The following is a 69,201-nucleotide window of genomic DNA, read 5'->3' on the forward strand; positions in this document are numbered from 1 at the left end:
ACACCTTAAAAGAAGAAATGTCCTTGTTTGTTTTTGAGGCAGATACTCATGTAGCCCAGGCTTGGCCCTAAACTCTGTTCCTCCTGCTTCAGTCTACCAGATGCCAAGATTCTAGGTATGAACCATGGCAACCAGTTTTCAAGGCAGCTCTTTCCAGATGCCTTCGGAGGCCAGGCGGGTGAGCTCTCGGCCTGGTTAGCATCTCTGAGGTGAGAGGCAGGAACAGAACACACAACAGGGCCGGGGCTCTGAGAGCAAGCCGTAGCACTTTTTCCTTTCAGACCTACATCACGTTTGTTCTGCCTTCTGAGGTCCCCAGTCCTCTCTTGTCATTACTGTTCTCTGTAGGATAATCATACTGGCCCCGCCCCTAACCATCTACCAAGGTAAATCTTCACCAAAGACTATGGAAATGTTATATTTGGTAACTACAAAGTTAGTTGCCCCTAGGAAAGGAGGAGTCCAGCCTTCGATGCTAAACCCAACGGAATTCCAGCATGTTCCAGGTTTCCAGTTCTGTTGCTCAACGGGCGTTTACACTCAGCCCATCTTGTGGCATGTGCCCAGCCCACCTACTCAGGAAATACACCAAAGCAGAGCTCAGATCCTCTTCTAATGCAGACAGAATTAAAACACATCCTCACCCCCGATTCTTGCTTTTTAGGGTACTCCTAAAGGTAGCACACAGCAAGTCACATTTGTTTACATCCGGTTCCTCCCAGCTACCCTGACTACTGACACCCACCTTCTTCATCTGTCTTCCTCTCTCTTATTCAGCATGTTCTGTAGGGCCCTGGACTTCCCTCTGTCTGGCTACTACAGTGCAGCTGCCTTGATTCCTGCCTACAAGGTAACTGAAATCTTATCAAGGGAGTTCAACACACACGAGGTGTACGTAGCATACATTAATTCACCAGGCATGAAGAACCTCTGCAGTAGAGCCCATGGGTGCCAGCTCCATATGCCCCGGCCTGACTCTCAAGTCCCCTGCAGTGGGCGCTCAGTACAGGGCACGAACTTCCCATTTAGGCCTTGGGAACACTCCACTGCCACTGTGCAGATTTTCTGGAATGTCAGACCAGCGTGTAGGCAGCCTCAAGGTATCTACGATTTAGCATCCTCTGGGGGTCAGGCGATCCTTGACTGCTTAAAAGGATGAGTAAGTGATAAATATTCTACATACTCCTCCCTTGGTGGGCAGGATTCTGTTTGGTTTTGAGACAGGATCTCCCTATGTAGCCCTGGCTGTCCTGAAACTTGTTATGTAAATCAAAGTCACAGAGAACCCACTTTAGTCTCCCTGCTAGGTGCTGAGACCACACCTAGCCATCGGCAGGATTGATTCCCACATGCACACAGCAGGGACCCTCACCAGTGAGCCCAGACTGCCTTCTGACAGTCCCCACGCGACATTATTCTTCCTTTCCCTCACTTGGATAAAGTTCTTGCCATGCCAGGCAGACATGAGAGCAGGAGCACAGGCCCCGGGACCTACTTAAACACCGGTGGTTGTCTCGCTGTAATCCTACTTCTCAGAGGCAGAGAGAGAGAGTGGACCCTAGGGGAAACTGGCTAGCCAGCCTAACCCAGATCACAGAACTCCAGGGTGTTTTTGTTTTTGTTTGTTTTTTATTTATTTGTTTGTTCATTTGGTTGGTTTTTGTTGTTGTTGTTGGTTTTGGGGGTTTTTTGGTTTTTTTGAGGGGGATTGTTTTTTGTTTTTTGTTTTTCAAGACAGGGTTTCTCTGTGTAGCACTGGTTGTCCTGGAACTCACTCTGTAGGCCAGGCTGGCCTCGAACTCAGAAATCCGCCTGCCTCTGCCTCCCAAGTGCTGGGACTAAAGGCGTGCGTCATCACTGCCCGGCAAGAACTCCACTTTTAAGAAGAGATACTACCTCAGTTAATGAGGAGGAGGGTAACTGAGTAAGAGACTGACTCTCTCTCTCCCCCCACCTCTCTCTCTCTCTCTCTCTCTCTCTCTCTCTCTCTCTCTCTCTCTCTCTCTCTCTCTGTCACATACCCATACTTGAATGTTGTGGTCATGGACTACAAGAACTGCCTCTCTTGGGGAAGTGTGTGCTGATTGCTAATCAGTTTTGGTGACTGCCTGGTTTCTGTGGAGACAGAAGGAAAATGATCCAGATCTCACCTTAGAGAACTGTTGGCTGTGGAGTAACTGAAGCCCAGGGGGAAGCAGAGATGATGGGAGAGAGCGATTTGGCAAACTTTGTTTACTGCTAAGAACTGAAGCCAGACGCAAACTCAGAAGTATGGCTCCAGCCATTTCTTCCTCTCTGTTCCTGTGTTTCTGACTTTTAACTTCCTGTCATCCCTAGAGGGGATGGCACAATAGTTCCCATAGGAAAAACTAAAACCAAACCAAACAAACAAACAAAACCACAAAAGCCTTGGCTTTTCTTGGGAGTGGTAAACTTGATCGTCTATATCAACCTTCTTGCAGAAGACTCACCTCACCTCCGCTTGTGTTGAATCTCATTGCTTGCCCAAGAGTCAGGCTCAAATGCAGGTAGGTTATTTGGAGCCATTATCCTAAAGCGCAGTGTGGAGATTGGCCTGCAGCTTTCAGAGGCCCCAGCGAGCTGGCACCATAGCGGTCCACAGTGTAAACATGCACTTGGGATGCTTTTCTGTACTGGTTCAGGTTTTGATTTTCCCAGTTCTGTTATTTGTTCTGCTCCTCACACCCATGGTCTTGCGTACTCTCATGACCAAGTTTAAAAAAAAAAACTCACAAATTACAAAATCTTATCCAAGATAAAAAGGCATAACTATTAAAGAAATAGAATTCAACTTAAGCTGGTCTCCAGGCCAAGATGGTGTCACTGGCAAAGTATACCAAATATTTCAAGAAGAAATGAAGCAAGGGTTGAAAGATGACTCAGTGACTGTGCATGAAGACCTGGGTTGGAGTCCCAGCACCTACATAAAATCCCAGCACAGCTTTGTGTGCGTGAAATGCCAGCCGGGAGGCCCAGACAGGAAGATCCCAGGAGCTCACTAGGCAGCCACGCTAGCTGGAATGGCAAGCTTCCCGCCCAATGAGAGACAGTACTGGAAGACAGCAGAGCGAAGTAGAACAGGAAGATACTGATGACATCCTCCAGCCTCCGCACGTAGGCATGGGTGTTCATGCCTTCACACTCACGTGTACTCACACACACACACACACACACCACAAAATAACAATATAACAATAATAAACAAACATTTTAAAAGAAGAAATGAAGAGGGGCTGGAGAGATGGCTCAGCGGTTAAGAGTACCAACTGCTCTTCCAAAGGTTCTGAGTTCAATTCCCAGCAACCACATGGTGGCTTACAACCATCTGTAATGGGATCTGATGCCCTCTTCTAGTGGGTCTGAAGACAGCTACAGTGTACTCACATATAATAAATAAATCAAGAAGAAGAAGAAGAAGAAGAAGAAGAAGAAGAAGAAGAAGAAGAAGAAGAAGAAGAAGAAGAAGAGGAAGAAGAAGAGGAAGAAGAAAGAAGAAGAAGAAAGAAAGAAAGAAAGAAAGAAAGAAAGAAAGAAAGAAAGAAAGAAAGAAAGAAAGAAAGAAAGAAAGAAAGAAAGAAAGAAAGAAAGAAAGAAAGAAAGGGGCTGGAGAGATGGCTCAGCAGTTAAGAGCACTGACTGCTCTTCCGAAGGTCCTGAGTTCAAATTCCAGCAACCACATGGTGGCTCACAAACCATCCGTAACAAGATCTGACACCCTCTTCTGGTGTGTCTGAAGACAACTACAGTGTACTTACATATAATAATAAATAAATAAATCTTAAAAAAAAGAAGAAGAAGAAATGAAGCATCTTTACAGTCTCCTCCATCAGAAAAGAGGAGAATATTTTCCATATCATTAGATGAAGTCGGCAGTACCTTGGTACCAAACCAGGAAACAGGGACATAAACCGTAGAGGGGCATTGTCCATAAACACAAAGAGCATCTCAGCTAAGTCTTTCTATTTATTCCAATCATCTCCTTTCTATTTCATCAAATCATCTTTCTATTTCATCAAATCATCTCCTTTCTATTTCATCAAATCATCTCCATTTCCCCCCTTCTGGTGTTATTGATTCATGCTTTTATCTTTGAAAACAGAGAATCTTGTATTTACTCTTTGACAATTGCATATGCGCAAACAATGTACGTTGATCACACATCCCCCCTCCCATGCCCGGGAGCCCCCCACCTCTCCCTCCCTCTGTGCTTCTCTCTAGCTGCTTCTTCTGATGGCTTTTCTGACACAACCACTTCATGCCAACAGCTTCACTCGAGGCCACTCCCTTACCATGGCTGTCAGCTCTCTGCCAGCAGGTCCAGGTGAGAGGAGAGACCCGGGTCTAGCCAGGGCTCCTCGGGGTTGAGCAGGATAGTGAGCGTCCGGCTCCGATCTCCTGCCTTCAGAGAGTAACCACCGGGAGACAGGAGTCTGTCAAAGCAAGAACTCATTTAATTTTACCAGTCTCTTGTTCATATAGGGTTGAGGAAAGAGGTGGGGATTTCTGGTGGGGTAGGATGACATAGGAAGCAGGGAAGGGTAACGGAGGGTATAGGGTGACTGGCAGGACCAATAAAGTACTTTGAGCACAGGGTTGACATCAGTGGTAGCTAGGCAAATGGAGGCCTAAGCAGGTTGTGCTGAGTCACTCCAGTATGGAAGTGACTGAGAAAGATCTCTAAACTCTAGCAAAGGCTCAGGCTCCTTCACTAGGCCTCCGTATCTGGCCAAATAAGGGCCAACACACGGCTTTGGTTGTTCTGTTTAAAACTCTTTTAATTGCCTTTAAAGCTTGCTTTCTGACCCATGGATTATGTTTTTAGTTTTGTTGTTGTTGTTGTTGTTTGGTTTTTTATTAGCTAAGTGTTTGGAGACTTCACTGCTGTTGATTTTTCTTCTGTGTTGTGGCCATAGAACATTTTGTACAGTTTGTTTTATAATAGAGGATAAGGATAACATTTCATTATTCACTTGAAAGGAATATGTACTCACCGTTGTTGGGTGGAGTGCTCTACAAATGCCAATTAGGAACAGCTCTTCGATGGTGTGACTCAGTTCCTCAATACCTGCTGCTTCTGTGCTTCCTGCTTTCTCTGTTTCTGAAAGGAGAACGTTAAATCAGCAGACACAATGGTGGTTCGTCCGCTGTGCTTCAGTACTGTTTGTTCTGTGTCGAATGCTTTGAGGCCCTGGCAGGAGCATGCACATGAAAAGAGGATGTCTTCTTGAATGAGTTGATTCTTTTATTAATAAGCAATACTCTCCCGCATTCCGATTTTCTCTATGCTTAAAGTCAATTCATCTAAAATTAATGCGATGCCTCGGTTTGGTTTGGTTTTGTGCTAGCGTGATCTCAGCTTTGTTAGCTCTGTCATTTCCTATCCATGTATGAGGTTTTGCTTTTGAGGACTTCAAATGCTGGGATTACAGGCCTACACCCCACCCCCTGAGTTATGAGGTCCTGGAGATCAGACAAAGGGTTTTGCTCACACTAGGTATGCGCTGCCCCAAGGATCTATGCTCCTCATTTGCATATCAGTGTGTGTGTGTGTGTGTGTGTGTGTGTGTGTGTGTGTGTCACTGTAAGAACCAAGAAGCAACTTAATGCCAGGAAGGGTTTGTTTGGCTTATATTTCGAGGGTATACTTCACTGTGGCAGAGAAGACAAGGTAGCGGTAACCCGTGGCTGCTTCCTCAATCTGGTTAGATCAGGAATCAGTGTGAAGACAGGAAGTGAGCACAGGCTATAAAATCTCAGTGTTTGACCCTAGTGACCCACTCTCTACAGTGAGGCTCCATTTTCTAATCCTCCAATAGTCCTCCAGTTTCTAATCCTCCAGCAGCACCAAATTGCATATGGCAGTGCATATCTTTAATACTTGGGAGGCAGAGGCAGGCAAATAGCTGTGAATTTGGAGCCAGCCTGGTCTACATTGTGAGTTCTGGACCAGCAAGAAAGACATAGTAAGACGCTATCTTTAAATAAATAAATAAATAAATAAATAAATAAATAAATAAATGGGTGGTAGAGGCGCAGGTCTTTAATCCCAGCACTCTAGAGGTAGAGGCAGGTGGATTTCTGAGTTTGAGGCCAGCCTGATCTACAGAGTGAATTCCAGGACAGCTGGGGCTACACAGAGAAACCCTGTCTTGAAAAACCAAAACCAATCATCATTAGCTAGTGACCAAATAAATATTCAAACACATGACTTAACACTATATTTCATAGTGAAGCCATTCAAGCCATAGTATTTTATTTTTTAAAGATTCTTTTCTTTTTATTATGAGTGTGAACATTCTGCTCACACATCTGTATGCGCACCATGTGTATGAAGTGCATGCAGACATAAGAAAACGACATGGGGTTCCCTGGATCCAGAGTTACAGGTGAGCCACCGTGTTGGACGAGGAATCCTCCTGCACAGGGGAGCCCTGCTTTCACCCCGAGTCGTCTCTCTTCATTTCTAAACGGAACCTGAGAAGAACAGACAGAATTGTCGTGAGGAGACAGAGCTCAGGAAATAAACCCAAAATGACCATAGCGGTCCTTGTAAGGAATAGACAGGGTACAAGAAAGCCACTGGGGACCTCGGGGCGGGGCAGGATGGTGGGACGGCATACACAATTTCATGACTGTCTTAGTGGTGCTGGAGAATGCGCAGTCAAGGCAAGCACGGACTGGGTGCATCTGCCAGAGGGCATTGTCTCAGCCAGAAGATGACTGGCGTGGTCTGGAGGAGCCCTGCACTGCAGCTAAGCACCGTGCACTTTACTCAAAGCGTTCTCAACTCGGGGCAGGGGTACCCAGACCCTCCTGAGTCCAAGGAAATTGCTTCTGACTTCCCCGTCACACAGCTTCTTCCCGGATGGGTTGCCGGGGAGACGTTAACTGCACTGAATGACTGATTCCCACGAGGATAACTGGTTGTCATGGTGCTGTGACATATGCTAACAAGAGCCTGCTGCGTTCCAGCTTCTCTTCTCGCTCTGCACAGGAAGCCAGGGAGGGTGAGGAGACCCGACTGTGAGAGCCAAGGGGAAGCAGCTCTCAGGCCACACTGACTCGCTCCTCAGCTTGCCCACACCAATGCCGCCTGCACAGCCCTCTTGGAAGCGGCGTGGGAGAAGAGAGGCCCAGCACGGGTGCACACAAATTCCAACCTCAGCTTCCTCCCATTTTAAAGCTTCTTTAATTTTTTTCCTTCTCTGAAAAAACTCTATCGCAAACTAAGCCTTCTCCACCCTTGCTACCCTCTCCAAATCAGCCAGACAGTAACGTGCTACTAGATTTCGTTAAAAGGACTTTTCGTGAAAGCATTATTTGAGCCTAAGAGGCAGAAAAGCAGGCATAGCCAGAACCTCTGATGTGAAACCCATAATAAGATCAGTAATAGTAATAATACTAAGGATGGGGTGGGGTGGGGGGACAGGGGAGCATTAGAGGGGAGGACATGGGCGCATGGTGGCTCCTTGTTACGAATAGAGACAAGGTTTCTGAGTATTTTCTTCTCCCGGGTATTACTCTTAACAAGAATGCAGGGCAAGGAAGGACCAACAGACTGAAGCCTTCTCTCACCTGCTGCTGCCCACAGTCATGTGCTATAATGCTTTTCCTTCTCCCCATGGATTAGAAGGTTCACACACATGCGCGCGAGCGCGCGCGCGCACACACACACACACACACACACACACGCACATACACACACGTAACTGCAGGCAGTTACACTCACACACACACATATTTAACTGCAGGCAGTTACACTCACACACACACACACACATGTAACTGCAGGCAGTTACACTCACACACATACATGCACACACACATGCACGCACACATACACATGTAACTTCAGGCAGTTACACTCACACACACATACACACACATGTAACTGCAGGCAGTTACATTCACACACACACACGAGCATACACACACACATGTAACTTCAGGCAGTTACACTCACACACACATATGTAACTGCAGGCAGTTACACTCACACACGCACACACGCACACACACACATGTAACTTCAGGCAGTTACACTCACACACACATATGTAACTGCAGGCAGTTACACTCACACACACACACACACACACACACACCGGAGCTCCAGGTTCAGCAGGCTTGGTACCCCACAGTCTTCTCGGGACCATCACTCGGCAGCAGAATCCCCATCTAACAAACAGTGAAAAGAAAGAGCATCTATACTGACTTAGGAACATCTCTCTATTTATTTTGATGTTGAGTTTCACTGTGCTGCGCTGGCTGGCCTGGACCTTGCTCTGCTGACTGGGTTTGTCTCAGACTCACAGAGAACACCTACCTGTTGGCCTTGATTTTTCAAAACCTCCTTTAATTATGGTTCTTTAATGTTTCAACCTCCCTTCTCGCCCACCACCCACCAGAGGAAGGGGGAAAAGAAAGATTAATAGGAAGTGGGGGTTGTGGGCCTGTTTAGTAGTAGTTCTTTGGAGAGATTTTAATCTTTGTTGTCAGCAGTCCAGTCCTCTAGTAAAACACCAAGCACAAATAACAGCGACATTCACCTCAAGTGCATCAGTATCAGAGGCTCGATCCAGAAGAAATTGCAATGCTCGAAGATCCAGCCAGAAGCATCCAGAATACCACCAACTCTTTGGTGTGTTTCTCTCTATAAACTTGGAAGGCAGAGGCAGGCAGATTTCTGAGTTCAAGGCCAGCCTGGTCTACAGAGTGAATTCCAGAACAGCCAGGGCTACACAGAGAAACCCTGTCTCGAAAACAAAACAAAACAAAACAAAGACTTCTCTGAGCCTTGTGCCACATTGTGTTGCATACCCTTAATCCAGCACTCAAGAGGCAGAGGCAGACAAGTCTCTGAACTCAAAGCCAGCATGATCTACAGAGTGAGTTCCTAGATAGACCTTGGCTGAAAGATCATTTCTTGAACAAAAGAAATGAAGGAAGGAGGGAAGAACAAAAGAAAGTTAGAAAGAAATAAAAGAAATCTCTCTGAATCTTAACAAGCTTCCTTTTATGGTTTCCTGAGTCTTAAAAGGTTCCCTCTAGCCGGGCTGTGGTGGCGCATGCCTGTAATCCCAGCACTCTGGGAGGCAGAGGCAGGCGGATTTCTGAGTTCGAGGCCAGCCTGGTCTACAGAGTGAGTTCCAGGACAGCCAGGGCTATACAGAGAAACCCTGTCTTGAAAAAATAAACAAATCCAAAAAACAAACAAACAAACAAAAAAAGTTCCCTCTAGGGTGGAATATACCAATTCATTGTTTTTAATAACACCCTTCAAATTGCTTCTACAAATCATTTTTTTAAGATTTATTTATTTTATATCAGTACACTGTAGCTGTATATATATATATATATACACACACACACATTTGGAATATATATATTCCAGACAAAAGACAAATGAAACTGTGTGAAGACACAGAATCAAAGCAAAAGGAAGAAAAGTAGCTGGGATCATAACCCTTGAAGAATAAGGCTCTACCAGGTGAGTTCCACATTCAATAGGCATTCCCCCCAAGACACTCCACCGTTCCCTGCAGCACAGAGGTAAAAGTGGTAATGTAACTGGCTGGGAAGCAGAGTTGAAAGTACTTAGATGCCAAGGCAGTCAGAAATTGAGGAGGAATTCTGGGTAATGAGTGGTCTAAAGAAAGGGGACCTAAAATCTGAATGCAAATCTCCCCTAAATTCTCAGCTATCTTCTAAATAGCACATGCACAGGGCGAGATTTCTAAGAACCTAAAGAAAAGTCGAATATCTGAACAAAGATCTTGGCAGCTGCCACGGTTCTAGCAAGGCAATGCCAGGAGTCCGTCCAGAACCCACGGCATGGGAGGCCTTCCTAAACTCCTCTCACTGAGTCTCAAAAGACCCTGAGCGGCAAATACAGTCCAGAAAAATCCACAAAACATCAACCCTAATTATCCAGTGTACAACAAAACTTACACGGGAGCTTAGAAACGTGGCACGGGACACGTGGCAGTGGGCCAGGTAGTTATTGAAAAAGGTCTATTTTCAAGTGTACGGTGGCTAGGGCTATGGCTGTAGGAAAATAAGGATGGACATTCAATGTTATTCGGGTTGAACCCATATGGTTGCTAAAAGATTTTAAAATAAGAGAAAACGAGGTCAAAGACAATAACCAGTCATCAGGCTGAGTGCTTGTCTTCCCTAGCAATTCATATTTAAATATCACAACTAAACCCATGATGTTGGTTCCATTTCCACCACCATCTCCTATGGAATCAGTTTCTCCCTCCTTGGCGACTGAGAATGAAGGCTTATCTGAAAAAGCGTGTAGAGGGTGGGGGCAGAAATTCCTAAAGGTCGAATGGAGAGAGGCCAAAGGGGATGGCCAACTTGGGTAGGCGGCCGCACGGGCAAAGCCCGCTTGTGATTGGCCGAGTTGCAGAGGAGGGCTCTGCAGATCTCCCGTCGCGTCGCTAGCGGGTGAAAAGTGACATCCTGGTACAGCCCCCCCTGGCTGTTGTTGCCACTTCCACTACCACCTAGCTCGAGGAAGCGTGCGCTCGGATCCGGCGAAGATGCAGAGTTCGTTGAGGCCCGCGGGCTCCGGGGGTCTTCAGCTACTGGTCTGCTTCCTTCTGCTTTACAGTCGTCCAGGCAGCTGCAGCGACTTAAATGCCCACGGTCAGGCGAAAACTTGGGGTGGGGGCGGGGAGTGCGGGCAGGGCCAGGGAGCAATTCTGAGAGCAGAGGATCTGGCCTTCAAGGCTAAAAGACTCAGAAGGAAAACCGTTTAGGATGACAAGAGAGAAACGCAAAAGGGTTCAGAGGGACAGATGCAGACTTGGGGCTTGGTGTACAGGGTCTAGACATAGAAGGAGCAGATCCAGGGAAAGGCTGGGGGTTGGGAAAGAGTAAGGAAGGCAAATGAGCCAAGGGTGGCTACGGTACACCCCAGACGTTTCTGAGGGGCCAGGAAAGATAACCAGGTCTTAGTGGAGAACCGGGACTGCTTGTATTTGGTTATCTGATCAAGGGAATAGGTGGGTGGGGCCGAGAGACGGAATCAGGCTCAGTCGTAAACCCGCAGAGTCCAGGAACTGGACCCTGATTCATGAAGTGGGGAAAGCTAGGCTTAGGTGAAACAGGTTGGAGGGAGACCATTCTACTTCCTCCTGTTCTGATCTGCGCCATCCCGGATGGACCTGGCGCGCACTCACTTCGTAACAGTCGGGCACAGACTGCGCAGCCTCAGAATACCTGCGCAGACCATTGCACAAAGTCCTAGTCTGACGCCCAGTCTCCCTGCGGGTTTCTTGGGTTTGGAAGCCAATGCAGGGGATTCGCAAAGCACTGTGGGTGGAGATCTGGTGCCAAACGAGGGGAGAACTGAGTCAGGGTGGGGAGGGAGTGGGTTTTGAAGTGCAGATACCGAGGTGACTGTCTTTACCGCCCACGGCGACTACTTCTGACCCTCAGCACCACGGACAGCTCCAGCCATTCCTTAGGTCCTGGTTTCCCCATCCCTACATTACCGGTCAGGCACCCTCTCAGACTGAACACCGCCTCTTCTCTGGAAGTTCTCTTTTTCACCAGAACGTTAGAACCTCTACTTCTTTCCAGGGCCAGGAAACTGTATTGGACATCTATCTGAGTGGAGTGAGGGGGAGAATTGTCCATTCTTGGAAGACCTACGATTTGAGGCCAGCCTGAGATACATATAGCAAGACTCAGGGGGTTGTTGGTGTTGATTGTTTGTTTGTCTTTTAACTAACTGAAGTGGGACATGGAGTTTTTTTCCTTTAACACTACTCATTTATCCCTCATTCCTGCCCTTCCCTTACACACAGTTGAGCAAACTGTATTTCAGGAAGAAAAAAAAAACCAACCTTCAGACCTTACACATGGGCATACAGTCATCCCTCCCTGCCCCTATGTTCTTCATCACAGAACTGCGTCCTCAGTTCTACCAAGTGCAGATTGAATGCGGACAGAGCTCCCTGTCATTATTTGCTAAGCAAAGCATAAAACAGCTCTTTACATTATACACTAGCTACTATAAACAATTGGGAGGTTATTTAAAATGACAGGAAGACATGGGCAAGAGGACTCGGTAGATAAATACATTTGCCACCAATCTTGACAACCTGAGTTGAACCCTTAGGGTCCACGTAGTAGAAGGAGAGAATTACTATGGAGATTGTCCTCAGATCTCCAGACTTATGCTGTGGCTTATAGTTTTATGTGCATGTGTACACATGTGTGAGTGCTCGCGTGCACACACACACACACACACACACTAAATGCAATTGAAAGTAAAGTGCAGGAGGATATTTATAAGCAACATATAAATGATATGCTGCATTAGGGTCTTGAAAATCTTCAGATTTGGTACGGAGGGTAGTCTGAGATCCAACTTCTTGAAGACACCTGGGGAGATGGAAGTTTCTCTTTCTAAGGATTCAAGTTCTTCTCCATAATTCCTCTTGCCTTCCAAGTTTTCCTTAAAGATCAGCTCATCCACTTCCTCCTATTCTGCCTGCCCATCACACGTGGGCAGCTCCCAAGATTCTTCCCACCTGCACCTTCACATGATACTTTTGCCTGTTCGCTTGGTTCTTGCCTAGATACTGATACCAAGAGTGTATGGAAGTCAAGTGTGCTGGTACACGCCATTCGTCCCAGCACTTGGAGGCAGTGGCAGACAAATCTCTGTGACCTAGAGGCATGCCTTGGCTACATAGTGAGTTCTAGCACATCTAGAACTATTTTTTTGTTTTTTTGTTTTTTTTTTTTTCCGAGACAGGGTTGCTCTGTGTAGCCCTGGCTGTCCTGGAACTCACTCTGTAGACCAGGCTGGCCTTGAACTCAGAAATCCACCTGCCTCTGCCTCCCAAGTGCTGGGATCATAGGCGTGCGCCACCACACCTGGCTAGAACTATTTTTAAAAGGTCCTATCTCAAGCACCAATAAGAGGAGTAAAGGGAGTTCAGGACTAGTGATGACAAGGGAGAAACTGAGAAAGGGGAACTGTAAGCTGGAGAAAGAACCCTGGCTCCAGGTTAACAATGGGAGAAAGATATTGGCTTCTCTTCAGTTGGGATTTGGAGTGACTCTGACCAAGGTGCTTGCTGACAGCACACTGCTTTGCTTTGCCCTTAGATGGTCAGGGCCAAGTGGAATCGGAACAGATCTGGACGGTCCAAGGACTTATGGCCTCAGTCTTCCAGTACTTACAGCTTATATTCCACCAGATTGTACCCCAAGGTAAGCAAAAGCTGCAGAACAGAGATGGGGTCCTGGTCAGATATTGAGGAGAGTAGTGAAAGACTACGACTGGATAGTTATTAGTCTATTGATTAGTCTAGTCTAATCAATTCAGTGAGGACCCTATTGCAAAACACAAGGTGAAGAGCCAATGGGATAGCTAGGTGGGTAAAGACACTTGCTACAGAGCTAGATGAACTGGTTTCAATTTTCAGACCCCTTATAAAGGTATAAATCTTACTCTGATCACCAACAACCATTTGCACATGTACACACACACACACACACACACACACACACAATGATATTGATAATGATATATAGAATGAAATGAAAAGTCAAGGGAAAATATCAATCTCAAAATAATAAGGTGGAAAATAATTAATTGAAGAAAACACTCTGGTTTATACATGCCTGTGTGGGTGAGTGTGTGTGTGTGCACCCACACGCACGTGTACACGCACACATGCATACACATGTGCACACAAACACGTACAACACTCACGCACAACACATGAACACACACTCGCACACATGCACACACATGCACAATACAGTCACACATACACATACGTACAACACACAGGCATGCACATGCATATAATTCTTGAACTTCATACTAGCCTATTGGATAGGAAAAATAGCCACCTTACTAATAAGCCTTGTATTAAGAAAGCACCAGTTTGTGTAACTGAGCTGGAGGGGTTTGAGGGCTTTTTATTCTGTTTTCTTTTTCATTTTTGTTTTGTTTTGTTTTGTTTTTGATACATTTCTCCATCCTCGTCTTCACTTAATCCCACCATGTCAACAAGTGAATCAGTAGATTCAGTAGGGACGATGGGCAGAACTGTGCTCAGCAACCTCTCCACACCACATCACTTAACCTTCTCCATTACACGTGGTCTTACATATATGTGAGGGAGAGGTCACTCTGGCCCCTGGTGCCGATTCGCTCCCTCCTGTCACCCTACAGGCATGTTCTGGGCAGATGACATAGCCTATGAGTTAATGACCAAAAAAGTGGAGCACCTCAGCAGACTCCACCCCCAATATCCATGCCGGAAGGATGTGAAGTCGCTTCCCCCAACTGCAGCCACCGGGCTGAGGTATGGAAACCTGTGTTAGGCTTCTGCTGTTTAGGGAACTAGAACTGTGCACAGAAGGCACCAGAAAGCCGGGCAGTGGTGGCACACACCTGTAATCCCAGCACTCTGGGAGTCAGAGGCAGGCAGATTTCTGAGTTCGAGGCCAGCCTGGTCTACAGAGTGAGTTACAGGACAGCCAGGGCTATACAGAGAAACCCTGTCTTGAAAAAAACCAAATCCAAACAAACAAACAAACAAACAAACAAACAAAAAAAAGGCGGCACCAGAAGCGCTGTGCCCCAGTAGTCATCTCTAGGGGAGTGGTTCTGTGGGGCGTGGTAATTGTACTTGCAAAGGGGGAGAGGAGTTGGCAAGCCTGGGTTCCGCCTGTCATCCCTGACTTTTCTAGGGGCAAGCAAGAGGAGAAACTTCGACTCTTATCTCCCCAAAAGGTAAGACCATTTATCTTCCCCCAAATTGCGAAGCCTTGACTTTGGTTCCTTTAAATTTCCTGGTAAGGCCATCTCATCCTTCCTGCCTCCTTCCTTACTCCTGGTTCCTCTCCCCCATCAGAGTCCAGCCGTCAAGGTGAACAGGGACAGATGCTTTACCACCAAAGTAATCCCAAAGGCCCCCAAACAAGAGGCAGCCCATCCCACCAAGGTGAGTGAGGGGCTCAGTTACCCAAGGAGACTAAAACCAAAATGGTATGTTTAAATGGGGAGGGGGGATACAGGGACAGCAGAGGGAGTGGGTGTTAGGGTGAAACAAATGAACTCTTGTGCCCAAATGGGAGTCCTGCTTGTTTATAAACTGCTATCTAGACATCCGGCTAAGAGAGAAGGGCTGGGCCATGACACCCCTGGAAGCTCCTCAGGGGGGCAAAAGCTGCAAGACCATGCACCAGACTTGAGTTTAAAACAGGAACCAAAACCAGAAGCATTGTCAGTTTAGATGTGAGGAACCCCTGCACATAGAAGGCGGGGTGCAGAGGCTTAACCCCATCTGCCTCACTTTGCTGGGGGCAAGGCTCAGCTCCTTGGATTCCAGACGAGAAATCACCCTGTCGAATATCTTTAAAGATGAAAACTTGGGGCACAGGCTGGTTACACGACTTCCTCAACCCACCATGCTGTGTTTGTGCTGCTCAACCCAGGCCTCCCAGTCTCCAGCTCCTCCTGTGTGATTCTGGCCCTCTCTCAGGGCCTGTTCCAAACATCAGACTTATCAATAATGAAAAGTCTTAGGGCTAAGGCATGAATGACAAGAGAGTGACAGACAGGAGAGATCACAAAGAAAGGGCACTGTAACCACAAATGTCCGGAGGCAAGGATGCCCTGGCCCTCCAGAGGAGCAGAGAGCATCCGGGGACAGATGAACAGGGAGAAGGGAGCCCGTGGAGGGGCTCACAGCACACTTTATATCGTAGTCCAAGAACGGTGGGGAGCTACTGGAACATTTTGAGGAAGGGAATGTCCTAATGGGACATTTAGTTTTTAAAAGGCCACCCTAGGTGTGAGGCATGGCGGTGCCTATCTGTGGTGCTAGTACTCAGGAGGCTGAGGTAGCAAAATTCTAAGTTCAAGGCTACAGAGCAAAACCCCGCCCCTCTTTTAAAAATGATGTCATGTAAATGGAAAGCAAGAAGAGCAAGAATGAAAGCCAGGGAGATGTGAGAAAAGGGCCATCCTGGTCCAGGGAGGCGGGAAAGGCTCGGATGTGGGCAGTAGCAAAGGAGCTGATAATTGTCCCTTCCTGCTTTCCGTATATACGCCTTCCATCTAGAGACGGCCTGTGAGAAGTGGGTCCTAGCCCCTGATACTTTTCCAAGAAAGCAGGCTCCCATTCCTGCCGGATGGTAGCTAGAGTTTCTGAACCTGGATTAGTTGCTAGGGTAACATGATATGAACTGGACGACAGAGCCCCACCTGTGTGGGACCGGTTGTTGTAGCGCTCCCGGGGACACGAATGAAGTTCTGCTGTTCTTCTCTAGCCCCCAATCGAATGGAAGATCACAGGAGGAGGTGGAGCTGTATGTGGGAGCCAGGGCTTAGGCTAACAACCCTTGGGCTGAGTCACCATAGGGAAAGCTTACTCAGACCAAGCAATTGTTACACATTTGAAGAAGGAGAACAGGTAAGGAGACACGATGTCTCTCCAGTCTGACTTCATTTCTTTGTCTTTTCTCTTTTAGGGTTTCTTCGGGCCATTCCCCACTGTGGGCCTCAACCTTGTTGCTGACTGAGATCTCATTGCATAATATCCCGCCCCCCCACAACCTCCTCATGGCCCTCCAAGGGGCAGTTCTGGGGTAACCCAAATATGAATAATTAAAGTTGACTTTCCTGCAAACACTTTCTGTGAGCTTGTCTGGAGGGAGGGTGCATGGAATGTGAATTAACCAGATGTTCCCAAGGGAGAAAGGGGACAGAGAAAGCACAGGTCTGAATGTTTGGGCAAGGGCTGGTATCTGCCTCCCCCGCCCCTTTTCTGAAATAGTGTGAGGTGACCACAGCCACCATGACGGCCTTCTCCAATGGCCCACCCTTTCCTGTATTGGGGAAGGAAAATCCATACTTGCCTCTAGTCAGTTTTTTGCATTCATCTGTTCCTTGCACCCATCAAATCTATTAACCATTACTACTTTTCCAAAGCCCCTCCTATACCTTTCTTCTTCATTTGTTTAGCCCTGAGAACCATTCAGCCAAGCTCCCGGGACTGTAGTTGGTTCCTCTGTGAATATATTTAAAAATCTCAAAACCCATGAAGTCTGGGAGAGTATAGATTCGTTCAGGTGTCTGGAGAGAGCAAACACAGTGGGCATCCTACCCCTTAGCTCCTGGACCATATCTTTTTCACCCAATCACTGCAAGTGGACAGCTCCTGTCTCCACTAACACCTTTTCATCCCAAGCCTTGGACTTCTCTGCTTGTCACCTGGAAATGCATAGAGTGTGCCTTTCTGTGATTTACACTGTCCTGAAGGACCTGGGATTTTCTAATCTTCATATTGTTCCTGGGGAAGCTCTCATGTAGAGGAGGACTTTAGTTAGTTTAGTGTTAAAATATCTGATTCCTCCATCCTGTGGACAGTTCTGAGGCATAGTCAGCATTCTTGAGGAGGATGTCAGTGACTTTGGGGGGAGGGCGGGACTTCCCCATGTGGCCTTTGTTGTTTTGGAATTCGATCTATAGACAAGTCTGGCCTTGAACTCAGAGATCTGTTTGTCTCTGCCTCCCAAGTTCTGGGATTAACGGCATGCTCCGCCATCACTCACCTTTAATATGACTGAGTTTTCCAGTCCTAAATTGTGATTTCCAGGACTTCTGGAATTATTTCACTCAGAAATTACTGCACCTAACTTCTCTTTTGACTCAACTCCTACTGAGGCTACGTTGTGCTACCCACTTCTCTAGGCCTTGATGAGCCAGTTGGGAATAATACTTTGTTTATAATGTTTATAATGTACTGTTGGGGGGTGCAAATTATTTTCTAGGGAAAAGTCCAAGCAATGTGTCTGGCCAGCAGAACAGTCAGATTCAGCCCACTCTGCTTCTCCTCGCTGAACTCGCTCTAGCAACTTGGCCTCTAATTGCGTTGCCTAGAACCTATGTGTCCAGATCCTTGCATGGGCCAAGGATTTTCTGCATGCAGGTACCTCATTCTCAACACATATGCTCAGTCATATCCTAAAAGTCAAAGTTGACCTATGTGGTCCAACCCTGGTCTTTCTAACATTTCTACCTGCAGGGGAAAAAAGTGGCAAAGTTTAGAAAGAAAACACGGTAGTGGAAGTTTGGAAGTCTGGAATTTTGAAGTTTGAAACTGTGAGACAAATTCAACAAGTGAAAAAAAATTGAACTTTTAAAGATTTTATGTGTTTTTATCTTATGTGTCTGCCTGCATGTATGCATATATATACCAGATGCATGCCTGGTGCCTTCGAAGACCAAAGAAGTGTGTTGGATCTGGTAGAACTGAAGGTACAGTCACAAGCAACTGTGGGAACTGGGAACAAATCCCAGTCCTCTGCCAACTGTTCTGCTCCAGACAAAAACTTTTATTTGGTTTGACCCCCCACCCCCCACCCCCCGCCCCCAGACAGGGTTTCTCTGTATAGCCCTGGCTGTCCTGGAACTCACTCTGTAGACCAGGCTGGCCTCGAATTCAGAAATCCACCTGCCTCTGCCTCCCAGAGTGCTGGGATTACAGGCATGCACCACCACCACCTGACTGGACAAAAACTTTTAAAAGGAAGGTAGACCTGGGTTTTGTTTTTTGTTTTGTTTTATTTTGTTTTGTTTTAAAGGACCGTGTGACACTACTTGAATCACACCTGACAGACAGAAATCACTAAGAACAAGAACATCTGAGAGAGGGAGGGGCGGTGGAAGTTACAGCAAGGTGAGGTCTCTTGGGCTTCTTCTGCATAAGGGTGGGGTTGGGAGCAGGAGGAGCAGGGATTGCTTCTGACTGCAATACAACCCAAAAGAGAGTGAGAAGGACACCAACGAGAGAGAGAGAGAGAGAGAGAGAGAGAGAGAGAGCTCATGGGCAACTGTTAGAATGGTTTGAATTGTCTCCTCCAAACTTGTGTTCAGATCCTAATGTCCAGACCTCCAGACATGACCTTATTTGTAAGTAAGGCTGTGCAGCCAAATGAGTTAAAATGTGGTCATCAAAATGAATTGTAGCCGGGCAGTGGTGGTGCATGCCTGTAATCCCAGAACTCTGGGAGGCAGAGGCAGGTGGATTTCTGAGTTTGAGGCCAGACTGGTCTACAGAGTGAGTTCCAGGACAGCCAGGGTTATACAGAGAAACCCTGTCCCAAACTACAAATGAATTGTACAAGCTACAAAATGAATTGTAGTCTGAAGTGGCTGCTGTTTTTACAAAAAAGGGAAAATTGAAGACAGAGAGATACACAGAAAGGGTGTGAACAATTACTAGCTTTCAAAAAGGATGACATCAGGAGAAGGAGGAGGAGAAGAAGAGCAGCTTATACTGACCAACGATTTCCACAAAAACAGGGTGGGGGAGGAAGCAAATCAAATCAAATAATGGGTAAATAAGTGGGCACTTTATGTTTTCTGCTCTTGTAATTTTCCTTTCATTAATTTTCACCTCTATTTCTGTTCCAGGGGAGTGCTGGGAATGAATATCTCTTCCTCCAGATGCCCATTAGGTTAGCAAGATGGACATGAAAAGGGGTTGATGAGAAAATAGTGCACACATGCCCCATCCCCCACCTCCCCAGGAGGCAGGACTGAACCATCTGCCTCTTCGGACCTGCAGGCGCAGTAGTAATATATTCAGGGACAACATAGTAATTCCATTCATGATAGTCCGAGAAAGACTGGGATGACCCCCAATCTACCAGCAGTCAGTGGTGCCATGTTTAGCTTTAAACTATACATGAAAGCAAAGCAATGTAGTTAGCTTTGGGGAAAGGTAGTGTCTGGTGCTCAGTAAGATGTTCACAGTGTGAGCTGGAGAGATGGCTCAGTGGGTAAGAGCACTGACTGCTCTTCCAGAGGTCCTGAGTTCAAATCCCAGCAACTATGTGGTGGCTTACAAACATCTGTAATGAGGTCTTCTGGTGTGTCTGAAGACAGCTACAGTGTATTTACTTATTATAAATTAATTAATTAAAAAAAAAGACTTCCACGGTGCTAGAAACACTTTACTTTTGGACCTGGGTTGCTCATGAAAACTTAAGATGTTTCCTTTTGTTTTGCATGTTTTCCCATGATATTTAAAAATGTTTCAGCTTTAAAAGGGGGAGACAAATGGAACACAGTAAATGGTGGGAAGTGGGGAAATATTATAGATGTCCTGCAAAAGATTTCTGCAGGTATATCTTTTTTGTTTGGTTGGTTTTCTGATTTTTTGGTTTTTTGGATTTGGTTTTTTTCGAGACAGGGTTTCTCTGTGTAGCCCTGGCTGTCCTGGAACTCACTCTGTAGACCAGGCTGGCCTCGAACTCAGAAATCTGCCTGCCTCTGCCCCCCAGAGTGCTGGGATTACAGGCGTGCACCACCACCGCCCAGCTAGCTGTTATCTTAATATCCTGGTTCTGTTGATAGAAAAGGTCTAGAGTCAGTGCCCATCATTTGCCATTGTCACCCCTAGCACCCAGATCCTGGCCTCTAAAATCAACCCTTACTGAAAGCTACCACAGTCCTGTAGATCAACAGCTACTTCCATACTGCAGAGAGAATGAAAAAGAAAAGCCTGGTACATTCTCGGAGTGACGAAAACAAATCACAGATGTGATTGATAGGGTGTTTCAAAAGCACATTGGAATCTGAGTGCTGATGGCCTGTCACTGGCTTGTTTGGGGATAATTTAAATATCAAAAAGAGTAATTATAGTGCCTGAACAAAAGCACATTGAATTTATAAATAATGTTCGAAATAAGAAAAATCACGAGAATACCCTAGGAAAATTCGTTAGCCACTATTGAGGTAACTATTTCAACTACTCCTTAGTCTGCAAGTAGGTAAAGAGCAAAACGTTAAGAACATATTCGATTTCCAGTTGGCATTGTACTCCAGGGTAATGACCAAAAGCTGATGAATGTCCAAAAAAATGGAAAAAGAAAAGAAAGAAAAGGCACACTCTGCAAACTGGAATGAACTATTTTAGTCAGCGATCACCACTGGGGACTCGAGACGTAGCTCAATGGTATAGAACTTGTCTATCATGTCAGAGCTACTGAGTTTCATCCCAAGCACACACAGAGTGGAGGAGGAGGAGGAGAGTCTAGATGGAAAGTGGATGGTTGATGGGGAACTGAATGTTGCCATGGCGCCAACATATCCCACGGATTTCTGTTCATGCTCATCAGATAAAAAAAGATGGGGCTGGCTCTACTCTAGACTAGTTATCAGTTTTAGCATCCCTAAGTAGTAGCATATAGCATAACCAGGTGTTATGCATATCCTGGAATAAAACAATATTCTGTTTACGTTTAAAAGGATACAACCCAATTGGTACATCAAGAATAATGTCTTCTTGACAGAGGGGGATACTGAGGACATGTGTGCTGCACAGAGGGGCCATGCAGGGAGATCAACCGTGAGACAAACCGAGAAGAGGTGGAGTCCACGGAAAATAATGACCTGCTTTCTGTTCTATGTGACAGTGTGAAAAATGAAAGAGGGGTGACGTTGGGTATCTATGCTAAGTTAAAAAGAATTAAGAACATAATTATATTCAGCCAGGAGGAACAGGCCTTTAATCCCAGCACTCAGGAGGAGGTAAAGGCAGGCAGATTTCTGAGTTTGAGGTCAGCCTGGTCTACAGAGTTACAAGACAGCCAGGGCTACACAGAGAAACCCTGTCTCAAAACAACAACAAAAAGAAGGAGGAGGAGGAGGAGGAAGGAAGGAAGGAAGGAAGGAAGGAAGGAAGGAAGGAAGGAAGGAAGGAAGGAAGGAAAATAATTAAATGCAATAGTGATCCTTGGTTGTCTACTATTTGAACAAACAGTCAAAAAGACATTTTGGAAATAGTTTAAGATAGTTGAATATGAATTGAGTTCTAAATGATATTATTGTAGGAAAGGGTCCCTATTTCCTAGAGATGCATATTGAAATATTTATGAGGAATTTCAAAATATCGACCATAAATATTAAAAGGGAGCAAGCACAACCTAAAACAATTAACTGTGAAGTCTGCATGAGTGTTTTTTTCACTAAACCATTTTGGTTTTTTAATTCACTTTATAAAGGCCTTATTCTCTCTCTCTCTCTCTCCCTCTCTCTCTCTCTCTATCTATCTCCCTCCCTCCGTCCCTCTCTCTCTCTCTCTCTGTGTGTGTGTATGTGTGTGTAGGAGGGCATACCACAGCACTCACATCGAGGTCACGAGACAACACCATAGAGTTGACTCTCTTCTTCTATTTTTCTATGGATTCAAAGAATCAAACTCAGGTCATCAGGTTTGGATAGTGAATGTCTTTACCTTCTGTGCCATCTCACGAAACCTAAATTGTCTTAAAAACAAAACAAAAACAACAACTAGAAAGCAAAAGGGTAATGTAATTAATTTATTAATTTGAACTTTAGAAAACTCCATAGCTTACTGGATAAATAAAAGTATTAAAAGGCAACTGAGGAAATCACTGTGATAAGGCTGGAGGAAATGGTCTAACCAGAGCAGTTGGTGGCGCGGGGCGTGTGTGTGTGTGTGTGTGTGTGTGTGTGTGTGTGTGTGTGTGTGTCTGATGTGATATGTACCTTATGTCGAAAGCATACGATCATCGACAAGCTTGAGACAGGAAGCTAAGGGACAGTCAGAGCTAATCACAAATGGCAGGACCCCCAAGGATGCAGTTGGAGAAGCAGCACAACTGATATTCTGTAGCTCAGCCGGATAACCACAGGCGGCGATCATTAATGGACTATTTCAAGTTAGCTGACAGAAAAGATTCTGTGTGCTCCCAACACAAAGAAATTATAAGTGTCTGAAGTAATAGATACGCCAGGTGTGTGGATCTGATCATTACACATTGCATACATCCGTGTACATGAACTGAATGTCACACTGTACATCCGGGTCCGATTGCTATTTACCACTAAAAGAAAAACAAATACTAAAGAAGGAAACAGCTTCATGAGCCAGATGAGTAGATTGTAAAGAGGAAAAGAAGTTAATGCGTAGGAGTGTTTGCGATGTGCAGGTCCAGCTCTTGCTGCAGTGTCTAGTTACATAAATTCTCACCACCACCCTGTGGGGCAGGTGCCTTTCTGCTTCTTCAGAAAAGGGTAGGCAACTACTTCGTCCCTTGCTATCCCAGTGTGCCTGCCTAACCATCTCTGATTTTCGGGATGTCGCCAGAAGTGGTAATGGAGCCACGGTAAGAGTTCCTATTCCGGTCTCTTAAGCTTCTTGTATCACGGTTTATACTCCCTGGCCCACGTAGCTTTCCTGTTCCCTGTAGACCTTGAGTCCTTCTCACCAAACCGGAGCCAGGGAGGCAGAGGCGGTGGACCCGAAGAGTACAGGTCAGGAGTGGGTGGACCCAGTGGGAATTCTAGGGAGGAGCCTACTACATGGTGGAGGAGGCTTAGGTTGAGTAGGTCCCCGACTAAGAGGGGGCTCTTACGCCAGTATGACGCAAATAGGCGTAAGAGCCGGGGGTGGAGATGTCGTCATTGCGCGCCTGCAGTTGGCCGGGTCGCCTCAAGAGGGGCAAGTAGACCCCGCCTTGGATGTGGGTGGGGAGTGGCAGACTCCGCCTAGGCTCCTAGGCTGACTCCCACCAACGTCGCTGAGACTCTGGCCGGGAGAGCGAGAGCTCAGAGCCGGGAAGGATGAGGCGCCCGCGGCGGCCCGGGGGTCCCGGGGGTCCCGGGGGCTCCGGGGGCTTCGGGAGCCTCCGGCTGCTGGTCTGCCTGCTGTTGCTGAGCGGCCGCCCCGGGGGCTGCAGCGCCATCAGTGCCCACGGTCAGGAGAAAACTTGATGGGGCGGGGGGGGGGAGCGTCGCAGAAGCCAGAAGCTCCGGGGGGATAAATGTTGGGGGGGGGGTGCAAGGTGAGGAAGATGAGAGGCGATGAAGTGAGAGGAAGGGAGATGGAGATGAGGAAAGGGGCGTAGGCTGGGAGGTGGAGCCGGGATCGGCAGGCGGGACCTGGAAAAGTGGGCTCCAGGGAAGACTAGGTTCAGGAGGAGGAGTGGGGGTGCACGCGAGTCGAGGGATTTAGAAGGACTACAGGATCGTGGGAGAAGCCAGGGGCATGGGGTGGAGACCCGAAATGAAGAATCGGAAGCCGAGAAGGAGGCATTGGCGACCACCGGCAGCAGGAGCCTCTCCACTGTTGCCTGAACTCCAGCTTCTCTGCAGGACTAGCAGAGACAGAGCAGGGTTTATCTTTTAAGTCTAGAGAGGCCATTTGCTCTAATTGGTCGGCTATAAGAAGCGGGATACGTGGGGGAGGGAACGGAAGAGGAGTAAAAGGGGAGGGTCCTCTCCTGGTCCCCCTCCCCACAGCCGGGCCTAGTGCTGACTCACATCTAAGCGGACATAGTCAGCGCTGACTCACCGGCCCGGGATGGGGGTGGGAAGGTGGCGCGTGGGGGAAGGGGCGCAGCCTCTCCATCTGGCTCCCTCTTTCCCCGCCCTGGCTTAGAGGCCAGTGCACGGTACTTCCTGTGAGGCCTAGAGTTAGCAAGATAGAGCGGAAGGATGAGCTCCTGTGGCCACTCCTTGTTCTGCCACCCTTCCCTGGGTAAACGGCTCCTTTCCCGACGTGCCTTCAGCTCCTGGCTTCAGCACCACGGACAGAGCCACCAACTCGCGCCTGGGACAGGCTGCCTCAGAACCAAGCACCTGCACCCCTTCCCTCCCACGCAGGGGAGGTGTGCTGCCACTAGACTAAGGATGCCTCGAGAGATTTGGGGAGCTACCATTTCCTTTTGAATTTGGCCTCGAATTCTCCCACAATGCTACATAATCTACCGTCCCCTTCCTCCCATGTTCCAAGTCCCACTTAGGCAAATTGAGTCTTTTAAAGATTGAAACAAAGATCTTCAGACTCCAAAGCTAGACCCCCCCACATTTCCTCAAAAATTCTAGGCCTTGGGGCTGGAGAGATAACTCAGTCAGTAGGGTGCTTGTCATCCAACCAGTAGGGTGCTTGTTGGATCCTCAACACCCATAGAAAAATCCACGCCTAGTGACTGATGTCTAACCCCAGGAAAGTGAGACAGCCAAGTCCCTCAGGTGTGCTGAGTGAACGCTAGGTTCAGTGAGATACCCAGTCTTGAAAATACAAAGTGTGGAAGATACCCAACATTGACCTCTGGCCTCCAGACACATGCAAATATATAAATTTGTATGCATACATATGAGAGAGAGAGAGAGAGAGAGAGAGAGAGAGAGAGAGAGAGAGAGAGATCTAGGCCTCTTCCCTACTGACTGTCCTTCCAACTTAAAGCCATCCTTAGAAGGAAATAATGGCCCATATCTCCTTGGCCTGTTTCTAAGCCATGGACGGTTCTCTGTTCTGAACGTCTTCTCCCCACAGGCTGTCTGTTCGACCGCAGACTCTGCTCGCATCTGGAAGTCTGCATTCAGGGTGAGTAGGGCCCTGGCATAGGATCCAAAAGACAAAAATGGGGAGGGAGAGGCCAGCTATGAGGAGGGCCAAGGAGCAGAACTCTAAAGCCAGGGAAGGCAGGGAGAGCACTGTCCGGCTGCAGCCTGGGCTTTGGGGGGGGCTTCCTGTCAAAGCCCTGACAACACGACCTTTGTGCTTTTAGATGGCTTGTTTGGACAGTGCCAGGCGGGAGTGGGGCAGGCACGGCCCCTCCTTCAAGTCACTTCCCCAGTTCTCCAGCGCTTGCAAGGTGTGCTCCGGCAACTCATGTCCCAAGGTGAGGTCTGGTTGCACAGAGATTGGAACTTGGTGGGGGAGGGGAGTAAAGGGCCACCTCACTCAAAACTTTCTCTTTGTGCAACTTAATTATTATATCCATTCACAAAGCCCCCCTTCTTAGGCTTTGCTGGGTGGGGGGGGGCAAATAAACATGGTGCTAGGATCCTAGAGATGGGCTGTTCACATATGATTTCTCTAGAGTTTCACACAGAAAGCCTACAGCTGAGGTTGCTGAAAATTATTATTTTTTAACAAATAGTGGTCGCCGGGCGGTGGTGGCGCACGCCTGTAATCCCAGCACTTGGGAGGCAGAGGCAGGCGGATTTCTGAGTTCAAGGCCAGCCTGGTCTACAAAGTGAGTTCCAGGACAGCCAGGACTACACAGAGAAACCCTGTCTCGAAAAAACCAAAAAAAAAAAAAAAAAAAAAATAGTCGTCTTTATTGTTTGCCTTTCTAATTTTTTTTTAAGATTTATTATATATAAGTACACTGTAGCTGTCTTCAGGCACACCAGAAAAAGGGCATCAGATCTCATTACGGATGGTTGTGAGCCACCATGTGGTTGCTGGGATTTGGACTCAGGACCTCTGGAAGAGCAGTCAGTGCTCTTAACCACTGAGCCATCTCTCTAGCACCTGGAGATTATTTTTTAGGTTTGTTGAAATTTTGCTTGTTTGCTTTGAAACAAGCTGTCACTGTGTAGCCCAGGCTAGCTCCAAACTTATTATATCAAGGCAATCCTTCTGCTTTAGCCTTCTATGTACAGGACTACAGGCATGTACCTCTGCATCTAGCTTCTATGTATGTCTTCTTATTTTTTAAGATTTAGTTATTATTATATGTAAGTATGTAGCTGTCTTAGACACACCAGAAGAAGGCATCAGATCTCATTACAGAGGGTTGTGAGCCACCATGTGGTTGCTGGGATTTGACCTCAGGACCTTTGGAAGAGCAGTCAATGCTCTTACCCGCTGAGCCATCTCTCCAGTCCATGTATGTCTTAAGAAGTTTGCTGCAACAAAATGGTCACTTGGAGGAGATGATTGTAACAGGAGCACAGACAGTTCTAATGTGTGGAATAGATGCTTGCAGGTCCCAGGATATGAGTCCTGAGAAACCCAGATTATGAATCTAGAGCAATATCTGGGTGTAGTGGCATGCAACTGTGATCCTAGCACTCGGGAGTGGGGGGGGTGGGGGGCTGTGGCAGAAGGATCCGCATGAGTTTCAGGTCAGCCTATGCTATATAATGAGACCCTGACTCTAAATAAATAGACCCATATAAGGAAGAATGGAGGAGAATGGGGTGTGGTCCCTCTAGAATGAATGAGAGATCTTTTCTGAGATCAGAGCTTCATGGGTAACGAGTCAAACAGAAGATGTTCGATGAGGGGGGCCGTGAGGAGGATGGCCCAGGTGTTTGAAACAGGCATATGGAGGACTTCATTTTCCTGACCATACTCTATTCCACAGAAGCCCACAGAATGTGCATTATTCCCACTCCACAAAAGACCCAGGCTCAGAATGGAGACTTGCAATGGTGACAGTAGCAGTGCCATTTGTTAAGAGTTCTCCATGTCAGAGAACTATTTCCTACAATATGTCCTTTTAATTATCCCAACAATCTTAGGAGGCACATATCCCCAGATGAGAGAGTTGAGGTCCAGAGGGAACCGAGATGAAGGGACAGAGGCTTAACAACGTGCCCAAATCTCCCAGTTCTTTAGGAATCAAAGCTGGATTCCAGACCAGGCAGTTTGACTCCAAAAGTCCAAGCTTTTTGGAGAGTCGAGACAGTGGCAGCTCGGCTCAGCCACAGCGCCCACTGCCTCTCCAATCCCTGGCACTTCCTCACCGCCCCGCCCCCCCGCCCCGCCCCGCCCCGCCCCCACCACGCTCTGCCCATCACAACTCACTGTAAGGAATGGGGTATACTCCTGGCTCCCACCAGCTCTGGAGCTGCGCCCCCCCCCACTCTTCCCCTCCCTCCCCCACCCCCCCCCACCCGTCTCAAGTCAACGTTGCTCTACCCTTCCTCCTGACAGGCTTGTCCTGGCACGATGACCTCACCCAGCACGTCATCTCCCAGGAGATGGAGCGCATTCCCAGGCTTCGTCCCCCAGAGCTCCATCCAAGGGACAGGTAGGCAGCCTTTCCCAACAGCCTTAGACTGTTGGAACTGGTAACCTGTGACCTTCCTTATAGGCAGGGGCGGGGGCGGGGGCGGGAGCGGGGGGGGGGGGGCGGGGTGAGGGTGCCAAGGTCAGCCAACTGGGGCACAGGGTAAACCCCATCAGAATGGTCCTTCCCACGCCTATAATCCCAGCACTTGGGAGGCAGAGGCAGGCGGATTTCTAAGCTGGAGGCCAGCCTGGTTTACAGAGTGAGTTCCAGGACAGCCAGGGCTACACAGAGAAACCCTGTCTTGAAAAACCAAAAAAAAAAAAAAAGAAGAGAGAAAGAAAAGAATGGTCTTTCCCTCTGAAAGTTAACATGCTCCCAGACACTGATAGATACTTAGAGAAAATGCTGGCATTTGATATCTTATTAAAAGAAGAATTAAAGTAGTTGTTATGAACAAACTAGAATTTTCTTGGGCCTAAGTAGTTTATTCCTGTGTGGAATTGTGGATGGCAGGGAACAGCTGTCTCTCTGTGGTGAGGGCATTTCCATCAGTGGCTCTCCACCTTCCCAGTGGTCCTCTAATACAGTCCTTTGTGTAGCAGTGACTCCCAACCATAACATTATGTCTTTGCTACCTCATAACTGTAGCTTTGCTACTGTTAGGAATCACAATGTAAATATCTGTATTTTCTGATGGTCTTAGGTGACCCTTATGAAAGAGTCCTTCCACCCCCAAAGGGGCCAAGACCCACATGTTTGTTTATGTATGTATGTATGTATTTATGTATGTATGTGTGTGTATGTGTGTGTGTGTTTTGGGTTGTTTTTTTTTTTTTTTTTTTTTTTTTTTTTTGAGACAGGGTTTCTCTGTGTAGCCCTGGCCGTCCTGGAACTCACTCTGTAGACCAGGCTGGCCTCGAGCTTAGAAATCCGCCTGCCTCTGCCTCCCAAGTGCTGGGATTACAGGCGTGCACCACCACCGCCCGGGGAGATATGTTGAGAACTGCTGCTCTAGAGACAATTCTCAGACGGAAGAAGGGCATGTAGAGCATAACACCTGGTCCAAGAGGGCGACAGCGGTGGGGCCGCCTTCTCTGTTGTTGGAACATATACTTAGAGAGCTGGGGGGTGGGGAGTGGCTCGCAGGGACAACTGCACAGAGGCACCCCACAGTCACAGTCCATCCCATGCATCCCCACCTTCCTTCCCCTGCTCCCACCTCCCTTCACCACCCTCTGAGCTTCCCCAGCCTGTGCAGCTGTTTCAAAGATATGCATATGGTTTGGGGATGTAGTACATACACACACACACACACACACACACCCTTGTTCTTTTCTACCAAAGACAGAAGCATACCCGACTACCTTGGCAAGCTTGCCTCTCTAGCCTGCCTCCATGCCCATCCTCATCTCTCCTCTTCATTTCTTAAAAGGACAGGGCTATTCTAAAACACTGGCTCTGCCCAACTTCAACCTTGCAAACTGTCCACACCCTTGTCCTGTACAAATATACAAATAAATCTCTCAGTCGGGTAGAGGTGGCACATGCCTTTAATCCCAGCACTTGGGAGGAGTCAGAGGCAGGTGTATCTCTGAGTTCAAGGCCAGCCTGGTCTACAGAGTGAGTTCCAGGACAGCCAAGACTTCACAAAGAAACCCTGTCTCCAAAACAAAACAAACAAATCAATTTCTCTCCCTCTCCCTCTCATTCTTCCTTTCCCTCCCCCTCTCTTCCTCCCCTCCCCCTCTCTTCCTCCCCTCCCTCTCTTCCTCCCCTCCCCCTCTCTTCCTCCCTTCCCCCTCTCTTCCTCCCCTCCCCTTTTCTCCCTCCCTTCCCCCTCCTCTCTTTCCTCTCCTCTCTAGGTCTGGTTTGGTGCCCAGGAGACCAGGCCCTGCAGGGGAACTGCTATCTCAGGGCCATCCCACCAGCTCCTCTCCTGCTGCCCAGGGGCTCCCTCGGCTTCCTGGGGGTGGAAATGGAGCTGGGGCGGCGCCCCCACTGTCCTCTCTGCAGGCTGAGTTGTTGCCCCCTCTCTTGGAGCATCTGCTAATGCCCCCACAGCCCCCTCACCCTGCTCTGACATATGAGCCTGCACTGCTACAGCCTTACCTCTTCCACCAGGTGAGCCCTCCACCCTGGCCACGCCCCAACCCCAGTACCCAGCCCGATTCTTCCGTTCTTACCTTCATCTCTGGTTTCCCACAGTTTGGCTCCCGAGATGGCTCCCGGGCCTCAGAGAGCTCCTCTGGGGTAGTCGGTGTAGGCCACCTGCCCAAGGCAGAAGGTTCTGCACTCTTCAGCAGAAGTGTCTCCAAGGCCATTTTGGGGACTCACTCTGGACACTCCTTTGGGGACCTCACAGGTCCCTCGCCTGCTCAGCTTTTCCAGGATCCGGGGCTGCTCTACATGGCCCAAGATTTGCCAGTGCCTGGCAGGGCCCGGGCACCAAGGTTACCAGAGGAAGGGGGCAGCAGCCGGGCAGAGGACTCTTCAGAGGGCCGTGAGGAGGAAGCACTAGGGGCTCGTGGGGAGAAGTCGCCTCCCCAAGCAGCACAAGCAGGTAACAGTGTCCTTGGCATCTACCTCTCTGTCTTGGTGGGGGGAGGGGCACCTACCTCTCTTTCTGCCAGGGTCTCAGCATCTACCTTTCTGCGGGGGGGGGGGGGCTTCCTGTCTGCCTTTGAAGATGTTCATTTACTCATTTGTTTATCCAGTCATATTTTTATTTTATTTTTAAGACGAGGTCTTGCTGTTATCCCAGGCTACCCTTGGAACTCATTTTTAGCTCAGGCTGGACTCAAACCAGCTGCAGTCCTCTTGCCTCAGACTCCTGAGTTCTGAGATTACAAGCGCAGATCACCACACACATTCTGCCTTTCGTTCACACATGTAACTGTCTACCGGCAAGCTGATCTACATGGGCCTTAGCTTCGACGTTGTGGGACAGTGGGGTGTGCACCTGGCGCACCTCAAATATGTTCAAGGTCTGGGAATGGGCATCAGTGTCCTAGTGTTTGAAAAGAATTCGAAATGTGCTCGTCCCGCCCCCCAACTGCCAATCAGCATTGCATCTGTTTCCCCATTGGCCCTAAGCTCGGTGTCTGGCTCCCGCAGATGTGAGTCTACAGAGATTGGCTGCTGACCTGGCAGGCTTCGGAGTAGAGCTGCGTCAGCTGACCCCGGAGCAGCTGTCTACCCTCTTGACCCTGCTGCAGTTGCTGCCCAAGGGCACAGGAAGAAATCCTGGTGAGTGTCCAGTCAGGAGTGTCCGTCCAGTCAGGGAGGCCAGCAACTCCCATCTCCACGGAGGTTATCGTAGGGGAGAGCTTTGGGATTTTCTTCTTCTTGATATGGGGTCTTGCTGTAGTCTAGGATGATTTGAAAACTCATGATCCTGCCTCTACCTCCAGAGTGTAGATTACAGGCATGGTCCAGCATGCCTAGCTGAAAAGAGAGGTCTTTTGAGGACAGGGAGCAAGAGGGTAACGGGTGAGGTGAAGCATTAGCCAGGACGGGGCCTGAGAGCAGGAAGCTCAAGGAGACGGTGTGCAGGAGCCTGGGCACAGGGGACAGCGTCTGAGGCGATTGATGGGACAGGGGTTATGCAGATGGGACAGGTTCAAGAGCTCTAGTCCTTTCTCACCTTGGCTTGACTCTGTTTCCCAAGACTGTTGCTTTTCTTGTCTCTACAGGAGGGGCTGCGAATGTGGGAGGAGCCGATGTCAAGAAAGTGAGTTCCCAGCACCTCACTGCCTCATAACACACAAACACACATACACACACACACACACACACCAAGCACTTCACTGCTTCATCACACACACACACACACACACACCACACCAAGCACTTCACTGCCTCATAACACACACACACCCACAACCCACACATACCACACATACACACACACACCCAGCACTTCACTACCTCATAAAACACACACACAAACACACACACACACTCACACACCGAATACACCCCATACACACACCCAGCACCTCACTGCCTCATAACACACTAACACACACACCACACACACCCACACACACCCAGCACTTCACTGCCTAATAACACACACACACACACACACACACACACAGCACTTCACTGCCTCAACACACACCCAGCACTTCACTGCCTCATAGCACACTAACACACACACACACACCTTTTCTTTGAAATCATGCCTCAGAATCTATGCTCTGGTCCATCGCTTTAAGGCCAGAGACTTCAAATAATCACCTGTGGCCCCCACTTCAAATCCTTAATCCGCTCCTCTTCACCACAATCCATTCAGCCTCCCTTGATTCCTACAGGGGGCTGTGGTGGAGGCTCCACCCTGCTGTAGCTGGATGAACTTTGTTTCTGTTTTAGGTGTAGGCTTCTAACATGTTGCCACAGAACAAAAGCCTAAAAACTGTTGCCTTTCTGTTTATCTTTCCTGATTATCCCGCTCAGTTTCCCCCCAACCCCCAACTCCAGCCCCATTATGTGATTTACAGACCACATTTCACTCACTAAACCCTATATTCTCCCATTCATACACTTGATTGACATTCCATGGATGCACTCTCTGTTACCCATTGTGTGGGCTTTGGGGGTAAAAAGCTAAACCGTTCCTAAATTCCACTGTAAAGAGTTTAGAGCCCAAAGTGTGACCACCCCCTCCCCATCCCTTCCATTCTAGAGGTCACACTTGCACCCTGTCTTATAACAGACAATAGAAGAACAAGTGCAGAGAGGAGACAGAGCAGACGCTCGACCCCCGACACCATTGCTTCCTGGACACCCCACTGCCAGCCCCCCCTCCAGTGAAGTTCAGCAGGTGCTGAGCCCCGGTTTCCCTGAACCTTCCCACACATCCAGTCCTCTGGGCACCTCATCGGTCCTGCTGGAGAAGAAAAGTCTCTTGGGCCAGAGCCAGCCCACAGTGGTGGGACAGCCGTCAGCTCGCCCCTCGGCTGAGGAGTATGGCTACATAGTCACTGACCAGAAGTGAGTGCTGCACCTGGGAAAGCCCTTCCAGTCCCTGTGGGATTGGGTTAGCCTGTCTGGCAAGACACAGAGAGCAAGACTCCAGCTCTATTTAAAAAAAAAAAAAAAGAAAAAAGCCAGGTGGTGGTGGCACACACCTGTAATCCCAGCACCCTGGGGGACAGAGGCAGGCGGATTTCTGAGTTCAAGGCCAGCCTGGTCTACAGAGTGAGCTCCAGGACAGCCAGGGCTATACAGAGAAACCCTGTCTCGAAAAAACCAAATACAAAAAACAAAAAAAAACAACAACAACAAAAGGCAGAGAGGGGAGGGGTAGCTCTGTGCCTCTTGAGGTGGCCTGTCTCCGAATGGTGACTGAGCATCGCCGCTCCCCGCTATCTCCCTCTTCCCCTCCTGCAGACCCCTGAGTCTGGTGGCCGGAGTGAAGTTGCTGGAGATCCTGGCTGAGCACATACATATGTCTTCGGGCAGCTTCATCAACATCAGGTGGGGCTGCCATTTTGGGGGGACAACGAGGGGGGTTAGCCTGAATGAGGTGGCCCTGAAGGGTCTAGGGAAGGAGGGAAGCCAGTTCTGGGGTCAGAGGCCTCCCAACTTGTCAAAACAGGAGAGCCACGTGCAGGCCTGCTGCTAGCCCCGTCCGGAATCTGCCTGTCCTTAGACACACTCGGGGGAATCCCTGATCTGCAGTGCTGCCTCCTTTATTTAGCATCTGGAGTCTCGGGTGGGTAAGGGAGTAACATATTTCCTATTTGGCAGTGTGGTGGGACCAGCTGTCACCTTCCGAATCCGGCACAATGAGCAGAACCTGTCTTTGGCAGATGTGACCCAGCAAGCTGGTAAATAGCACCCTGTCCTCCAGCCCAGGCTCAGCATGACCCCAGCCTTGACTCCCAGGCCTGTGCTGATGTTCCCCGAAACTGCTTCCAGCCCACACAGGGCTGAAAAGAGCCTGGCTTGCACCCTTCCCGCAGGGCTGGTGAAGTCTGAACTGGAAGCGCAGACAGGGCTCCAGATTTTGCAGACAGGGGTGGGACAGGTAAGCACTAACCGCAGAATCCTTCAAAGCCCAGTAGGTCTGACTCTGCGCACAAGAGAGGAGGCAAGAACAAGAACTTAAAGGGTTGAAAGTTCATTGGGCTCGCCAGCCTTCTTTGCCGTGTAGCCCGTCTCTATGTAGTTCTCATTTTGACCAGCAGATGGCGCAGTGGCGCTTTCCTGAAGGACCATTCTTAAAGCTATACCATCATTTTCATGCCAAACATCTTTTTTTTTTTTTTTTCTGTTTCTGTGGAAATCCTTCTGGTGGGGTCACCCAAAGTCTCTGGCTCTTGAATTGGCCCGATGTGGATTGGGAAGGGAGCTGTATGCCCTTCTGCCTGTTACCTTCATATCCCTGCCTTCACAGCTTTGTCCCTAGAGGTGGCCTAAGTAGGAGTCAAGGCCCAGTGTCCCCTGCCACCATCCCTCTGATTCTGGCTTTGTTCCCACAGAGGGAGGAAGCAGCTGCAGTCCTTCCCCGACAAGCCCATGGCGTATCTCCCATGCGCTCAGTGCTACTTACTCTGGTGGCCCTGGCAGGTGTCGCTGGGCTGCTAGTGGCTTTGGCAGTGGCCCTGTGTATGCGCCATCATTCAAGACAGCGGGACAAGGAGCGCCTGGCAGCGCTGGGGCCGGAGGGGGCCCACGGTGACACAACCTTTGAGTACCAGGTGTGAAGCTATGGACGCTCTTGGAGGGAAGGACCTACCAGGGGCTTGAGAGACCCAGTCTTGGGTGGAGTAAGGCCGTGGGCAGAATAAGGTCCTGTCTGGGTAGAGGTTGGAAAGGTCCTGGAAGGGGTGTTGGGACATACTTTGTTTTTGTTTTTTATTTACTTATTGTTATATCTAAGCACACTGTAACTGTCTTCAGATACACCAGAAGAGGGCGTCAGATCTCATTATAGATAGTTGTGAGCCACCATGTGGTTGCTGGGATTTGAACTCAAGACTTCTGGAAAAGCAGTCAGTGCTCTTAACCGCTGAGTCATCTCTCCAGCTCCGGCACATACTTTTTAAATGAATATGGGCTGGGAATAGTTGGCTCCCGAGATGCCTCCCAGGAATATGATTCTGGGATTCTGCTTTGTGGTATCTGAGGTTGTCACATGCACCGAGGCAGACAAAAATGAAGGCGAAAGACAGATCTTACTTGTCCCGTCGATCAGAAACAAGCCTAAGACTCCAGAATGGGACCCGAGGCATTGCCTTGTTTGTTCGGAGCACTGGGAACTGAACTCTGCACGCTGGGCATGCGCAAACCCTGCAGGATCACTAAGTTCAGCTTGTGGCTTAGAACCCTTTGGAGAGGGATTCTAAGGAGCCCCAGTCTCACCCAATCCTTCCTCTGCAGGACCTGTGTCGCCAGCACATGGCCACAAAGTCCCTGTTTAACCGGGCAGAGGGTCAGCCAGAGCCTTCTAGGGTGAGCAGTGTGTCCTCTCAGTTCAGCGACGCGGCCCAGGCCAGCCCCAGTTCCCACAGCAGCACGCCATCCTGGTGCGAGGAGCCGGCCCAGGCCAACATGGACATCTCCACGGGACACATGATTCTGGTCAGGAAAGGGCCCAGGCCTAAAGCGGGGAGGGAACACGACAGTAGGAGTGGCGGGGCGGGCAGTGTGGCCCAGAGCCAGGCTGTGGTGCCCCCACAGGCATATATGGAGGATCACCTTCGGAACCGGGACCGGTTGGCCAAGGAGTGGCAGGCCCTGTGCGCCTACCAAGCGGAGCCAAACACCTGTGCCACCGCACAGGAGGAGGGCAACGTCAAGAAGAACCGCCATCTTGACTTCCTACCCTGTAAGCGAGCCGTGGGCCAGCCTGGCCCTACATTCTGCTGGGAGCAGTTCGAGGCTGAGGGTTGGTGGGGAGGAAGGTGCTGGGCTCCTGGTTCCGCCTGGGTGGCAGAACCCTGGTGTCAGAAGGTCATTTGTGAGTTCTGTGCAGATGACCACGCCCGAATCAAGCTGAAAGTGGAGAGCAGCCCTTCTCGGAGTGATTACATCAACGCCAGCCCCATCGTGAGTGGCTCTGAGTCCCACACTCACTCTGCCCGTCCGCCCTGATCCTCTTTAGCCCATCCCCTGCAGTCATCTCTTACTCCAGTCAAGCCCTGGAACCCTAGAGCCCAAGTCCTTGAACTAAAATAAGGCTTCTCAGCCTCCCCCTCCCCGCCCCCGCACCCTGGCCCACTCGTGACTGAGCCTCGTCCACGGCCCTTCTCATTCTGGCTTCTGACATAAGCTCTCCGCCCTTAGATCGAGCATGACCCTCGGATGCCGGCCTACATAGCCACACAGGGACCGCTGTCCCACACCATCGCGGACTTCTGGCAGGTGCACGCTCGGAGGGGGCTTTTCTCAGAACCAGAGGCCCCTGAAGCCAGCCAGGGCCGGGGAGGCTGGAGGGCCACTTACCTGGATCTCCGTCCTTAGATGGTGTGGGAGAGTGGCTGCACTGTCATCGTTATGCTGACCCCGTTGGTGGAGGACGGCGTCAAACAGTGTGACCGCTACTGGCCAGATGAAGGGTCCTCCCTCTACCACGTCTATGAGGTCAGAGTGCCCAACAGTAAGGGGTGGATGGTGGCCTTCTTAAATATGAGTGTGTTTATGGATAGGTGCATGCATATAAACACACATACATCATACATACATACATAACATACATACATACATGAACGCTTGTGTATTCTGTCTAGCACCGAAAAGCATTTGAAGGGACTTTGATAAAACTCAGAGCCATAGGTATGTAAGACAGGGAAAATAAATAGCCAAAGACTGAAATTACCGCCTTTAACCTCCCGAAATATTTAGCATTTGCACTGCTTGGAAGCAGGAGGGTGGGGCCCGGAGCGGAGCGCGCGCGCACCTGCGCACAGACCCTGCCCGGTACCACCCGACAGGTGAACCTGGTGTCGGAGCACATCTGGTGCGAGGACTTCCTGGTGCGGAGCTTCTACCTGAAGAACGTGCAGACCCAGGAGACGCGCACGCTCACTCAGTTCCACTTCCTCAGCTGGCCGGCAGAGGGCACTCCGGCCTCCACGCGGCCGCTGCTGGACTTCCGCAGGTGAGCTAGCTGCCAGCGCCACCCATCATCAGCTCTTCCTGGGGGGCTGGCCTGGAGCCTCGCCCTTGATCTCTGGCCCTTCCACCAGCCTCCCGTCCCCAGACCAGTCCCGACAGTTTGGCCGACCCACCCTAACCTGGTGCCCTTTCTCACGCATGCTTTCTCACACAGCTACTCCATCTGGCGCTTTGGCGGCTTCCCCGGAGCAGGGGTTCTCCTGTCTAGTTCCGCTCTGCTCTCCTTCTGCAGGGCCCGCTTTGTCTCCTGCCTCGCCCTTCTGGCCCTCAGCCCTGTGCCAGCCTGCTCCTTCACTCTCTCCTGTCCAACTTCCTTCCTCGTCTTTCTTACTGTCTTTTTGGCTCTGTTTTTTCTTTCTCTTTCTCCCCCTTCCTTTCCCTCTTCTCTCGCATCTCCGCCACTCTCCCCGGACCCCCACCTCCACCCAGCCCCCCACCCCCGTCTTCATTTCTCCCTCTACACCTCTCCCTTCTGTCTCTCCCCGTCTCCCTCAGTCTCACAGCTGCTAGCATCATTTACTTATTTAATTTTGTGATCTCTGCTGATAGTCTCACTTGAGTTGAACAGCCACAAAAGTGGTCCTTGGCAGGTGTGGCAGCCGCATGGACAGAACAGGCAGGCAGGCGGGTGGAGAAGGGACTGACCTGAAGGCTGTTGGAGAACTGGAACAGGAATTTCGAAAGAGACCAAAATTATCCTGTAGGAAGTTCATGGACTGGTGGGAAGGGTTTTTCTTTTGGGGGTGGGGGAGACTGAAGCAGAGGCTAGCAGAGGGACTTAACCTGTTTGAAGACAAAGACCAGGCCAGGCACCCAGCCTCCCTCGCCATGCCACACACACACACACACACACAGGTGGCAGAGAAGTCTCTATACTGGAAACTTCTGTTGTTCTCCCTTGTGCCAAGCAGGCCTGGGTCTCCAGTGCCAGGCAGAGGGGCAGAGGTCAGTAGTTTCTGAACTCCAGGATGACAGTGATGTCTGACTACCTTGCAGCCTGAGGCACATTTCGAAAGCGATGTCAGAGTATTCAATTATTTCCCCACATTTAAAAATGCCCAGTCAGAAGTGATGGCACACAGCTGTAATTCCAGCTGTGCGGGAGGCTGCGGCAGGAGATCTGCAAGTTCAAAGGCAATCCGAGTAGCTTAGGTAGACCCTGACCCATCAATATATAGTGAAAGGGGCTGGGACATAGTTTGGTGGCTGAGAACTTTCCAAGCATGCACAAAACCCTGGGTTCAGTCCTTATTACTGAATAATAAGTAATAATGTTAATATTTTTAAAGTGAAAGTTTTTTAAAAATGTATTTATTTTATGTATATGAGTACACTGTCTCTGTCTTCAGACACACCAGAAGAGGGCGGCAGATCTCATTACAGATGGTTGTGAGCCACCTTGCGGTTGCTGGGATTTGAACTCAGGACCTCTGGAAGAGCAGTCAGTGCTCTTAAACACTGAGCCATCTCTCCAGCCCCCTCCCCTTTTAAAATCTCTATCTATCTATCTATCTACACATATATATTTAACTTTGGTGACCTCCCCTCCTTTTATTGAGATGAATTATTTTATCACACACTGTATCTCGATTACAGTCTCCCCTCTTTTTACTTCCCCCAACTCCTTACCACTTAAAAGCTTTGGTTGGGTTCAGTGATGGAGTACGGATGAGGCCTTGGCTTGACCACAAAAATGAAAAAAATACTAGCAAACCCCTTCCTAGAGGGACTACTAAGGCCACTGCATAGATTTTTTTTTTTTGAAGGCCACACAAGTAAGCTAAACAATCCCTAGAGCTTACAGCAGAATTACAGAAATTCGGCTGGCATGTGACAATAGAACGAAGTCACTGTTGCTGATGCATGCATTTTGGTGATGCATGAGGGCTGGTGTGGACCAAGGGCCTGGGAGGAAGAGGCGTGACTTCCATGGCGGACGCCTGGGAGTTGCCAGAATGCCTTGGATTTGATCAGAACCACTTGCTCTCACTCCATCCTTACTACCTACCTATGGAGAGCGCCCGTGGCAGGCAAGGTCTGCTATCTTACGGCATTTCCTAAGAATCCTAACAAACGGTCCCTGTAATCATCTCCCATTTCACCGGTATGGGAACTGAGAAGTTAAATGCGTTATTCCGGTTGACGGCTTGCACACGTGGCTCCCAAGTGACAGATCAAGCCCAGTGCCATCCACGTCAGCTGTGGTTCTTTGCCACCAGCCCTGAACCGTCTCTCCGATGCTCCTACCGCTCTGTGCTTGCACAAGGCAGGAGAGTAAGCAATCCAGTGTGCGGTCAACTCAGATGCTGTGACTGGCTTTCTGCTGCTTCCCGGCTGGTGGCGTCCGGCTGGCGTCACACCCACCTCTCTCTCACCTCTCATTGCAGGAAAGTGAACAAGTGCTACAGAGGCCGCTCCTGCCCCATCATAGTGCACTGCAGGTGGGTGCGGACCTGCCACAGAGGCTGGGCCTGCGGCCTTCCTCATCCCATCCTTACCGCTGGTCCCTTTCCTTGGGCACAAATCGTGGGCACACTGCCTGTCTGCCTCCTGATGTTGGTGAGCAACAGACAGGAGCCCAATCTGGCACGCCCTGTCTTTAATGAGTTAAAAATAGACACACACGCACACACACACATACACACACACATACAGACACACACATAAATACACACACACATACACACACATACTCATACATACACACACACATACACACACACATACACACACATACACATACATACACACACACATACACATACATACACACACACACATACACACACACACATGCACATAGACAGACAGACACACACACACACACATGCCCAGAAGAATGTCAGCTCACAGCACTGGAAATGTTTACTCTGATCAAGCCTGACCCCGGGCTGTAGGGCCTTTCCCACTCTGTCCTGCTGCCTCCACTGAAAAGGGAGCCATGGCTGTCCCTTCTAGTTGTCCCCATGCCTGGGGACATGCCAGGGCTCACAGGCCCGCTACTTGGGGCCTCTGTTATCTCACCCATGACTAACATTCATCTCAAGCCAACTCGGATAATCAGCCAATGTCCCCACCCCAAGCCCCATGCCTGCTCCCTTCCCGGGAGCCTTGTCAGGGCTAAGCCTGTCTGTCACCATCTATTTCAGTGATGGTGCAGGGAGGACAGGCACCTACATCCTTATTGACATGGTCCTGAATCGCATGGCGAAAGGTAAGGTCCTGTCCCCACAGGACCCACAACCCCTGGTCCCTCCTGGCTCCAGCACCCAATGGGCCTGAGGACCCACTGGGGAGCATGTGGTCCTATCTCTAACCTTTGCAAAGGATGCCAGGATGTATGGGACGTGTTCTCCTCTGGATACCCTCTTAAGCACCCCTTACTCCACCCCTATCCCCAGGAGTGAAGGAGATTGACATCGCTGCCACCCTGGAGCATGTCCGTGACCAGCGGCCTGGCCTTGTCCGGTCCAAGGTGACAGTGGTTCCCTGCCTGTCCCTAGTTGATTCCCTTTCCAAGCATTCTCTTCATGGCCACCATGAAGAGACCAAGGGCAGTCTGCCCCTCCCACATCCCTCGGGAAGACGCCCCTCTTGCCAGATGCCCAGCACCCGCTCCCCCTGCAGTGTCCCCGGGGGCAGACGCAGAGGCTAGGTTTTCCCTGACCCTTCTGTCACTGGCCTTGCACAGGACCAGTTTGAGTTTGCGCTGACAGCTGTGGCGGAGGAGGTGAACGCCATCCTCAAGGCCCTGCCCCAGTGAGCGCCCGGGCACCTCAGTGGGCCTCCTGGCCTCTGCTCCTTCTGCCTGTGTGAGCATTTGTGCACCCAATCTTCAGCCCCCACCCATCTGCTGCCTTGGTCCGACTTGGGCATGGTAGCCCTTCCCACCCCAGTGTGGAAGGGAGTCGGGAGGGAAAGGGTAGGTCCACCCTGCTTTATCCATGCTACAACCAAGGTATCCCGTGGGAAACAGACAGCAGGCAAGGGGAGGAGTGGGCACTGGCAACCCCTGTGCCCGAGCCCCATCCTACCTGAGTCTCCGTCTCCCTCTGCGGATGCGAACCCCCCTCCTCCCACCAGCCCCGCATATAGACAAAGCAGAGCGAGAAGGCCCCAGCTCCCCCAACCCTGCTACCACTGGCCTGCCACCTTGACCCTGCTCAACCGTCTCCCTCTAGCACAAGGGAACATTTCTAGAAAAATCTACTTTTGTATCAATGTGAATAAACTTAGTGTGTTGTCTGCGCAGCTGCAACCTGCATGCCTTTGCATTTCTGTCCGTTAAGCTTCCGGGCTCCAGCGCAGCCTGCCCTGCCTCCCTGGAAACACAATGCTGAGAGCCAGGGGTAACACCAGCTGCTGTCCTTGGTTTGAAAAGTGATGCCTGGCCGGGCGGTGGTGGTGCACCCCTGTAATTCCAGCACTCTGGGAGGCAGAGGCAGGCGGATTTCTGAGTTCGAGGCCAGCCTGGTCTACAGAGTGAGTTCCAGGACAGCCAGGACTATACAGAGAAACACTGTCTCAAAAAAACCAAATCCAACCCCCCCCCCAAAAAAAAAGAAAAAGAAAAGTGGTGCCTGACAACGTGGCTTCTAGGTGGCTAGCAGGTTCCAAGGTACCATGCAAGGATTTGTTTTATCTTCATAAAACCATGACCGATAATACCTCATGTACAAAGAGAACATGGCATGGCCTTGCTAGCCCAGGCTGTGAAACTTGTATGCAGTGGAGTCGGATTCAAGCCTGGGCAGCCATCCTTCCTAAAGCCTTCCCTCCCACCTCTTAAGCTGCGTTGTGCCCTTCAGCCTCAGGAATGACATTTGGGTCACACAGGACTGAGCTCAGGGCTGTGCGAACCATCCACCCTCTACTGCCTGCCACATCTGAGGCCATAGATACCACAGCTAATTCTTGCAGTGAGGTGCTGGGGCAGGCCACCTGGGGACACTTTCCCCTTACCCAGCCTCTCTGCCCTTTACCCTTTTTTTTTTTTTTTCGAGACAGGGTTTCTCTGTGTAGCCCTGGCTGTCCTGGAACTCACTCTGTAGACCAGACTGGCTTCAAACTCAGAAATCCACCTGCCTCTGCCTCCCAGAATGCTGGGATTACAGGCGTGCATGCGCCACCACAGCCCGGCACCCAGCCCTTTACCCTTAAGGTAGCCCTGTGTTTCTCCCCCAGGAGCCCTCACAGTGATTCCAGACACACACACACACACACACACACACACACACACACACACACACACACGAACTGAGATGAAACCCTGGGTTCATCTGGGCCTGGGGCCACTACCTCATGCTGGAATTCAAATGAAATTCTAAATGCTGGGTTGAGAACAATGCCCATCCTACCTACGGCTCTGCTGAAGCTCAGGTCCAGAGGGCTACAAGACAAAGGCTCCAAGTGGGCAAAGCACCGACCGTTTCTGCAAGGCCCAGCAGATGCTCAGGGTTGGGGCTTGGAAATCCCCCTCAGGGGTGGCTGCTGCTTTCACTTCCAGACATCTGCTAGGCCCTTGACTCCACAGGCCTGGAGTGTGAGGCTGACAGTGAATTCTGGGCTCAGGGAGGCACCAAGGTGCTGGTCTGGTGGTTAGAGGCAGGAGGTGGGGAGGGGCTCCTGGCTCCTGCATCCCTGGGCCTGGACACTGGGGAGGATGGCATTGCGCATGCTCCTGGGTCACGTCCTCTGGAGGGGCTTACTCTCGGGCCCTTGGGTGCTATTTAAAATCATTGGGCATCATCATCTGAGTCCCATGCTTCCAATCAAGTCTTAACTTAGTGTGGGCCCAGCTGTGCTGCAGGTCCCCTTACAAGAGGGAGCCTCAAAATGAAGCTGGTTGTGGGGACCCTGGAAGGGAGAGCCAATAATTATAAGGGTTTCTTTTTCTGTCATCACATGAGACATTTGGAGAGGACAACCCGATCAGGTCAAAGTTTGTGCCTCCAGTTATTTGGCATGGAGGTAGGCATATGTGTCATCTTGTGCCTCCAGGGGGTCTCTCGAGCCATCGTGGAAAGGAGGCACACAGGGCACCGAGCTCTCAAAACTCAGCTTTATTTGCCTCCATTTCCCCCTCAGTCTGAGCTCAGCTCATCTGGCTTTGATGGGGCTCAGAGGCCGGCCACCGCCTGCTCCACCAATCCCCTTGCTGGCCTTGGGCTCCCCGGGCAGGAGGACAGGTGGCTCATGGAGGATGGATTGATGGTAAGAAAGAATGGGCAGCAAGGTCAGAGGTCAAAGAAAGCCATTCAAGCAATATGTCCGACACTCCCGCCACATGCCAATCCTAGCCATACACACTGCAGCCAAGGCAGCCTCTCTCCCACATTTTGCCAGCCCACAGCCATCCAGGACCGTGCCCTACCTACTCAGTCCACTGCCCCATTAGCTTATTCCTCGGACGCCCCAGGCTGCCTGAGGGAAAGCAACCTCTTTCAGATGCTACAGGAATCTGCTCACTCCAACCTGGGTCTAGCAAGAAGTGTCCTAGGAACTAAGGTTCTGGTCATCTACAATTCTCACCACCCGTGCCAATGAAAGACAAGATCTCCTCAATCAGAGAGTGTGACAGACTGGCCAGGGTTGGAACTACATATCCCAAGAAGCTCAGCTTTGTAACTGAGCAGCTCTTCCCCTGGGATAAGAATTATAATGAACCGAGGCCAGGGTACATTGCACTCTGGGACTTGTAGTCCACAAAAGACAGCACTAAGCACCCAGGGAAGAGAGTTCAGAGGCTAAGACTACAGGTGCCTCCCACTCAGTCCCCACCCACCACCCCAGCCCCCAGCTCTACACTCAGCATAAATGAGGGGGAGGTATGTAGTGTTCCCTCCTAGCACACTGGGGAGGGCGCTGTCCTGTTGGAACTGCAGCAACTCTGTTTCCAGGATATCCAGCTCAGAACACATCTGGGGAGAGAGCAGGGGTGGGTGACAGGAGAGAGGGTCAGCGGCAAGCAGATGGAGGATGGAGCTGAGCATGCACTCCTAGGCCAGCCCTGTGGCCGGCCCCTGAGCTCTGATGCGTGATGGGCAGGCAGTACAAATACAGTCCCCACCTAGGCCTCCCTCTGGGTCAGCCTGGCCCTATCCCACCTCTCCAAGGATAGCCAGCCTCACCTCTGCCTAGTCCTATGGCCAGGGCAGGCTGAGGCAGCAGGAAGAAGGGAAGAGGAGTTGACTCTGGTTGAGACTCTGGAGGGCTGAGAGGCTTCCACCCCACCTAGCTAGCCTCCCCGGGAGAGCTTACGGAGCCACTGGCCCCAGCATCTTCCTGGGCTTCAAAGAGAAGGAGAAGGGAGACCTAGCCAAGCAGCAATGAAAGCAAGCGTTGTGGCTGAAGGGCGGGCGGGCGGGCAGGCGTTGCAGAGAGCAGAGTGCAGCACCAGAGGGGACACGAGGCGGTGATGAGAGCTCAGTCTACACAGAAACCAGGAGGGCTGCAGCGGGCCAAGGACAGCAGAGGCTCCACTCGCTCGCACGCTCGCCCGGCCTGTGCTGCTCCCTGGGGAAACTGCCAACTCGAGCTCAGAGCATGCCAGGCCAAGTCCTCCTTCCTTGACAGCATCAGCAACATAAATGGCAGAAAAAGACCGGGCACAAGAGGCCCGCCCCAGCCCCACTAAAGTCCTTCAGCAGTGTCTGGTCCAACCAGTGCCTCTGCGCTCCACGGGCACTGATGCCCCCCCCAAATCCTGGGCTTTACCCAGGGACCTATCAGCCCTGGACAGAGTACAACAAATCCCTGACCACGCTACAGGACAGTGAGCCTGGGAGGGAGATGTGTGGAGGGACAGAGTTTGGAATCCTGCGGCTCGGGCCACACTGTTCTGCACTCCTGACAGTGAGCTGGACTCTGAGTCGGGACCTGAATCAGTCCAGGCTCAGCCTGGTTCTCAGAGAATGAGGCAGCGGGAGGCCTTCTCCTCTGGGGATGGGCTGAGTTTGGCTGCCTCGCCCCTCACCCCCTTATGCGTGCCCCCCACATCAAGGTCTCGGTGCTGGGCCCTGGGCTGCCCATGCTGTCGCTGCTGTGCCCCCCGCCCACCTGCTGGCTTCTGCCCATTTGCTTCCATCTCTGACAGGCTGTAAGCCATGGCAAGCTGCATGTCCTCGTCCTCAGAAAGGTCGGTGTCAGGGGGACGAGAGAGAGAGGTCGGCCGGACTTGCATGACCCCCAACCCTGGGGTGACTGAAGGTTGCTGCTCGCGACGGCTCAGCTCCAAACCCAGTGCCAGGTCATCGGGGACACCTGCAAGGGTCACAACCATCATCAGGTCCCAAACACCAGCGAGAACATCGTGCGGGACCACCTCACCCGGTAATGACCCCCGACCACTTACAAGCCTCCCTCTGGAACTGACACCCATGCAGATTAGGTTACAAGGTCATCCAGCACAGTGCGCAGCCTCCCTTGTCTATGACACAGGAATGAGGAGATTGCCTACACACGCAAAGGTTCCAATGACTAAATATAACCGGTGCAAAGCACTTGAGAGTGCTCAGTATCGGGCAGGTCTGTGGCTAGCCACCGTGACTCAGTTTGACTCCCGGACAGATGCATGCGCAAGGCTCCGTCTCAGACTCTAGTACCTGATTTTGATTCCTGGCTTAATTTATCCCTTTTGTTTGGTAAGTAGAAGTCTTCAGCCAGAGGGTCAGTTAAACATGTCTCAGCTCAGGCCCCTCAAATAAAAAATGGGTAAATATGCTGGGCAGTGGTGGCGTACACCTTTAATCCCAGCACTTGGGACACAGAGGCAGGTGGATCTATAGAATTCAAGGCCAGCCTAGTCTACAGAGTGAGCTCCAGGACAGCCTGGGCTACACAGAGAAACCCTGTCTCAAAAAAAAAAAAAAAAAAAAACAATCCAAAACAAAACAAAAAAAAACAAAAACTGGGTTAATATAATCTGCACGGCTTTTACTCCTGTTATGTCAAGAACACAGGAGGCCTTCGGAGACGGCCTGGATTCAGACCTAAGTTCAGATCCCAGCGACCATGGGACAAGCAGTGTGGGGCAGAGCACACCTGTCACCAAGGTGCTGAGAAAGCAGGGACAGGAGGGTCCCTGGAGCTCACTGGCCAGCCAGGTAAACAGAATCAGTGAGAGACTCTGCCTCAACAACAACAACAAAATAATAATAAGGTAGAGAAGACAAAGGGGGCATGAAGGGCACAGGGACATGGCGTGTGGGGCCAGGGAGGCATTGCAGAGGGAAGGTGGAGTCTGATCAAAATGCATCGTGTGCTCGTATGAAATTCTCAGAAAGTAAATAAGGACTAGGGCCGGAGAGATGGCTTGGCAGGTAAGAGCAGGTACGGCTCCCTGGAGGACCCAAGTTCAGTTCCCAGAATCCCCATCGGGAGGCTCACAACTGCCTGAAACTCATCTCCAAGGGGACCTGGAGGTGCCTTAGACCTGTTAGCACCTGCACAGACACACACACATAGGTGCACACACATACATACAAAACTACACATAATCAAAACTCTTGGCAATTATGTAGATATGAATGTATGTATGTATGTATGTATGTAGGTAGGTAGGTAGATGATAGATGGTTGACAGACAGACAGACATTGACCTTTGGCCTCCACAGGTGCACTCATGGGTTCATGGGTACATGCAGAGTGCACATCACATATACATGCACACACAAGACACACATGCAGAGAGAGAGAGAGAGAGAGAGAGAGAGAGAGAGAGAGAGAGAGAGAGAGAGAGGGAGGGAAGAAGACAAGACAAGAGAGAAAAAGGAGGAAGAGGAAAAGGAAAGGGACGGAAACCCCCACAGTGACACTGTGGACATGCATGTCCTTTAAAAAGTGCAGGCTCAGGCTGTAGCTGGAAGGTAGAGTTTGCCTAGCATGCCTAAGGCTCTGGGTTCAATGCCCAGTATCACAGACACAGAGTGCACATCCTTGTAACTAAGGCATCCCACTGACGGTGCAGTCTGAGACCCGCTAGCTTTCTCCTCCCGCTAACCCCACCCCGGGAGGTAGGAGGCGGTGCCGCTCACCGTTGATTGACACTGACTTCAGCTGTCCATCTTCCTCCACTTCCACCCGCTCCTGCCCATTCTCCATGATCCTGTGGAGGACCGCACAGTTCAGCCAGTGAGCAGACCTCTAAATGGTCCAGGCTCTGAACGGACCAGCGGTCAGGGCAGGTCAAGACAGCTCTTGCTTCTTTCTGTGTCTCCTTCCCAGCCCGTCCACCTGACCGGACCCAGAAGGAGAGCTCACCTGCGTGTGGTGATGCGGCGGCCTTGGACAAAGGTGGTGGACGTAGAAACAGAGCGGAAAGCGCCAGCCCCCGGGCTGAAGGAGAAAGACGAGGAGGAGAAATCTGGCATTGGGACAGAGGGGAGGTGATGAGAGAGAGACTGTTGACTACTTACCACCGTCACCGAAAGCCAGAGTCTTGGGGGCCTCACTCAAACTTGCCTAGGCTAGCCAAAACAAAGCCAATTCCCAAGATTCCAAGACTTGGGATTTGCAAAAATGGACAGGGCCAGTGCTTACCAGAATTGCCAGGAAAAGAGGAAGAGAAAGTGAAGAAAGGGCCCGTGAGTCGGGGACCCTGGTTCTGAAGCTCCGAGAAGACACCCAAGTCATCTGCAAGAAGGTTAAATCTTTGGTGAAGATCTTGCCTCCCAAACGTGTGGCTGTTGCCTTAAAGCCTAGAAATCACACTGACATGCACCCCGGTACCCAGCACACTTCTCAGGTCTCCTGCTTTGGGTTGTGTAAGTTTATAAAATTTTTTAAGATGTTTGTTTGTTTGTTAAGATGTATTTATTTAGCACTCTGGGAGACAGAGGCAGGCGGATTTCTGAGTTCGAGGCCAGCCTGTTTTACAGAGTGAGGTCCAGGACAGCCAGGGCTATACAGAGAAACCCTGTCTCGAAAAAACCAAATCCAAAAAAAAAAGATGTATTTATTTATTCTGTGTATGTGAGCGCACTGTCCCTCTCTTCAGACACACCAGAAGAGGGCATCAGATCCCAGCACAGAAGGTTATGAGCCACCATGTAGTTGCTGGGATTTGAACTCAAAACCTCTGGAAGAAAGAGCAATCAGTGTTCTTAACCTAAGCCATCTCTCCATCAAGCCCCAACGTCAACTTACAAAGTTTTTAAACTTTTTTTTTTTTTTGAAAAATGGTCTCAGTATCAGTAGCTCAGGCTAGCCCCAAACTTACTAAAGATGACCTTGAATCCTTGACCTTGGGCCTCCATCTCCCAAATTTAAAGTTCTTTTGGGGTTTTGAGACAGGTTCTCACTGCATAGCTCTGGCTGGCCTGGAAATTGCTATGTAGAGCAGGCTAGCCTTTAACCCACACAGCGCCTCTGCCTCCTGAGTGCAGGGATTAAAAGTGTACACCACCATGGCCAGCACACAGTGTTGAGTTTCTTACGTGTGTGTGTGTGTGTGTGTGTGTGTGTGTGTGTGTGTGTATGTGTACAACCATGCTTTTAATCAACAGATTCATCCTTGTGCTTTGTTTTGTGGTGCCGGAGACTGAAATCAGAGCCTTGCACACGCCGGACAGGCCTCTACCTCGGAGCCCCTTCCTAACCACCCAGCTGTGCCAACTAGTTGTGTGAGTCTAAGCTAACCAATAGGTTTCTGTTTTCTCGTCTGGAAATGGGGATTAACCTTTCGGGGTTTACAAGAGGCTTTAGGGGATGTAGATTTTTTTGGAATATGTTAGACATTTTAAAAAAAGGTGTCTGTTGTTCTGTGCGATGCTGCTACAGCAGTCACATGATGCTGCTGAATCTTGTTCCACGGGTGGCTGTTGTGGAGGCTTAACAATGTGTTCTTGTTGTCATTTAATAAGGCCAGTCTGTGAAGTGTCACTGGTGTGTCACGTGAGTCCTGCTGTGTGTCAAGTTCTGTCCTAGCTTTCACTGGACCCACGCCTACAACCTCAAATCTTCGGCCTGTGAAATTCCAATTCCATCCCTGGCTCTAGCCTGAGAGATTCCCCAGAGGCCAGACAGCAGGCTGGAGGAGGGAGTGGAGCAGCCCTGAGTCTACGTACCAAAGAGCTCCGAAAAAGGGTCTCCACTCCCGAAGAACTCCCGGAAGACTTCCTCAGGGCTGCGGAAGGTGAATGTGAAGCCAGGCCCCGTGCCACCAGCTTCCGATCGAGAAGGACCACCTCCTGGAGGAGAGTCAGGATGAGGAGGGGGCTTAACGTGGACCGACAGTCCTGAGCCAGGGAAGCCCACCTAAGGCACGGCCAGAAACCCTAGAAGGAGCATGCGCCGCCAGAATTTGCCTGCCCCTCCCTCCCTGACCAACTCCCATGCCGGCACCCCACCACTCCACCTACCTGCCCCCGTCAGTCCTTCCCGGCCATAGCGGTCATAGATCTCCCGTTTATGCTCTAGAAGAAGAGATCTGGTCATTCCTCCCCTTTAGAATAGCTATCTCCCGTCCTGGGCTAGGACAAATGTCAGAAAATGCAACTTGGGAGACGGCAGGGTGTCCCGGGGGCGTGGCTCCAGCAGGTGGCTCATCTATCTATATAGCAGACATACTAATAGCGACCACTCCGAGCCATTGGAAGAATTTAAAGGAGACAACACACCAAACTGCCTAGCACATAATACAATAAATGCAAGCTAGGGACTGTGGCAGAGGTAGAGACCCTGTCTAACAGGAACTAGACCCTAGGTTCAACGCCCAGCTCCACAGGAATAAGTAAATAAATGTCAGCTAATTATACCGTATGATTAGTAGTAGGCTTACCCTAATCAAGCCACTTCCACAGAGACCAGCTAGGACCACAGCAAAAGCATGCGTCGCCCTTCCCAGGTAAGCAGTTCTCCTTGGAATACTCTTCCCAGTGTATAACCTGGCTCTGCATATAGCTGGCTACTGGTCGGTCTTCTCTGACCAGACTATGATAAACCACAGGATGAGACAGGGCCTGCTTGTCCGCCACTGCCTTCCTAGTACCCCGAAATACCTGGCACAGTACGTTTAGGGAATATTTTGTGGGATGTTCTGGGATCGTTTGCGGGTTTTGTTTTTGGTATTTTGAGACAGGGTCTCATTCTGTATCCAAGCTGTCTTCACCCTCTCCATAATCATCCCACCTCAGCCTCCACAGTGCTGAGGCGACAGGTGTGAACCACTGCCCACATCTAAGAAATACATTAATTTTAAAGTTACCGTTCATGTAGCCCAGGATGGTCATGAGTTTGATATGTGGTCAAGGAAGACCTTGAACTTTCCACCCCCTGCTCTTGTCTTGCATTGTAGGATTACAGGCATTTTATGTGGGGCTAGGGATCATCTCAGGGCCTTGTCTGACAAAGCTACAGCCTCAACTATTGGTTGTTGTTTTGAAGTTTGTTTACTTATTGAGACAGGACCTTTGACCTTTAGATCCTCCTGCCATACCTCTTAAGTGCTGGAATTATAGCCATATCTAGTCATCTAGTCAGAGTGCCTTTTTTGGGGGGAGGGGGGTTCAACACAGGGTTTCTCTGTATATTCAGAATTTTCTCTGAATGATTGAATGACCTGGGTCTGGAATTAAGGCTTAACAGTAGAACACTTGCTTTAGCATGCCTTAGGCAGAGAAAAGGAAATTCACCTGTCAGACCTGGATTTATATTTTAGCCCAAGCAATGGGCAAATTAGGGCTCAGCGGTTAAGAGCACTAACTGTTCTTGCAGAGGTCCTGAGTTCAATTCCCAGCAACCACACGGTGGCTCACAACCATCTGTCATGGTATCTGATGCCCTCTTCTGGTGTGTCTGAAGACGGCTACAGGGTACTCATAAAAATAAAAATAAGTAAATCTTAAAAAAAAAAAAAAAGAAAGAAAGAAAGAAAGAAAAGAAAAGAAATGGGCAAATCATTTCATTTCTCTCAGCCTCAGTTTACCAGCCTATAACATGGGGGTGATAAGCCTTCCTGGCAGGAAGGCTGTGTGACCCTGATCAGGACCCAAACTGCTTTCTGAACCCTGAGAGACAGACATAACCTGCCCTGCTGTAGGAAGAAGCAATTAAAAGCTGTCTAAGATAAAATCACGGAGGAAACAGGGGATGGAGGCTTGGCTTTAGGCTGGAGCATGATGAGTTAACGGAAGCAGGGGGACATGCTGTTCCCTGCAGGCCCCCAAGCCTTACTGTCAGATAGTACTTCATAGGCCTCTGCCACCTCCTTAAATTTTTTCTCAGCAAACTCTTTATTATCCGGGTTCTTGTCTGGGTGCCACTGCAGAGCCTTCTTTCGGTACCTGCAGGAAGTGAGTGCAGAGGGAGAGTGAGGGGACTGATGCAGGCTCTTCCCACCTCAACACCCTTTCACTGCCCCATCCCAGAATACCCATGCATTCAGGGGTTTCTCTCCCTGCGGTGTGTCAGGGATGAGAATAAAGAGGAAAGTCCTGCCCTAAGCCCTTTCTTGGGGTTCGTTCGATAGAGCGATCTATAGCCACAGGGAGAAAGGGGGCCCCGCCTACCTCACAGAACCTGGGCATTTTAGCACTGCAACCTGGGCAAGCCCACGAGTAGGAGCCTCTGGAGGAGAGGGGTGTCTAGCGGGCCCTAAAGAAGGTCAGCTCTTCTTCCCTGGCTAGACTTGGTCTTCGTACTTTCCCAAGGGTCTCCTTCCCGCCCCCCCTTCAGCCAGCCCTCGAAAAGCCCCCCCCCCGCGCGCACTCAGCAGGGGCGGAGAACAAGGGTCAGAGCCTCTCTGTAACACAGCCAGAGGCACTTACGCCTTCTTGATGTCATCAGGGGACGCACTCCGCGGTACGTCTAGAATCTCGTAGTAGGATGCCATGGCAACTCAGCCGTCAGACGGCCCTCCTCCAGGCTGCGGGAGAGAAGGGGTCAGGCCGACCGAGGCACCGCAGCTCCCTGCGGCCGCCACCCCCGGCCGGCAGCAGACACTGCGAGATGGAATCGAGCCGGGGGGCCACGCCTGCCGCGGTGACTAGGCTCCTTCGCAGCCTTTATCTGGTCCCGCAGGCCGGTGCCCAGGGCTATCTCAAGGCAGGAGGGGGGAGCCCTACCCGAACCCCCTAACTCCGGTAACCCGATCTGAGCCCCCAACCTGACCCAGCTGGAGCCGCACCTCCTCTGCCGGGAGTCCCGCCCCTGCCCCCCGCGGGGGAACCGCCTAGCACCCGCTCTCCGGCTCGCGGCCGCTGCGTACGACGCGCCAGGCTGGGTTGTGTGCGCAAGCATGCGTCAGCGCCGTGGAAACTACTAGACTCAGAGAGGGCCGGCTCGGCCGGTCACACGAGGGGGCGGGAGGGGGGCGGTGGCGCTGCAGGGGCTGCTGGGAGATGGGGGCGGAGCCGTTTATTTTAGTTTTGCACCCAGGCGACGTCATTCCCAGGTGGGACTTTGGGAGGCTGAAATCGCCTACATCCTTCCAGCCATGACGCAGTCTCTCAAACACAGGCAGAAGGGCTGTCCGCAAGCTAGGTGCGGGTCCCCTGTCTTTCTGTCGCTGGCCTCCAAACATGCTTCATGATCTCTGAGTACCACATCCCCCCCCCCCCCCAGGCCATCACCTCTAGGACTCACCGAGTCCCCTCTGGGCCTTAACTCCACCCCTTCTTCATAGCCTAGCTCCTGCACCAAGTCTTCAAAAGAGGCTGCCTTGGCTCTCCAGAGTAGGTCAGACCTGCTTTTTATAGAGTCTCGTGGCATTTCCTTCTCCACACTTGTCAGAGCCACAAATTAACACTTATTTGATCATCTACCTCCCCCAGTAGAATGTAAACTCCGCAAGGTAAGAATTGTGTCGTCCTTTAGTCTTTAGTCGGAATTGAAAAGTATCAGTTGGACAGCTGCTTACAAGCTGATTCCAAGTAATACTTGGAAGACTTTTAACATTTTTGACCTAGAAAGGATGAGGTTGAAGAGCTATTAAAAGGATATTAGTAGACTCAAAGTTTCTTTTCCATAACTGATCTAGCATAGATCTATTCAACCTCGAAATGATTCCTGGATTCAGACCTCAGGAAAAAGGGAACCTTCCAGAAATGGGTCTCATTTTAGTCCATCTGGCCGATTCCTAGGCATTAGTGTACTTACTGTTTTCTATTCAGTGGATGCTGCCAGAAGGTACCAAGACTGTGAGGCTACGGGTAGAGCTTAGGGGTAGAGTGCTTGCCTGGCAGATGCCAGACCTTACTTAGCCTCAATTTCCAGCACTAGGGGAGGGATAAAGCCTGCACAAAATGTGACGACCCCCACCCCTACCCCAGTCCCTACTAAGAGAGCAGCCTGTCAGCAGAACCCACTGGGAAACTCAGGACTCTTGAGAGCAGGAAGACCTGCCCTTGCAGTCCAATGCTGCTGTGTGACTTGGGAACTTCCAAGGGCTGTTTTCCTCCTTAAATATAGGTAGCACCTAGAGTTGTTGGAAGTCAAATGAAGCATGGTTTATAGAAGGTGTTATTAGCATGATGCTTTCTGGTGTCACACATGACCCAAGCAGGAATGGTTGTATGAGTCCAGTCAGTGTTTCAGGATGGGTGACCTGGGGACATCTCATCAAAGCAACAGCTTGGGCGTCACCCGAGAGAAGGCAGCAATCTCTTTGTTCCCCTTTCCTGACTCCCTGCCTTCTGAACTCCTGCCTGTATTTGGAGACTAAGAGAATTTTGGTCGTTTCAGCCTTAATAAGAGATAGGTATCCACCACAGAACTTCGAGGCTCTCGCCTCCCTGGTCGAAGGGTGCAGGCACAAGATGAGTTCGGCCAATGAGAAGCCACTGCTAAGTGGGACTTCAAATCTGGACAGAGAAAGGGAACATGAAGGTGAAGGTGGCTAAGAATTTATTTCTGTGTGGCGCAGGGTGCCGTGGGTCCTTCAGCGGCCTCTTGTGCCTGGAGGAAGAAGTGTCACTCCCTGTGCTGAGGACAGATCATCATTGACAGGAGGGAGGAGGGGACAGGGCTACCAGACCTCCTTTGACACTGCTGTTTGTGGTTTGGCTGCCCGTCCTGCATTGACTGAGTAGATGTGAGTTCCATACGTTGCTAATTTGAGGGTTATTTAGTGGCAGGAAATGGTTTAGTTTAGTTTTGTTTTGCTGTTGGTTTAATTTATTTGAGTTAGCTTCTGCTGTTTGCAATAGTTCTGACTGACCCAAGGACCAAGTACTTACATTTGGTTTAAACAAATCAAGAGTAAGTAAATTACTCCAAAATCTTCCAAGTTTTTGCTATTTCTCTCTTCTCTCATCTCAACACACAGCAGTCTAGCACCTAGTATGTTGTATTAAGAAAAGCCAGGCTGGAGAGATAGCTCAGTGGTTAAGAGCACTGACTGTTCTTCCAGAGGTCCTGAGTTCAATTCCCTCACATGTTGGCTCACAACCATCTGTAATGGGATCCGATGCCCTCTTCTGGTACAGTGTACTTGCACATATTAAATCTAAAAAAAGAAAAAACAAAAGCCAAGGGTAAGATGGCTCGGTGGCAGATGGCTCAAGGGTAAAGGTACTTGTCACTAAGCCTGATGGCCTGAATTCAGTTCCCTGGCTGTACAAGTTTCCACAAGTTCTCCACTCGGGTGCTACAGTGTACCTGTACTGTAGTCTAAATCCATATTGTAGTCTCAACTCTTTGGAAGGCTGAGGAACGAGGTTCAAAGCCAGCCTAGGTAGTGAGTTTCAGACCAGCCTGGACTGCAGAGTGAAGACCTGCCTACACAAAGAAACCAAGGGAAAAAAGAAAGAATTCGAGAGGCCGAGACAGAAGGGTCAAACTTAGAGGCTAGCCTGGGCTATGTAACCAATAGAAAAACATTTATACCTTGACAAGGTATACCTAGCAGAAGCAGATAAAGGCTTACTTTTCTTTGTTCACAAAGAAAGTCAAAGAAACGCCGGGCAGTGGTGGCACACGCCTTTCATTCCAGCACTTGGGAGGCAGAGGCAGGTGGATTTCTGAGTTCGAGGCCAACCTGGTCTACAGAGTGAGTTCCAGGACAGCCAGAGCTACACAGAGAAACCCTGTCTAGAAAAAACAAAACAAAAAAAAAAGATATTAAGAAAGAAAGTCAAAGAATTTGTAAGACAAACTTATTTTTAAAAATTTAATACCTGAATGTACCACACTTCCAGGATTCAGTGTAATTTTTATAAACCCATTTTTAGGGGAAGGGAGGCATGGTCCGAGAATAGAGTCAGGTGAGGAGATTTCTTAGTGCTTGTGAGAAAACTCCAAGAAATAAAGACAAGGGTCTTGTTGTGCCCCCCACCCCCCAGCCTTTGAGTGGGGAAATTCAGACCTCGGGGCTAGGCACAGTCTCCCACCTAGGGTGGAACTATTCTTCACCTAGTACTTCACCAAGGTGAAGTCTATTCTTCCAGATCTGCAGCTTCCTGAATTAAGCTGGTGACCCACCAAGCAGTCGAACAGCCAAACCGGTTCTCCTGAACAGACCCTGGAATTTTGAGGGGGAAGGTTGGTCCCACACACACACCTTTAAATTCTAAGTCGGCCATTAAAATTCAGGCCTGGATCAGCAATAAGGGTGTCTTGGTTTCAATCCTTTCTTGTAAGTTCTTCCCATCCATCCCCAGCTCCCTCTCCAGGTAACCCATCCGACATAGCTGTGGGAAGCTACATCTTGTGACCTCGGTTTCCTCAAAACGTGAGATTATTCTTGGATTATGCTTTTGTGCCCCTCCCAGGTGTAGCAGGTAGGTTTATGTGCTTCTGTGGAAAAACATGGTTTCTGTCAAATGCGGCTTGTCTCCCACCTTTGGCTGGTCCTTGTGACTGCACCCTTCACTCATGAGGCTTCTCTTGACCCCTCAGCGTATACATTGTCTGATGCTCTGAATAAAGAGTTGGCTGTGGTGTGACACTGGTCTGCCTCATTCAACGGCTCGCTCCCCGGGCCCCGCCACCTCTAGAGTGGCACATGTTTTCGGGAATGTTGAGGCAAGGTCTCATCTAGCCTAGGCTGGCCTTGAGACTTCCTAAGTAACTCAAGCCTTGAACTCTGACCCTCCTGTGTCCATCTCCCAGGCTTTGGGTTTGCAGCTGTGAGCCACCATGCCTCAAATGCAATGTAATTTTGGTTTACAAAAGAGTTCCAGGATAGCCAGGGCTGTACAGAGAGGGAGGGAGAAAGAGGGGGGAGAGAGAGAGAGAGAGAGAGAGAGAGAGAGAGAGAGAGAGAGAGTATTTAAAATAATCAGTGGTGCCATATTCCTGATAGAGCACACCTTTTAAGCTCAGCAGTCAGGAAGCAGAGGCAGAGGATCTCTATGAATTTGAGACCTGGTTTACAAAGCAAGAACTACTTAGCCATTGACTCAGAAAACCAAAAATAAAAAATGAATAAACAGTGGAAATTATGTTGAAAATAAACAGGGACTGGAGAGATATGTGATTCAGAGTCCTCAGTGCTCTTACAGTTGACATGTTTGGATCCTCGTAGCCATACTAGATAGCATCCAAATACAACCTCCTGCAAACCTCCTGCCTCAGGAGATCTGATGCCCTCCCCTGACCTCTGTGGGCACCAGTATGCATAGGCACACACACACACACACACACACACACACACACAGAAACACATTGCTTTTAAAGTAAGTCCTTTTTTATGTTTTGTTTGGGGTTATTTTTTGGCATCAGGGTTTCTCTGTGTAGCCCTGTCTATCCTGGAACTCACTCTGTACCTCACAAGGACCAGGCTGTCCTTGAATTTAGAGATCCACCTGCCTCCTGAGTGCTGGATTCAGAGTCATGTACCACCATGCCAGACTTTTAAAAAAAAAGTCTTTAAAAAATTTCAGGTGTGGTGGAACATACCTGTAATCCCAGCACCTAGGAGGATCGTGAGCTGAAGGCCAACTTGGATTTCATAACAAGACCCTGTCCCAAAAGGAAGGAAAAAAAATAAACACAGAATAATGTTAGGTTTGGTCCCCGCCAAGAGAATCAGATAAAGATTTATTATTGCATTTCACAAAACGCTGTTGGTACCTTTTGAATCCTGAAGCATGCGCACATTAAGTATTCCAATACACACGAAAAGTTAAAACCTAGTTGGGGGATTAGGGCAATGCCAAGGAACTCCATATGTAAAGTCATAAAATCACAGACGTGGGCTACTGGGCAAAGCAGCTCACTCCAAGGGCCAATGAACACAGGGACAGATGGAAGATAGGACCCAGGGAAAGCCAGTGAAAGGAACGCGTGGAGGTTCTAGAAGGTTCTGGATGTCTGTGACCTAAGCCGGAAGGCGTGGCAACAGCCACCCCCAGAGGAGGGAGGTGGGGCTTCAGAAGGAGATGGACGAGAAATACACCTTTGGAGACAAAGACAGATTCCTGACACAGCAGAGGCAAGGCCCAAGGCTGGGCACCTGGCTCCTGAGCCTACCTGCAGGAGGTAATTGCTCCCTGGCTTTAGAAGTGTGAAGGATGAAAGCATTTCCTTGCGTTGAGGGAGTCCTCAGGAGCCAGGCTGGGTGGTGCTCTTGGCTGCCCCAAGGGAGCTGGGTTGGTCCCTTCCCACACTTACACCCCATCCAACCCAGGCCTGTCGGTGCATGCCAGTGGGAGCACGGGGATGTGTGGACTAGCTAGGATGCATAACTGAAAGGAGATAGCCACAGAGACAACCAGGTTGGGCTGGCTAGTGCCAAGCAGAACGGAGCACTGTGCCTGTCTGTCTGGAAACTCAGCCGAATTGGCAGGTGACTGACTTTCTTCTTAATCCTCCTGATGGAGGATTAGGCCAGGCCTGGGCTCTTACCACACCTCCGTTAAGACAGGAGACTCTTCCCAAGGGCAGCGGCGGCCCAAAGATTGTCCGCAAAGAAGCCTCTGTCCTGGCTCAGGCCCTGTCTCATCTGGTGCCTTGATGCCCTCAATCCCAGAGTCAGGACAGAGGAGTTGGCAGACGTTACCCCCTCCCTGCCCCCAAGGTGCCTGAGTCACTGTCTAGGCATTGGGCACCTGACAGGCCTGAAAGAGGTGGAGTCTGGCTCCACTGTGGACAAGAGAAGCAGTGATCTGAAGCAGACAGAGCACCAACCAGAGCACCAGGCAGCTCAGACTTGCCTGGGTTTGAACCCTGCTCCCTCTGTTTCCTAGCGAGGTAACCTTGGGCAAGACCCAGCGCCGCTTGAGGCCTCATTTCCACAACTACAAAACAGGCATCCATGTAACACTTCCTTAACAATTAAAATGTCACCTGACTAATGCAGCAGGCAACATTTGGGGGCACCAATATTAGAGTGCTGAGCAGCAGACCTCCTCTCCATGGAGCCTGCTGTAGCTATAATGACTACATGCATTTTAGGTTTCAACAAGATAATATAAGGTATCCCGGGGATGCTGACAAGCCACTGTAGCTTGTCCAGAGTGCTGGTTGGTTATAAATGTTAACTTGACGCAACCTAGAGTCACCTGGTGTGCCGGCTAAGTCCCTGTCAACTTAACAGAAGCTCGAGTCATCAGAGAGGAGGGAGCCTCAAATGGAATAAAGTCTCCATAAAACCAGGCTGCAGGCAATCCTGTAGAGCATTTTTCTTAGTGATTCATGGGGGAGAGGCCAGCCCATTGTGGGTAGGGCCACCCCTTGGAAGTCCAGGGTTCTGTAAGAAAGTGGGGTGAGCAAGCGATGGGGAGCAAGCTAGTAAAGTGTACCCCTCCATGGCCTCTGCATCAACTCCTACCTCCAGGTTTCCGTTGGGGTTCCTGTCTTGGCTTCCTTTGATGATGGATCACAATGTGGAAGTGTAAGCCAAATAAACCCTTTCCTCTCCAGCTTGCTTTTTGGTCATGGTGCTTCTTCCCAGGAATAGAAACCCTTAAGATACCTAGGAAGAAGGAATTTCCAATTGAGGAATTTCCCAGATCACATTTTGTCTGTAGCTACATCTGCAAGAGATTGTCACGATTGATAATTGATGTAGAAGGGTCCATCTCTCTGTGGGTGGCACCATCCCAAGACAGGGAGGTCTGGGCTGGACAAAATAAGTTTAGCTGAGCACGAGTCACAGAGCAAACCGGTAAGCAACATCTTTTATGGTTTCCGCTCCAGGTTCCTGCCCCGGATGCACTGTGACCTGAGGGTGTGAAATAAAATAACTCTTTTCCTCCCCAAGCTGTTTTTGGTTACGGTGTCGTGACATTTGATGAGCTTCATCTAACGTATTGTTTATCCTGTCTGGGCGTGCTTCCTACTGATATGAAAGGGGATGTAGTGTATGACCTTGGGACTCAGGCATTGTATGACCACCATCTCTAGCTCTGGAGTTGAAGTTGGTTGCAGAAGTCAGAAAGCTGTGACGATTGACCCCAAAGCCCTTCGGCGATGAAGTAGTTCTACTGCACACTTGGGGACACACTGATCACCGCTCACCAGTCACAGTGGTCTCCAGGCCCACAAACACTGCACCGGGCACATAGAAAGCCTCACTTTCACTAAAAATATGAAGGTCAGGAATCAGGAACCGTCCCCTCCACTGATGGGTTGTCACTGAGCATCTGTCCATCCGGTTGGATCCCGTATTCTAGGCAGTAGAGCTCCCAGTGGGCATTGGCCTTCTACACACTGGACTGCCCCAGCGGACTGAGGCGCACTCACACGGGGCAGGCAGAGGACAGCTTTGGAGAAACCTGGACCTAGCGTAAACACAAGCTCCACCCCCCTTTCCTTCTGTGTCTGTTCTGTAGTTGAAAGTGGAGGATCATGGGATTGCTCTCCTTGCCCCACCCCCTGGAGCTAAGCTTTTCCCGACAGCCTTGAGGGCTGTGCCAGAGCTCTGGGGGAAACAGATGTGGGCAGATCTAAACTTCTAGTGCCTGTCTTGGTGACTAAGCACCCTGGGGAGGGACAGGAGAGGATCCAATGGGTCTGGTAGCGTGCGATAGTCACCCATCTACGTTCAGAAAGAAATGGGAGCCAACGGTGAGGAAAGCAAGAGAAAATAACACGGAGATAATGACAGCGGGGGCGGGGGTGCGAGGGGAGGAACGCTCACACCAAGTTTGGGGTGATGGATCTTTCTGGCAGGAGAAAGTGAGACAACTGGAGGCTTGGTGGCCAGCGCTGGTTATGTCACTCCTTGTACTTTATTCCATGTGGGGGTTTTTTGCCGTTACTCTGTCGTTTCATCGTTTGTGTTTGTCATTGCTGTTGGTGAACTCAGGACCTCACACACGCTCAGCACCTGCCCCATCTCTATAACTTCATTCTCTATCCTTAAAAAATTAGTTTGGTGGTGGTGGCACACGCCTTTAGTGCCAGCCCTCGGGAGACAGAGGCAGGAGGATCTCTGTAAGTTCAAAGCCAGGCTGGTCTACAGAGTGAGTTCCAGGACAGAGGCAGGAGGATCTCTGTAAGTTCAAAGCCAGGCCGGTCTACAGAGTGAGTTCCAGGACATCCAGGGCTACAGACAAACCCTGTCTTAGGGGAGAGAAAAAAAATGAGACAAAGCCACACTGAGTTGACTGCAATGGTTTTGAATTTACGACTTTCCCACCTCAACCTCTCAGATAGCTGGAGTTCTGGGCCTATGGCACCGTGCCTGGCTGATATTTTGTAACATTTAATGAGGATGTTTTATTCATAAGCCTAACATACCACTGACTTTTAAAATATGACCTAAGAACCTTGATTTATGATTTTTAGACGAATGGGATTTATCCAGACATCTGAGAGCTAGAGTGCCTCTATTTCTTTTTTTCTTTTCTTTTCTTTCTTTTTTCTTCATCTTTTTTTTTTTAAGGTTTTTCAAGACTTGGTTTCTCTTTGTAGCCCTGACTATCCAGGAACTCACTCTGTAGACCAGGCTGGCCTCAAACTCAGAAATCCTCCTGCCTCTGCCTCCCAAGTGCTAGGATTAAAGGCATGCGCCACCACTGCCTGGAGCCTATATTTCTTATATAGGAATCTTAACCTTCGTGTTGATATCCTCCTTGTAAAATATAGGTGATAATAAGAGCCCTCTCCTGGGATAAATGACTCTGAGAGTCAAATGAAAAAATTCTTAAGGGATTGGGGCGATGGCTTAGTGGTTAAGAGCACCGACTGCTCTTCCAGAAGACCTGAGTTCAATTCCCAGAGACCACATGGTGGCTCACAAGCATCTGTAATGAGATCTGATGCCTTTTTCTGGTGTGTCTGAAGACAGGGACAGTGTACTCACATATATAAAATAAATAAATGAATCTTAAAAAAAAAAAAAGACTACTTAAAAGCTGCCTATCCCATTGCCTGACATACACATGGTGGGGGGGGGGGGGCAGCGCGTTCGTGCATATTGGAACCTCCTCAGCCTCCCGTGTCATGATAAAAGAAGATAATGAGTTGATCTTGGAGAGATTTAGACATTCAAAGACTCAAGAACTCCCCAGGTATGGGAGAGAGGGAGCCTGATTTGCCTGGCCCAGTGTCTGGCAAAACCAGAAGCCTCCCTGAGCCTACTCAGGCTCTGTCCATGAAATTAGACACAGTTCTGGCCTGAGGAGTCAGCAACCTACACAGGATATCTGGCTTCTCAGAGGACAATGCTCCACGCTGTGAGGCAGCAGGTTTTGGAACAAAGAACTCACCTCAGGAGACATGTTTTTTTTTTTTTTCACCTGAGCTTCCTGGGTTCCTATTTCTGTAAACATGGTAGAATCTCCTACCCAGAAGGCTTTGTAGCCCTGTTTGGTTCCCATTACATAAGCACTAATTAGAAGCCACATACTGCCTTCTAGAACCAAGTTCTTCTTCAGGACAATCCCCTTAGCTAAGTGCCTCCCCCAACCCACCCTCCACAGTGCAGGAAACTGACTCTCAGAAAGGTTAGGCAGCTTTCCCAAGGTCGTGAGCAAAAGCAGACATACTCCGAGCAGGGACAGTCTGGCTCCAGCCATGCCCTTAACTGTCGTTCTATCTGCCCCAGTGGAGAGACCGGTGAAGATATCCAATGTGCCTGGCCGGTGTACGACGCAGCCCAACAAATGCAGACAGGCTCCTTCCACCTTCTCTCTCTCTCTCTCTCTCTCTCTCTCTCTCTCTCCCTTTCTCCTGCCACTAAGTAGCTGAAGTGGGAGGTCAGTCAAAGGTGTGACCCCCCCACGACCAAGACGTGAGTGGCAGCGTGTAGAAGAACATCTCTCCAAAGCTGTCCTTTGACAGATAAAAGAAGGGAACACTGGGCGCCAGCAGTTTGCATCACTCAATGGATGCAGGGTACGAAGATTCAGTCCGAATGAAGGAGCTGCACTTTCTGTTCGAATGCCTGTGCTCTCCCTGTTAATGTTACCATGAGTTCAGAGCCCTTGAATGGCCCTGCCCTTGAGCCTAGCTCCTGCCTCTTCTCTGCTCTACTTCCTGTACATGTTCCCCTGTTCCAGCAAATACATATGGAAGCCTCACCCAAATTTAACATCGCTTCACCACATGCTATAGCCCCCATGAACATCTGGACTCCCACGTTTCTTTTGCCCTGGATCTACTGGGCTCCCCAACCCTGCCTCCCATGCAGGCTGGCCAGGAAGGCCTGGAGTCTGATGCCTGTGTGTCTGCCACTAGGCTAGGTAAATCTGTGAGAGACCTACTCCTGATCTCTCTGTCCTCTCTTTGTGGCTCTCAATAGGAAACATTAAATACATACATGCATACATACATGCATACATACATACATACATACATACCAAAAAAATATATAAAAAGTCCACTGTGTCCCAGGAAAGCTAGCCTATTGACTGTTATAAGAACAGCAGCTAAGCACCCAAGAGCCCAGTCTTGGTTCAAACAGGGATGCTGGGTGAGATGGGCAAGACTAGGATCCGGGCTGGCATCTGTTGCCAGTCACACAAGCCCATTTCCCGGCTGACCCTCGGGGCCGGCAGAGGATTTTGAAATCGAGCCCCCAGAGGAACACCTCCTTCTCCTGTGGTTGGCAAGTGCAGACAGTGGCGTGGGGGTGGGATTAAGATGATGTTTGCAGCAATCCAGAAATAACGAATCCTCGGAGCAAGAGATAAATCCTAGGGCATTCTGGGTAGAAACACAGCATGTCATGAAATACAGGGGACCAGAGTCTAAGAAAGCCCATGTCTAAGACTTTCAGGTCTAAGACCTTCTTTTGCCCTGGGCTTTCTCATCCATCCAATCTGAAGGAGTGAGAAGAGTTTCTCCAAGGGGGAAAACCTTCATCAATGTTGGCCAGAATTGCTGCTGCTCTCCACTAGTCAGGCAAGATGACAGGTGTGTTTAATTCATTGTTTTCATTTGTTTGCTCGTTTGCTTGCTTTTGAGATCGGGCCTCACGGTGTAGTTCTGGCTGACTAGAACTCACGAGAGTCCTGACCTTGACCTCAGAGACCCGCCTGAGCTAAATCTGTAGGCGTGACCACCACACTTAGCTTTTGCTTCATCATTTGTAATGTTGCTCTGCCCTTGTGGACTTCAATTCCCTCAGTGGCTTTGCAAAGGAGACCAGATGGTCCTTGCTCTCCCAGAACGAAGAAAAGGAAAATGAAGTCTCCAGTGTTCTGCCCAAGGTCACATGGGGATTCATTAGTGGTGAAATTAAGATTCTTCTGAGACTCCACTCAGCCTCTTACACACAGCAGTGTTTGTAACCGCTCTACTTCGTTATATATGTGGGTATATACCTTCTTGAAAGCATATACCTCCCCACCTGCATTTCTTTATCTCCTTCCTCTCCAGTCTGAATTGCATGGCCAGTCAAAATCACTCCCTTCATACCTCTAATCCCCCTTCAGCCTTCTCATTTCTCTAACCATGAGCCTGTTAAACCATGCCGTCACCAACTGAATGGTTCCTGTAGGGAAACCCGCAACCTTACTCACCAACACATTCAATTTCAACAGACCCCGGGTGTTATCTGGCATTTCTTCAGCTAGTCCTCCAGATAGAAGCACAGATAGGAATAGGTTGTCACTAAGGCTAAAAGTACACCAGTCAGCAATCCTGCCCTGAAATCAGTGGCTAATGGGAAATTCTAGCTACTGTGCCCAATGGTAGGAAACATATTTTGAGATAGAAGCTTTCTCAGAGACTCTCTTTACCACAAAGGTGAGGAAAATCTCCCAGAATCTCCAGGTGACTAACCTACCACCTGTGTCATGGATCTGGACTGAAATCTTCAAAGCCAGAATTTTCTTTGTTTCTTTGTTTCTTTTTGGTTTTGGGGATTTGGTTTTTTTCAAGACAGGGTTTCTCTGTATAGCCCTGGCTGTCCTGGAACTCACTCTGTAGACCAGACTGGCCTCGAACTCAGAAATCCAACTGCCTCTGCCTCCCAAGTGCTGGGATTAAAGGCGTGCGCCACCACCGCCCAGCGTTTCTTTCTTTCTTTCTTTCTTTCTTTCTTTCTTTCTTTCTTTCTTTCTTTCTTTCTTCTTTCTTCCTTCCCCCTCCCTCTCTCCCTCTCTCCCTTTTTCTTTTTTTTCTAGTCTAATTGGCAAAGAGAGGAGACATGGGTTATGAAAATACTCAAGAGTGGTGAGAGAAACCTCATGCTGAATTGGTCTACAGAAAAGCCAGAGGCTTCAGGAATTATTAACCAGATAGATGGAAGCAGAGCAAGCAGGTCTTCTAGGCCCAAATCTCACGTCTGTATTCCTTTAAAAAAAAAAAAAAGATTTATTTATTTATTATATGTTAGTATACTGCAGCTGTCCTCCGACACCCCAGAAGAGGGCGTCAGATCTCATTACAGATGGTTGTGAGCCACCGTGTGGTTGCTGGGATTTGAACTCAGGACCTTTGGAAGAACAGCCAGTGCTCTTAACTGCTGAGCCATCTCTCCAGCTCCATGTGTATATCCCTTAAACTAGATATCTAAAATTGGCTTAGTCACCACGAACTCTATTATCCAAATGTTAGGTAGGTGTAAAACAGTTTAAAGATGCTAAGGGGTTTTTGTTTTGCTTTGTGCTGAGATGGGGGTCTTTCTTGCTGTGTTACACAAGGTTGTCCTAGAATTCACTATGTAACCAAAGTTGACCTCAAATTCCCTATCCTTCCTCAACCTCTCTAGTGCTGGGATTACAAGTATGTGCCACCATGCTTGGCCAGAGACTGAATTTTTTTTTTAGCATATGATAGTATCTAAGTTATAAGAGAGTCAATATTGTTCATTCCTTTAACAAGTATGATTGGATAGTTATTACATGCCAAAATACTGGCAAAAGCTCTGCACTAGGAGTACAGTAGCAGACAAGAAGTCTTTATAAGGAACTCGTATGTTCTTCCTTGGGGAAGACAGTAAATAGACATAAAACTCAAAGGGCCAACGAGATGGCTCAGCAGATAAAAGTGCTTGCAGAACAAACCTGATGACATGAGTTTGACCCCAAGATCCCAAGACCCCAAGATCCCAAAAACAAACAAAAAAAGAACCAAAAACCAAAAAACAAAAACAAAAAAAGAACAGTCAAGCAAGACTTTCTTTTTTTCTTTTCTTCTCCTTTTTTTTTTTTTGTTTTTTTTTTTTTTTTTTGTTTTTTGTTTTTTGTTTTTTGTTTTTCGAGACAGGGTTTCTCTGTATAGCCCTAGCTTTCCTGTAACTCACTCTGTATACCAGGCTGGCCTCAAATTCAGAAATCCTCCTGCCTCAGCCTCCCAAGTGCTGGGATTACAGGCGTGTGCCACCACTTTCTAGACAGTAATAAGCCTCCTGTGTTCAAAGAAAAGGAAGGTGGGAGGGAAAGACTAGAGCAAGATGAACTCCCAGAGCAGAAAACGCCTCAGAGGCTTTCTGTTTCAGGGGCAGAGGCCAGCACATTTGTGTTCTGAGCTCAGCGACCACAGCTGTGTGCAGAACAGGCTATAGGGAGCCAAAGCAGACCACAGCCCTGCTTGGGGGGCGGGGGGGGGGGGGCTTTTCACACACACAGGGAAAAGGGGACTATGGCTTGGCCTAATGGTGTAGCGTGAGGAGATGAGTCTAGCTCCCTCTAAGAGGGTCGGTGGCCCTCACAAGCAGCCCTGCCTGCCCATCCCAAGTCCTTAGCCAGCTTCTCTTTAAGTATTCACCTTTGCAACTGTTCAGGCCCAGGGGCAAGTCCAGACACCCCTAGATCTCTCCCTCCTCTCTCTCACAGGTTGGTTGTGGAAAGGACTGTTGAGACATAACAAGGTCTGCTAACCTGTCTCTCCCCATCCCTTCCTTTTTTTATTTTTCTTGCAGGGGGATTGCTTTAAGGAAAGAGTTTTCTCTCAGATGAAAAGAGATAGAAGACATCTTTCTCCTTCCCTGCCTTAATACAGCATCATATGAGGCCATGACACTGAGGTGGCCGTTTTGTGATCATGAGGGAAAATGTCATCAGTCTGCTGATGCCAGCAGAGAAAGCTGGAAATACTGGAGTTATTGGTGTCGTCAGCCCTACGCCGACTTCTAACAGGGTAATGAATATCTGTATTGTTTAAGTCACAACTAGGCATGGATTCCACTATTTGCAGCCAAAAACAATTCTAATAAAAGAGTAGGAAGGAAGGCCAGGTATAAAGGCTTACACCTGTAACCCCAGACATTGGGTCTCACAAAAAGAGAGACAAAAAGAGACAGTGTGAGCTTGGATATGCTCGCCCCAGGGAGTGGCTCTATTGGAAGGTGTGGCCTTGTTGGAGGAAGTCTGTCACTCTGGGGATGGGCTTGGAGATCTCCCTCCTAGATACCTGAGCATGCCCAGTCTGTTCCTGGCTTCCTTTAGATAAAGACGTAGACCCCCTCAGCTCCTCCTGCACCATGCCTGCCTGGATGCTGCCATGCTTCTGCTTTGATGACAAGGGACTGAACCTCTGAACCTGTAAGCCAGCCCCAATTAAATGTGGACTTTTATAAAACTTGCCTTGATCATGGTGTCTGTTTACAGCAGTAAAACCCTAAAACAGACAGATAGAGAAGGGGTTGGGGAAGGGGAGTATAAGGTTTTCCCTTCACTACTGTGTGAGCGTGCAATGCAGTTCTTTCTGTAAACACCTAGAAATGTTACAGTTCGTATGCAATGAATATTCAATAATCCCAGAGTAGATTTACAATAATGAAAGCTCCAGCTGATTGTGCCGGCACTCACTCAGGAGGCTAAGGCCAGAGGACCAGGAGCTCAAGGTCAGTCTGGGTTACACAAGGTGATCCCATCTCAACTAACAACAACAACAATAACAACAATAATAGTTCATAAAGTACCATAGTCACGAGCTCCAGGGGTTGGAAGTGGATATGGGGAGCATGGCATTACTCTGCCTACCACAGTTGTCAACTGGGAACACCGGCCTGGAAAGAATTCCTGGAACGAGAGTAGATTTGACACCTGAGATTTCATACGACTGCCGAGGAGAGCAGAGGAACCCAAGGAGACAGGCTGTCTCAGACAGGCCCGTTTGTAAGGCTGACACCTGGGACTCTGGTTCTCGATGTTCTCAGCGAACAGTGGGTGGATCTAGAAGGATCGCTGCACACAGACTGTGTAAGCAATGTGGCTTGTGCCAAATACTCACTTTCCACTATCATTTGGAGATTTTGGTAAATGCCGGGTGGAGGTGCTTAGACAAGCCTCCGGGAAAATCTCCAGTGGGTTTCCATAGGTACTGTATCTCTGAGACTTGGGTCTGGAAACCTGACCAAGTTGAGTGAATGAAGACAGACAGACACACACACATACACAGAGAAAATCTAGGGTGGCAGGGCAGTGGTGGTATACACCTTTAATCTCAGCACTTGGGAAGCAGAAGCAGGTGGATTTCTGAGTTCGAAGCCAGCCTGGTCTACTGAGTGAGTTTCACAACAGCCAGGGCTACACAGAGAAACCCTGTCTCTAAAAACCAAAAGAAAAAAGAAGAAAATCTAGGGTCAGGTGGACCATGAGCACTGTGACAGAGACTGACTAACCACAGAAAGAACTAGAACCTGAGCACATTTATTATGTCCAGCACAGGCAGAGGGGTTAGAACCTGTAGGGGAGCAGGCTCGGGCCTATAAGCACCCAGGGAAGCTGTGCTTGCTACTTTGGCCTATGGTTCATCATCATTCATGCTTGGACCAGAAAGGAAGGCTTTGCTCTTCCTAGCCCGACCTTAGAAAGTGTTGGTGCTTTCCTATGGGACTGAGGTGTTGGTCCCTGTCATGGCTGAACCCATGTCAAAAATACACACTGGCTCAGGGTGTCTTTCACCCTTTACATGTTCACTTGGGTCTTCTTTGGCTCCCTACACACATGGACAGAAATACTGCAGGGAAATGTTCTTATGATTAAAGGAAGAGCATGCTTTGCACGAACCCTGATGGGAGTTAAAAGGCATGAACTTCCCCCAACCCACCTGCGCCCTTCCCCTCTGGACCCAGTTGTCCATCATTACTACATAACAGCAATCACCCTTAGCCTTGAGCACAAGTGTTAGTACCGAGACCTGTGACATCACATAGGTGACAGTGAACACAGCGGACCTATAGGCCTGCTGCCAAGGCAACAGCCACCATATTCCCAGAGTTCAATAGGCCTACCTCTACCTGTAATTATGTCATTGCAGCCCGCATTGCATCTCTGCTGTGCCTCTGCGGCCCTGCGCAGCATGCAGGCAGGCAGGCAACCTTTGAGAAAAAACAAGTATGTTTTTTCTCAAAGGGACTCTTCTGATGTGGAGGTGACTTGGAGGATTTGAAGTCCCTTGATCTTTTCATATGCTAATTACCATGAAGTTCCAAACAAAATCTTTCTTCTTTTGCTTGCTTTTTGCAAAACAAAAGTTGCTAGGGTCTGAACTAGGGGTCTTGCACAAGCCAAGCGAGGTCTCTACCACTAAGCCGAACCACTAGCAACATAAAACATTTCAGAGAGGGACTTTGGTTTCTATCGGTGGCTCAGTTGCAACTCCCTGAGGGCCCCATCTCTGAAGTCCAACAGTTCTTTGAATGAATACACATGCTTATCAAATGTGCTAAGTACCATGCTAAGAACTGGGGACCCAAAGAAGAATGTAGCACAGCCCGCCCTTGCCTTGATTCACAAACACTACAGCAAACACTGGTGTGCTGTGCATATACTGAGTGTGAGTGGAAACTGTGGAGTCTCGGGTGGATCCCTACACATTGCTCTGCTGGGTGTGCACACAGTCCTGAGCCTGTCTCACGACTGAAGTGGTCACCTCCATTTTACAAAGGAACTGAATCCGAAGGCCAAACAGGTTTAGAGCTTTGCCTGATTAATTCAGATC

The 69,201-nt window shown here is 49.5% G+C and overlaps 3 protein-coding genes and 1 long non-coding RNA gene across 10 annotated transcripts; 2 read left to right on the forward strand and 2 right to left on the reverse strand.

The window, feature by feature from the left end:
* The first annotated feature begins 10,540 nt into the window (after positions 1-10,540).
* Positions 10,541-16,672, forward strand: Resp18 (regulated endocrine specific protein 18). Its single transcript, XM_052193391.1, has 6 exons — positions 10,541-10,677; positions 13,156-13,260; positions 14,234-14,366; positions 14,755-14,797; positions 14,919-15,008; positions 16,540-16,672. The coding sequence occupies exons 1-6, from the start codon at positions 10,572-10,574 to the stop codon at positions 16,588-16,590; spliced, it is 528 nt and encodes a 175-aa protein (XP_052049351.1). The 5' UTR covers positions 10,541-10,571; the 3' UTR covers positions 16,591-16,672.
* A 6,966-nt stretch (positions 16,673-23,638) lies between these two features.
* On the forward strand, positions 23,639-41,239 carry Ptprn (protein tyrosine phosphatase receptor type N). Its single transcript, XM_052193526.1, has 23 exons — positions 23,639-23,798; positions 25,380-25,430; positions 25,615-25,728; positions 27,777-27,873; positions 29,718-29,976; positions 30,061-30,415; positions 30,970-31,101; positions 31,548-31,585; positions 32,573-32,850; positions 33,250-33,336; positions 33,610-33,689; positions 33,825-33,889; positions 34,344-34,562; positions 35,245-35,445; positions 35,545-35,692; positions 35,840-35,913; positions 36,151-36,228; positions 36,328-36,447; positions 36,798-36,964; positions 39,369-39,422; positions 40,131-40,195; positions 40,383-40,456; positions 40,673-41,239. The coding sequence occupies exons 1-23, from the start codon at positions 23,666-23,668 to the stop codon at positions 40,742-40,744; spliced, it is 2,961 nt and encodes a 986-aa protein (XP_052049486.1). The 5' UTR covers positions 23,639-23,665; the 3' UTR covers positions 40,745-41,239.
* A 1,789-nt stretch (positions 41,240-43,028) lies between these two features.
* Dnajb2 (DnaJ heat shock protein family (Hsp40) member B2) lies at positions 43,029-52,258 on the reverse strand. Of its 7 annotated transcripts, XM_052192434.1 has the most exons (10): positions 51,747-52,073; positions 51,154-51,263; positions 49,341-49,394; positions 49,047-49,169; positions 47,521-47,613; positions 47,242-47,344; positions 47,016-47,086; positions 45,040-45,243; positions 44,112-44,139; positions 43,029-43,901 (listed from the first exon to the last, which is right to left on the reverse strand). In XM_052192434.1, the coding sequence occupies exons 1-10, from the start codon at positions 51,809-51,811 to the stop codon at positions 43,826-43,828; spliced, it is 927 nt and encodes a 308-aa protein (XP_052048394.1). In that variant the 5' UTR covers positions 51,812-52,073; the 3' UTR covers positions 43,029-43,825. The 7 variants fall into 7 exon arrangements, 6 of the variants coding, with proteins under 6 accessions (XP_052048394.1, XP_052048393.1, XP_052048392.1 ...); XM_052192433.1 differs by adding an exon at positions 52,158-52,258 and having other exon boundaries at positions 43,029-45,243; positions 51,747-51,844; XM_052192432.1 differs by adding an exon at positions 52,106-52,248 and having other exon boundaries at positions 43,029-45,243; positions 51,747-51,844.
* Positions 52,259-56,936: 4,678 nt separating this feature from the next.
* On the reverse strand, positions 56,937-59,659 carry LOC127692258 (uncharacterized). The gene is made up of 3 exons (XR_007979437.1): positions 59,380-59,659; positions 58,691-58,834; positions 56,937-58,609 (listed from the first exon to the last, which is right to left on the reverse strand). It is a non-coding gene; the product is annotated as an uncharacterized LOC127692258 (long non-coding RNA).
* Between the last annotated feature and the right edge of the window lie 9,542 nt (positions 59,660-69,201).

This window comes from Apodemus sylvaticus, chromosome 9 (genome assembly GCF_947179515.1).
Source record: "Apodemus sylvaticus chromosome 9, mApoSyl1.1, whole genome shotgun sequence".
Classification (NCBI taxonomy): Eukaryota; Metazoa; Chordata; class Mammalia; order Rodentia; family Muridae; genus Apodemus; species Apodemus sylvaticus.

Bases quoted from the DNA above. Each gene is read 5' to 3' on its own strand.
- Resp18 (XM_052193391.1), top strand. From the start codon at position 10,572: ATGCAGAGTTCGTTGAGGCCCGCGGGCTCCGGGGGTCTTCAGCTACTG. The intron at 10,678-13,155 runs GTCAGGCGAAAA...CTTTGCCCTTAG, and splicing joins CAGCGACTTAAATGCCCACG to ATGGTCAGGGCCAAGTGGAA. The intron at 13,261-14,233 runs GTAAGCAAAAGC...GTCACCCTACAG, and splicing joins CCACCAGATTGTACCCCAAG to GCATGTTCTGGGCAGATGAC.
- Ptprn (XM_052193526.1), top strand. From the start codon at position 23,666: ATGAGGCGCCCGCGGCGGCCCGGGGGTCCCGGGGGTCCCGGGGGCTCC. The intron at 32,851-33,249 runs GTGAGTGCTGCA...CCCCTCCTGCAG, and splicing joins TACATAGTCACTGACCAGAA to ACCCCTGAGTCTGGTGGCCG. The intron at 36,448-36,797 runs GTCAGAGTGCCC...ACCACCCGACAG, and splicing joins CCCTCTACCACGTCTATGAG to GTGAACCTGGTGTCGGAGCA.
- Dnajb2 (XM_052192433.1), bottom strand. From the start codon at position 51,811: ATGGCATCCTACTACGAGATTCTAGACGTACCGCGGAGTGCGTCCCCT. The intron at 51,264-51,746 runs GTAAGTGCCTCT...CACTTCCTGCAG, and splicing joins CCTGATGACATCAAGAAGGC to GTACCGAAAGAAGGCTCTGC. The intron at 47,345-47,520 runs GTAAGCACTGGC...TCCCAATGCCAG, and splicing joins CTCTTTTCCTGGCAATTCTG to ATTTCTCCTCCTCGTCTTTC.